This window comes from Salvelinus namaycush, chromosome 24 (assembly GCF_016432855.1).
Source record: "Salvelinus namaycush isolate Seneca chromosome 24, SaNama_1.0, whole genome shotgun sequence".
In the NCBI taxonomy this organism is placed as follows: Eukaryota; Metazoa; Chordata; class Actinopteri; order Salmoniformes; family Salmonidae; genus Salvelinus; species Salvelinus namaycush.
The window spans coordinates 455,443-527,531 of record NC_052330.1 but is presented as its reverse complement, the minus strand read 5'-3'; the positions used below and the strand labels follow the sequence as shown (position 1 = coordinate 527,531).

The window sequence follows — 72,089 nt, the reverse complement described above, 5'->3', positions numbered from 1 at the left end:
AATTCCTGTCGTCTCCTGAACGTACTCCAATAAATCTTCTCGCCGACGCCGCACATCCCCAGTCTTTCCTGACGAGCGTCGCCCGGCCAGAATGCCCACCACACTAGCTAGCTAGCCCATCTTGCCACTCCCAAGAGCAAGTTTATAGTGACAACAAGTCCAAGCCACTAGCCTCACAAACTAGATGGTGGCCAGCCTCCAAAGGATCGTCCGCGAGCGAGCAATCCTTTCTTGCTTTCTTTCCACCAACAACTCCACATCCCCCTCTACTGGCCCAGTGATACAGGTTCATGCAGGTTCCGTCCGATTCCGATGCTGCTCTCCGTGCTGGGACGGAGGTCACAGACAACACATCCATGTCTATGTTTTCCCTCATGCCTGCTCACCTCTCAATTTTCTCTTCTCTATCGTCCATGTTCTCGTCCCTGTGCCGCCAGGCCACACACACACACACACACACACACATACACCACCACCACCACCACCCATCCCATTTTCCGGTCATCTCTAATCAAGATAGTGGCAGGGCAGTTTTGCTGAGCGTGTTGTGTCACACTGTTTGTTTGTTTCAAGTGTTACCACCAGTGATTGGCTGTTCTACTGGGCCCGCTGCTGCCTCACTGTGCGGTAGCCTACTGCAAGGCATCTTGGCGCTTGACCAGATCCACACACTGGACAAAATCCCTGTCAGCACGTTCCTGCAGCGACTGTTGAAAGCACTATCATTCTAACTAAGGCAGCAACGCTCGGGAACACACTTGGTTTCTGACTCTACTAGACCTGTAGGCTACAGCTGAACATTTTTAGGGCATTGAAGGTTTCAAAAGACTGACTCAGCGTATTTTAATTTGTTTTCTTTTTGTTTTAGTGAATTGTTGGATTCAACTGTTAAAATTTGTATTTTTGTACAAATGGTTTTAATTGCTGCCTACATGGGTTATGGCTCATTGCATATTCTCAATTATCAAAAACAATCTAATACCCTTACCCCAGAGATATCGCTAAACCCTACTTTGACTGATGGTATAGCAGTTTTTATCTTTCAAAGGGATCTGATTGTGTTACCATTTGACTCCTACTCTGACATGCTCATAAAACGTTCTCATCTACAGAGTTTGGTCTTGCTAAAAACTGTGTTTATTGTATCAGATGACTGTAGTTTGGATTATTTTAAATCATCTAAGTGCAGAGACATTTTAGGAAGTAACAAATCAAGATGTTTTATTATTATTCTGCTTTTGGTGTCAGGAAACATTCACCCAAACCCAGGCCCCTTGGCTACAGATGAACATCCCACTCCAAATGATTTTAAAACTAAATCAGGGTTGGGACTGATGCATAATAATGTGAAGAGTCTGATGCCGAAAATGGACATGATAAAAGTCTGGGTTCACACTGCTGACCCAGATGTCTTAGCTCTGTCCGAGACCTGGCTTAAGAAATCTGTTCGAAATCAGTGTATAGGCTTGGATGGTTATAATGTTTATCGATGTGACCGATGAAGTAAGGGGGGATTTATAGTATAACTATATTAAAGACAGATATGTGGTTAGTGAACTAAGGTCTTTATCTAAACCAAAAGAGTTTGAGTTTTTAGCATTGAAACTACAGTTATCGAAAGCTGTGAATTTAGATGAAATAGGATGTTATAGACCTCCATCTGCAAAAGTGTCATCCCTGGATTCTCTGGCTGAACTGATGCGTGGTTGGGGGGAAAATGAAATGGTCCTCATGGGCAACTTAAACTGGGACTGGTTATCTCCAAACTCCGAAGGCCATAAGAAGACTGTGCAATACACTGAATTTTACTCAAATTATAAATGCAGCCACAAGACTCAATCCAAAAGACATCTCTAAGTCAACACTTATTGATGTTATTCTAACTAACAATCCACATAAATACTTGGCCTTTGGTATTTTCCCTCATGATTTAAAGTGATCATTGTGCAGTTGCTTGCATTAGAGACACTAAAATCCCCAAAGTGCCCCCTCGGTTCATAGTCAAACAACATTTTACAGGCATTCCTGCATGCACTTTATGCATGCAACTGGGAAAGGATTGTGCTTATTCCAGACATCGAAGTGACGTTCTCCTATTTTCATGACATGTTTTCTACTATCTGTGATAAACACGCCCCTCTCAAAAAATACCAGGTAAGAGGTAGAGGCAATCCCTGGTTTACAGGGGAATTATCTGAGTTAATCCATAATTGAAATACATAATAGGCCAAAGTCAGAAAGGGTCATTCCCAGGCTGAATGGCAGTTATTCAAGGCACTTAGAAATAAGTGCACCTTGTTAATACCCAAATGCAAATATAGCTTCTATTACGAATCTACTAAGGCAAACTTAAATAACCCGACGAAATTATGGAAAACCATTAAATCCATGAACGCTATCACGAACTCCTCTGGTCTTCCACTGAAATTGACCTCAAATTCAATGGATGTGATTGAGAAGACAACTGTTATTTGTCACATGAGTCGAATACAACATGTGTAGACCTTACCGTTGAATGTTTACTTACAAGACTTTAACCAACAATGCAGTTCGGGAAATAGAGTTAATAAAATATTTACAAAATAAATGAAAGGGAAAAAAATGTAATCAATGAAAATGTAACACAATACATTTACATAACAAAACGAGGCTCTATACAGGGTGTACCGAGTTAATGTACGGGGGTACAGGTTAGTCAAGGTAATTTGTAAAGTCAGTAATAGAAAATTAACAGCGAGTAGCAGCAGTGTAAAGGGGGGAGGGGGGGGGATGTCAATGTTAATAATCTGGGTGGCAATTTGATTAGTTGTTCAGGAGTCTCAAGGTAGACTTGGTGCTCCGGTACCGCTTGCCGTGCATAGCATAGAGAATAGTCTATGACTTGGGTGACTGGAGTCTAGTGTATGTATAGTACCAGTCAAAAGTTTGGACACACCTACTCAAGTCAAAGGTTTTTTTCAAATGTTCTATATTTTAGAATAACAGTGGAGACACCAAAACTAAGTCTTAAACAAATCAAAATATATTTTACATTTTAGATTCTTCAAAGTAGCCATCCTTTGCCATGATGACAGTTTCACACGCTTGGTATTCTCTCAAACAGCTTCATGAGGAATGCTTTTCCAACAGTCTTGAAGGAGTTCCCACATATGCTGAGCACTTGTTGGCTGCTTTTCGTTCACGCTGCGGTCCAACTTATCCCAAACCATCACAATTGCGTTGAGGTCGGTTGATTGTGGAGGCCCGGTCATCTGATACAGCAATCCATCACTCTCCTTCTGGGTCAATTAGCTCTTAAACAGCATGGAGGTGTGTTGGGTCACTGTCCTGTTCAAAAACAAATTATAGTCCCACTAAGTGCAAACCAGACGGGATGGAGTATCGCTGCAGAATGCTGTTGTAGCCATGCTGGTTAAGTGTGCCTTGAATTCTAAATAAATAACTGACAGCAAAGCACCCCCACACCATCACACCTCCTCCTCTTCGCTTCACGGTGGGAACCACACATGCGGAGATCATCCTTTCACCTACTTGAAACCAAAAATCTCAAATTTGGACTCATCGGACCAAAGGACAGAATTCCACAGGTATAATGTCCATTGCTCGGGTTTCTTGGCCCAAGCAAGTTTCTTCTTCTTATTGGTGTCCTTTAGTAGTGGTTTATTTGCAGCAATTCAACCATGGCCTGATTCCTGCAGTCTCCTCTGAACAGTTGATGTTGAGATGTGTCTGTTACTTGAACTCTGAAGCATTTATTTGGCCTGCAATTTCTGAGAGTGGTAACTCTAATGAACTTATCCTCTGCAGCATAGGTAACTCTGGTGCTTCCTTTCCTGTGGCGGTCCTCATGAGAGACAGTTTCATCATGGCGCTTGATGGTTTTTGCGACTGCAAAATGTCAAGAACTTTTTCCGGATTGACTGACCATGTCTTAAAGTAATGATGGACTGTCATTTCTCTTTGCTTATATGAGCTGTTCTTGGTCTTTTACCAAATAGGGCTCTCTTCTGTATACCACCCCTACCTTGTCACAACACAACTGATTGGCTCAAACGCATTAAGAAGGAAAGAAATTCCACAAATTAAGTTTTAACAAGGCACACCTGTTAATTGAAATGCATTCCAGGTGACTACCACATGAAGCTAGTTGAGAGAATGCCCTTGTCCTCAAGGCAAAGGGTGTCTACTTTGAAAAATCTCAAATATAAAATAGGGGTTGATTTGTTTAACACTTTTCTGGTTACTACATGATTCCATATGTGTTATTTCATAGTTTTGATTCTTCACTATTATTCTACATGTGTGTTGAATGAGCAGGTGTGTCCAAACTTTTGACTGGTACTGTAGTTCCTGGATGTCAGGAAGCTTAGCCCCAGTAATGTACTGGGCTGTACGCACTACCCTCTGTAGAGCCTTATTGTCAGATGCCAAGCAGTTGCCGTACCAAGCGTGATGCAACCGGTCAGGATGCTCTCGATGGTGCAGCTATAGAACTTTATGAGGATCTGGGGACCCATGCCAAATCTTTTTAGTCTCCTGAGGAGGATTAGGTGTTGTCGTGCCCTTTTCACGGCTGTCTTGGTGTGTTTGGACCATGATAGTTTGTTGGTGATGTGGAAACCAAGGAACTTGAAGACCTGCTCCACTTCAGTCCCGTCGATGTTAATGGAGGGCTGTTCAGCCCTCCTTTTTCTATAGTCCACGATTAGCTCCTTTGTCTTGCTCACATTGATAGAGAGGTTGTTGTCCCGGCAACACACTGCAATGTCTCTGACCTCTTCCCTATAGGCTGTATCATCGTTGTCGGTGATCAGGCCAAGCATTGCTGTGTCGTCAGAAAACTTAATGATGGTGTTGGAGTTGTGCTTGGCCACGCAGTCGTGGGTGAACAGGGAGTACAGGAGAGGACAAAGCACACACCCCTAAGGGGCCCCAGTGTTGAGGATCAGCATGGTAAATGTGTTGTTGTCTACCCTTACGACCTGGGGATGGCACGTCAGGAAGTCCAGGATCCAGTTGCAGAGGGAGGTGTTTAGTCCCAGGGTCCTTAGCTTAGTGATGAGCTTCGTGGGCACTATGGTGTTGAACGCCGAACTGTAGTCAATGAACAGCATTCTCACATAGGTGTTGCTTAATTCCAGGTGGGAAAAGGCAGTGTGGATTGCGATTGAGATTGCGTCATCTGTCGATCTGTTGGGGCGGTATGCAAATTGGAGTGGGTTTAGGGTTTCTGGCATGATGGTGTTGATGTGAGCCATGACCGGCCTTTCAAAGCACTTCATGGCTACCGACTTGAGTGCTACGGGGTGGTAATTATTTAGGCAGGTTACCTTCGCTTTCTTGTGCACATGGACTATGGTCGTCTGTTTGAAACATGTAGGTATTACAGACTCGGTCAGGGAGAGGTTGAAAATGTCAGTGAAGACACTTGCCAGTTGGTGCGCGCTTGCTTTGAGTACACGCCCTGGTAATCCGTCTGGCTCCGCAGCTTTGTGAATGTTACCTTTTTTAAGGTCTTGCTCACAACGGCTACAACGAGCGTGATCACAAAGTCGTCTGGAACAGACTCTCATGCATCTTTCAGTGTTGCTTGCCTCAAAGCAAGCATAAAAGGCATTTAGCTCATCTGGTAGGCTCGCGTCACTGGTTAGCTCTCAGCTGGTTTCCCCTTTGTAGTCTGAAATAGTTTTTAAGCCCTGCCACATCCGACGAGCGTCAGAGGCGGTGAAGTAGGTTTCAATCTTAGTCTTGTATTGACACTTTGCCTGTTGATGGTTTGTCTGTGTGCATAGCGGGATTTCTTAAAAGCGTCCGGATTGGTGTACCGCTCGGTGCAGATGTTGCATTTAATCCATGGCTTCTTGTTAGGATATGTACAGTTGAAGTCGGAAGTTTACATACACCTTAGCCAAATACATTTAAAATCAGTTTTTCACAATTCCTGACATTTAATCCCAGTAAAAATTCCCTGTCTTCGGTCAGTTAGGATCACCACTTTATTTTAAGGAAGTGAAATGTCAGAATAATAGTAGAGAGAATTATTTATTTCAGATTTGATTTCTTTCATCAAATTCCCAGTGGGTCGAATGATTACATACACTCAATTAATATTTGGTAGCATTGCCTTTAAATTGTTTTACTTGGGTCAAAAGATGTGGGTAGCCTTCCACAAGCTTCCCCCAATAGATTGGGTGAATTTTAGCCCATTCCCCCTGACAGAGCTGGTGTAACTGAGTCAGGTTTGTAGGCCTCCTTGCTCGCACACGCTTTTTCAGTTCTGCCCACACATTTTCTATAGGATTGAGGTCAGGGCTTTGTGATGGCCACTCCAATACCTTGACTTTGTATTCTTTAAGCCATTTTGCCACAACTTTGGAAGTATGCTTGGGGTCATTGTCCATTTGGAAGACCCATTTGTGACCAAGTCCAACTTCCTGACTGATGTCTTGAAATGTTGCTTCCACATAATTTGCCTTCCTCATGATGCCTGCTATTTGTGAAGTGCACCAGTCCCTCCTGCAGCAAAGCACCCCCACAACATGATTCTGCCACACCCGTGCTTCACGTTTGATGGTGTTCTTCGGCTTGCAAGCTTCCACATTTTTTCTCCAAACATAACGATGGTCATTATGGTCAAACAGTTCTATTTTGTTTCATCAGACCAGAAGGCATTTCTCCAAAAAGTACGATCTTTGTCCCCATGTGCAGTTGCAAATTGTAGTCTGGCTTTTTTATGGTGGTTTTGGAGCAGTGGCTTCTTCCTTGCTGAGGGGCCTTTCAGGTTATGTCGATATAGTACTCATTTTACTGTGGATATAGATACTTTTGTACCTGTTTCCTCCAGCATCTTCACAAGGTCCTTTGATGTTGTTCTGGGATTGATTTGCACTTTTTCGCACCAAAGTATGTTCATCTCTAGGAGACAGAACGCATCTCCTTCCTGAGTGGTATGACGGCTGCGTGGTCCCATGGTGTTTATACTTGCGTACTATTGTTTGTACAGATGAACGTGGTACCTTCAGGCGTTTGGGAATTGCTCCCAAGAATGAACCAGAATTTTTTTTCTGAGGTCTTGGTTGATTTCTTTGATTTTCCAATTATGTCAAGCAAAGAGGCACTGCGTTTGAAGGTAGGCCTTGAAATACATCCACAGGTACACCTCCAATTAACTCAAATTATGTCAATTAGCATATCATTAGCTTCTAAAGCCATGACATCATTTTCTGGAATTTTCCATGTTTTTTAAATGCACAGTAAACTTTGTGTATTTAAACTTCTGACACACTGGAATTGTGATACAGTGAATTATGAAATAATCTGTCTGTAAACAATTGTTGAGAAAAATAATTGTGTCATGCACAAAGTAGATGTCCTAACCGACTTGCCAAAACTATAGTTTGTTAACAAGAAATTTGTGGTGGTTGAAAAAAGAGTTTTAATGACTCCAACCTAAGTGTATGAAAACTTCCGCCTTCAACTGTACGTATGGTCACTGTGGGGACGACAGCATCATTGCACTTATTGATGAAGCCGGTGATTGAGGTGGATGTGGTGTACTCCTCAATGCCATTGGATTAATCCCAGAACATATTCCAGTCTGTGCTATCAAAACAGTCCTGTAGCGTAGCATCCGCGTAATTTGACCACTTCCGTGTTGAGCGAGTCACTGGTACTTCCTGCTTTAGGAGGATATAATTATGGTCAGATTTGCCAAATGGAGGTAGTGGGAGACATGTGTATGAATCTCTGTGTGTGGAGTAAAGGTGGTCTAGAGATTGTTTTCCTCTGGTTGCACATGCTGGCAGAAATGAGGTAAAAACAGATTTAAGTATGCCTACATTAAAGTCGCCGGCCACTAGGAGCGCCGCTTCTGGATGAGCATTTTCTTATTTGCTTATGGCCTTATACAGCTCGTTGAGTGCGGTCTTAGTGCCAGCATCGGTTTGTGGTGGTAAATAGACGGCAACGAATAATATAGATGTGAACTCTCTTGGTAGATAGTGTGGTCCACAGCTTATCATGAGGTATTCTACCTCAGTCAAGCAATACCTCGAGCAGTTATTGACAAATAGACACACACCCCGGCCCCTCATCTTACCAGACGTAGCTGCTCTGTCCTACCGAAACACGGAGAAGCCAGCCAGCTCTATCCGGGTCGTTGTTCAGCCAAGTCTCAGTGAAACATAAAATATTACCGTTTTTAATGTCCCATTGGTTGGATAGTCTTAATCGTAGAGTGTCCAGTTTGTTTTCCAATGATTGCACGTTGGCCAATAATACCGAGGGTAGTGGTGGTTTGTTCACTCGCCGACGAATTCTCACAAGGCACCCAGACCTCCGCCTCTGTATTTCCGTCTTTTCTTTACACAAATGACTGGAATTTGGGCATGGTCTCCGGGAAGCAGTATATCCTTCGTGTCGGACTCATTAAAGAAAAAAATCTTCTTCCAGTTTGAGGTGAGTAAACGCTGTTCTGATGTCCAGAAGCTCTTTTCGGTCATAAGAGACAGTAGCAGCAACATTATGTACAAAATGAGTTACAAACAATGTGAAAAAGCAAACAAAATAGCACAGTTGGTTAGGAGCCAGTAAAATGGCAGCCATCTCCTCCGGTGACATGTTTAATGAGCATTTTGCTAAAGCTGGGCATTTATTTGATAATGAACTCTTTACTAACATTTTGAATGAGGCTGTGAATGAAACTGCGGCATGCCGGCCTATGGTTAATCTATTTCATTTTACTGAGATTGTTGGTATTTAATTAGGATCCCCATTAGCATTTGCAAAAGCAGCAGCTACTCTTCCTGGGGTCCACACAAAACATGAAACATAATACAGAATGACATAGTACAGAACATCATTAGACAAGAACAGCTCAAGGACAGAACAGTGTTTTTAAAAGGCACACATAGCCTACATATAAATGCATACACACAAACTATCTAGGTCAAATAGGGGAGAGGCGTTGTGCCGCGAGGTGTTGCTTTATCTGTTTTTTGAAACCAGGTTTGCTGTTTATTTGAGCAATATGAGATGGAAGGGCGTTCCATGGAATAAGGGCTCTATATAATACTGTACGTTCTGCTTGAATTTGTTCTGGATTTGGGGACTATGAAAAGACACCTGGTGGCATGTCTGGTGGGATAAGTGTGTGTGTCAGAGCTGTGTGTAAGTTGACTGTGCAAACAATTTGGGATTTTCAACACATTCATGTTTCTTATAGAAAGAATAAGTGATGCAGTCAGTCTCTCCTCAACTCTTAGCCAAGAGAGATGCATGCATAGTATTTATATCAGCCCTCTGATTAAAATTAAGAGCAAAACATGCCGCTCTGTTCTGGGCCAGCTGCAGCTTAACTAGGTATTTCCTTGCAGCACTGGACCACACGACAGCACAATAATCAATTTGACAAAACTAGAGCCTGCAGAACTTACTTTTTGGAGTGTGTTGTCAAAAAAGCAGAGCATTTCTTTATTACGGCTAGAACTCTCTCCATCTTTGCAACCATTGAATCTACAGTGGGGCAAAAAAGTATTTAGTCAGCCACCAATTGTGCAAGTTATCCCACTTAAAAAGATGAGAGAGGCCTGTAATTTTCATCATAGGTACACTTCAACTATGACAGACAAAATGAGAAAAAAAAATCCAGAAAATCACATTGTAGGATTTTTTATGAATTTATTTGCAAATTATGGTGGAAAATAAGTATTTGGTCAATAACAAAAGTTTATCTCAATACTTTGTTATATACCCTTTGTTGGCAATGACAGAGGTCAAACGTTTTCTGTAAGTCTTCACAAGGTTTTCACACACTGTTGCTGGTATTTTGGCCCATTCCTCCATGCAGATCTCCTCTAGAGCAGTGATGTTTTGGGGCTGTTGCTGAGCAACACGGACTTTCAACTCCCTCCAAAGATTTTCTATGGGGTTGAGATCTGGAGACTGGCTAGGCCACTCCAGGACCTTGAAATGCTTCTTACGAAGCCACTCCTTCGTTGCCCGGGCGGTGTGTTTGGGATCATTGTCATGCTGAAAGACCCAGCCACGTTTCATCTTCAATGCCCTTGCTGATGGAAGGAGGTTTTCACTCAAAATCTCACGATACATGGCCCCATTCATTCTTTCCTTTACACGGATCAGTCGTCCTGGTCCCTTTGCAGAAAAACAGCCCCAAAGCATGATGTTTCCACCCCCATGCTTCACAGTAGGTATGGTGTTCTTTGGATGCAACTCAGCATTCTTTGTCCTCCAAACACGACGAGTTGAGTTTTTACCAAAAAGTTATATTTAGGTTTCATCTGACCATATGACATTCTCCCAATCTTCTTCTGGATCATCCAAATGCTCTCTAGCAAACTTCAGACAGGCCTGGACATGTACTGGCTTAAGCAGGGGGACACGTCTGGCACTGCAGGATTTGAGTCCCTGGCGGCGTAGTGTGTTACTGATGGTAGGCTTTGTTACTTTGGTCCCAGCTCTCTGCAGGTCATTCACTAGGTCCCCCCGTGTGGTTCTGGGATTTTTGCTCACCGTTCTTGTGATCATTTTGACCCCACGGGGTGAGATCTTGCGTGGAGTCCCAGATCGAGGGAGATTATCAGTGGTCTTGTATGTCTTCCATTTCCTAATAATTGCTCCCACAGTTGATTTCTTCAAACCAAGCTGCTTACCTATTGCAGATTCAGTCTTCCCAGCCTGGTGCAGGTCTACAATTTTGTTTCTGGTGTCCTTTGACAGCTCTTTGGTCTTGGCCATACTGGAGTTTGGAGTGTGACTGTTTGAGGTTGTGGACAGGTGTCTTTTATACTGATAACAAGTTCAAACAGGTGCCATTAATACAGGTAATGAGTGGAGGACAGAGGAGCCTCTTAAAGAAGAAGTTACATGTCTGTGAGAGCCAGAAATCTTGCTTGTTTGTAGGTGACCAAATACTTATTTTAAATTCATTTAGAATAAATTCATTAAAAATCCTACAATGTGATTTTCTGGATTTTTTTTCCTCATTTTGTCTGTCATGGTTGAAGTGTACCTATGATGAAAATTACAGGCCTCTCTCATCTTTTTAAGTGGGAGAACTTGCACAATTGGTGGCTGACTAAATACTTTTTTGCCCCACTGTATATGTTTTGACCATAACAGTTTACAATCTAAGGTAACGCCAAGTAATTTAGTCTCCTCAACTTGTTTAACAGCCACACCATTCAATACCAGATGCAGTTGAGGTCTAGCACTTAACTTAAGGAATGATTTGTACCAAATACAATCCTCTTAGTTTTAGAGATGTTCAGGACCAGTTTATTACTGGCCAACCATTCCAAAACAGACTGCAACTCTTTGTTGACTTCACTAGGGTAGGCGGCACTATTTTCACCTCCGGATGAAAAGCGTTCCCAAAGTAAACTGCCTGCTACTCAGGCCCAGAAGCTAGGATATGCATATAATTGGTAGATTTCGATAGAAAACACTCTAAAGTTTCCATAACTGTTACAATAATGTCTGTGAGTATAACAGAACTGATTTGGCAGGCGAAAACCTGAGAACAATCCATCCAGGAAGTGGGATTTGTTTTTATTTGTAGTTTTCTATTAACCTGTTTGGGCTGAAGGGGCAGTATTGAGTAGCCAGATAAAAGGTGCCCATTTCAAAAAGGCCTCGTACTCAATTCTTGCTCGTACAATATGCATATTATTATTACTATTGGATAGAAAACACTCTCTAGTTTCTAAAACCGTTTGAATTATATCTGTGAGTGAAACAGAACTCATTCTGCAGCAAACTTCCTGACAGGAAGTGGAAAGTCTGAAATTGAGGCTCTGTTCCAGGGGCTGCCTATTATAGTCCATGTTATTTATTAGCTTAGATGCACTTCATACGTCTTCCACTAGATGTCGACAAGGAGTGAGAGAAGAAATGGAGTGTGTAACTTGATCTGGAGTCGAATTACAGCCCTTGGAATGACGTGTCCTCCATTTTCTGTTTTCTGGACGGCGAGAAGAGGGACATGGATTTGCCTTTTGAAAAGCTGTCGTTTTAGGCGACTATTATCTCCGGCTTTGATTTTATTTGATACATGTGACCATATCATCGTAAAGTATGTTTTTTCAATATAGTTTCATCAGATTATTGAAAATTTTTCGGGAGTTTTGCCGTGTTCCGTTCTCTGACTTTGTTGACGTTGGAGAGATCCGTGTCACTTGGCTAGTGCGCATGCTAAATGAAGAGGGAAATTTGCCGTTCCAGATCCAAACAACGACTGTTCTGGACAAAGGACACCTTGTCCAACATTCTGATAAAAGATCAGCAAAAGTAAGAAACATTTTATGATGCTATTTCATATATCTGTCGAACTGTGTACTAGTCGTGGGCGTCCAACGTTTTGGGTACTCTAGCTATACCGAAGCTGCATATCGTAATGAAGTTATTTTTAGAATTCTAACACTGCGATTTCATTAAGAACTAATGGATCTATCATTTCCTATACAACATGTATTTTTTAGTTATGTTTATGAATAGCTATTTGGTCAGAATATGTGTGTCAGAAAAAGTGTCAGGAAAAATCCGGACGTAGTGGGGAAAAGTAGCTAAGTTAGCACAATGTGTAACCATTGATTTCAGCTCTAAATATGCACATTTTCGAACAAAACATAAGTGTATGTATAACCTGATGTTATAGGACTGTCATCTGAGGAAGAAAATCAAAGTTAGTCAAAAATTATATATCTTTTGCCTGTTTGTTACGATCGCTTACTTTTGCTACTGGGAAATTGCTTGTGTTTTTGGCTATTGTGGCTACGCTAATATAACGCTATATTGTGTTTTCGCTGTAAAACACTTGATAAATCGGAAATATTGTCTGGAATCACAAGATGCCTGTCTTTCAATTGCTGTACACTATGTATTTTTCAGAAATGTTTTATGATGAGTATTTAGTTATTTGGCGTTGGTGTCTGTAATTATTATGGCTGCTTTCGGTGCAATTTCTGATTGTAGCTGCAATGTAAACTATGATTTATACCTGAAATATGCACATTTTTCTAACAAAACATATGCTATACAATAAATATGTTATCAGACTGTCATCTGATGAAGTTGTTTCTTGGTTAGTGGCTATTTATATCTTTATTTGGTCGAATTTGTGATAGCTACTGATGGAGTAAAAAACTGATGGAGTAAAAAAAAGTGGTGTCTTTTGCTAACGTGGTTAGCTAATAGATTTACATATTGTGTCTTCCCTGTAAAACATTTTAAAAATCGGACATGTTGGCTGGATTCACAAGATGTGTACCTTTCATATGCTGTATTGGACTTGTTAATGTGTGAAAGTTAAATATTTTAAAAAAATATCTTTTGAATTTCGCGCCCTGCACTTTGAGCTGGCTGTTGTCATAAGTGTACCGGCGTCGGGCTTGCAGCCATAAGAAGTTTAAATGCCATTACAGTATCCATTGACTTAGGTCTCAATTGCACTTCCTATGGCTTCCACTAGATGTCAACAGCCTTTAGAAATTGTTCCAGGCTTGTATTCTGAAAAATGAGGGAGTAAGACCTCTCTGAATGAGTGGACACTGCAGTGTCCCAGAGCTTTTTCATGCGAGCAACTGAGAGCGCGACTTTCTTGTTTACCTTTTATATTGACGACGTTATTGTCCGGTTGAAATATGATCGATTATATAGGCTAAAAACAACCTAGGGGTTGATTATAAACATTGTTTGACATGTTTCTACAAACTTTACAGATACTTTGGGGATTTTTCGTCTTCCTGTTGTGACTGCGTTTGAGCCTGTGGATTACTGAACAAAACGCATGAACAAAACTGAGGTTTTTGGATATAAAGAGGGACTTTATCGAACCAAACGAACATTTATTGAGTAAATGGGAGTCTTGTGAGTGCAGCCATATGAAGATCATCAAAGGTAGGTGAATCATTTTACTGCTATTTCTGACTTGTGTAACTCCTCTACTTGGCTGCTAACTGTTTGAAATGATTTGTCTGCTGGGCGCCGTTCTCAGATAATCGCATGGTATGCTTTCGCCGTAAAGCCTTTTTGAAATCTGACACCGTGGTTGGATTAACAAGAAGTTCATCTTTAAACTGATGTATAACACTGAATTTTTATAATGAGTATTTCTGTTTTTGAATTTTGCGCTCTGCAATTTCACTGGATGTTGACGCTACCGTCCCACCTGGCCAATTGTATTGTGACACTTTGTTTTTTGTGTGTATTTTGTATTTTTCTGTAATATTTTAAGTACACGTTGCTATTTCCCTGATTTTCTTTCTTGCCAAGTTGCCCTCGCAAAGTAGGTTTTTAACCTCAATGGGTTAAATAAATGTTAAATATAGATATATTTTTAAACCCATCCCTCCCTACCCCAATCATCCCATCTACCAATCTTCCTTCTAATCTAATGGGTACAGCTGCAGCCTTCCCTCCCGCTCTCCATCCCCTGTCTAATCACAGCTATGGCTTGGGGATGGTTGCTCTCTATGCTCCTAACCTCCCTATTTCCCACCACTAACTCCTCCTGCCGGCAGGCCACTCTCTCCCTCTCCCTTACTCTGTCTTTTTACCTAAACACAGGTCCTCTTACCATCTTCCTTATCTCTCCCCTGTGTCTTTCGTACCAAACAAAGATTATGACCTGGCATCCGACACAATCTTCCGGAGCTGCTTCCCTTGACATCGACGTTCAACACCAGCCTCCTCAGCCTTCGACCCAACCCTATCAAGCCTTTTGTCCTCACAGCCTCTCCGACCACAGCCTCTCCTCGGGCCTTCAACCTCCCACATCCTCCTCACACTTCACTGAAAACCATTCCCTTCATTCCCCCACACAGGTCACCACCGGCTGTCCCCTGTCTCAGCCTCCAAAGCCTTCTTTGTGATGGCCTCATACCGACTCCTCCATCATCTGGGCCCGTTGCATGCATCTGCAGTCCAGATTTTCTGCCTCCAACATGTGAGCACCGGTCTACTGTACCAGTCTGCCTCCATCCCTCTAAGCCTGGGGTGGGCAACTCCAGTCCTCGGGGGCCTGATTGGTGTCACACTTTTTCTCCATCCCTAGCAAACACAGCTGATTAATCAAATTGCATTCTAAACTGAAGATCATGATTAGGTGACTATTGGAGTCAGGTGTGTTAGCTGGGGCTGGGGCAAAACTGTGACACCAATCAGGCCCCGCGGACTGGTATTGTCCACATCTTGCTCTAAGCCAGCAATCTTATGCCTTGGCCCGTTTCACAAGTAACCTAGATGTTCTACAATCCAAACGTCCACATTATTTATTAAAAGACTCAATGGCACTTTCCGCCGCTTAACTCCTCAAACAAGCACAACAAACATTCAAGTCGCCTTCAAGGAACCCATCTTCCCTTCAAGGAACCATCGAGCCTATGGTTCAAACTCCATCCAACCAGCCGGAAAGGGATGTGCTCCTCCGTCATTTGAAGTGTCTCTCAAGGTTTCTTCCTTCCAGGGAGTTTGTCCTTGTCATACTGGCTCTCCAGAATTCCCCCTTTAAGTCCTATTCCTCACAAGGTTTCTTCCTACTGACCCCAGGTTCTCCACTGTCGCAAATAGTTCCTCGTAAAGTTTCTCCCATCTAGGGAGTTTTCCTTCTTTTGCTGGCTTTCAAAGTCTATCTCTACAGAATCACTTCCTACCAAACTTCAACTGATGCTGATTTACCACCGCCTCCAACTCATTCGATCCTGCCGGTTACCCAGGCATCTTCGACATCACCATCCAATCTCAAGGCTCTCTTATCTTAACCCTCAAAGGAAACAAAACTAGCTTGGCAAATCCACCCCATCTTCCTGTTCCACCTCTCATCCTTCATCAGCCCCTACGAACCTCTGACTACGTCATCACCTCTGGCTATCACGAAATGCAGCCCTTCACAAACCCCTCTTCATCACAGGAGCCAGACACATCACCACCCGCCAATGGTTCCATCTCCATCTCAACCACATCCTCTCCAAATCAAGCTTTCCGAGGATCAATGCTTCTCGCCAAGAGCTGCCCTACCACTGAGTTCAACTCATAGGACGCTGTTCCCCTCAGGCTTACCACAGCTACATGGTAAGCCTGAGGTACAAGCAAAATAAACGTTTGTGAAGTAATTTTGTTCCAACCCCTGGTAGTGAGTGTATACACTTTCATACTTGTTTTTCTTTTCGTACTGGTCCCCAGTGGGAATCGAACCCACAACCCTGGCATTGCAAGCGCCATGCTCTACCAACTGAAGAATACTGGACCGTGTGACTTGTTGGACTGGGCTTCCAACCACACTGTTAAAAAAATATATATATGTATACAATTTGTGTGTGTGTGTGTGTGTGTGTGTGTGTGTGTGTGTGTGTGTGTGTGTGTGTGTGTGTGTGTGTGTACGCCGCGTATTATTGAAGGAGAGGAGTGGTGATAGAGCTCTTAAGTAGTTGTATCCAGGTGGCAAGCTCTTTCCTTTCTGTCAGCAATCCAAAGACAACCAAGCCCAGTCCAGTGGGAGAGCTTCTGTTCAGCCATAGAGAGAAGGGTGTAATGGAGGGGTGGAAGGGGGACTCACAATGGGGTGTTCACTGCCCCATGGTGCCCTGCTGGCTGTGGTCTCCAAGCCAGTGCAGCAGTAGGTAACTCCGGAGCCAAGGTGGAGTGAGAAAGGAAGGGAGGAAACCCGGAGAGAAACCATGAAAAATGTGGAGCATGAAAATGTCTCCCTTGGTTTATGGCAGCACATACAACCTTCCAAGAGCAACACATCTTTAAATTTAAATTGAGATGCCTTTTTTCTTCTTCCTCCTCTCCCCAACAGTTGGCAAGGGCTCAGTTTCGAAAGCAAGGCCAAGTTGCTTAGAAACTGCGACCATGTTATTAAAAAAGCACTCAATAATGCAGTTGTTTTTTATGTGGCGACAGGCTTCTGTGTTAGGAGCTTAGTTTCCAGCTTTGGTGAACATGCTTGGGTTCAGACTGAAACTTGGGTTAGTCCAGAATAACCTGAAATTCCAAGTGTTCAGACTTGAGAATACGGACATATAAGTCATTTTGTGACATAATTTATTGGTGGTCCATGGGAAAATCTGAGGATATATTGATACCTACTGTAGAAGACATCATTCATAAAAATGCAACATTCATTTTCCACAGATCTCTGTTTTGTGAAAATTTTACATCAATATTAAACACACGCCCTTTCCTGGCACCAGTTGGGTAGCTTTCCAGGCGCAGTTGAACCAATTGAATAGTCCCAAAAGTACAAAACCCATCCATTTGGCTGTCCACGCAGGCTCAAGCAAACCAAACTCTGAATTTTACCCCAGGTCTGCTCCAGAAGTAATATGAGCACCTTTTAATTCTATTCAAATTGTTCAAGGCTGAAGACTCAATAGGAACACAGAAACCTCCCAACTTGATTTGCAATAAAGTGCCATAAATAAAAGTCGTAATAGATGTTATTCTATTGAATTGGTTTAAAATGATGACTGGAAGCATTTTGTTGGCAGGCTAGCAAATTAGTTAGTCTTTATACAGTGCAATAATATTATGCTAGTCTCATGTGGAAGTCATCCTGTCTGAACTGATGACTCAGGGCAAATTTAGGACAGAGCATCCTAGCCCAATGTCATAAATCACACCACACACACGCGCGCGCGCACACACACACACACACACGCACACACACAGACAAATTCGCACATACATGCACAGTCGCGCGCACACACACACACACACACACACACACACACACACACACACACATTCATTTATCAAGGCTTTGATGGATCAAACATACCTCTGGTGCAGAGACCCATACCTCCAGAGCGTAGACACTTCCCACTGGAGCAACTGAATAAAATGCACCATTGAGATGAACAAATTCAATGCATCTAAAATGTAACTCTCCCGAAAACTTCCTAGCTCAAAGTAGCTGTCTGACTTGCTTGAAACACTGCAGAAATTATTTTTTCTTGAGCCAGTATGACTTGCTTTTTTCCTTTTTCCTTTAAGGAACAGTTTGTATTGTTTTGAGACACTGTATTCAGTACAGGTGTAGATGGTACAAATTTAACATGATTAGAAAAAGGAACTGTTAAAAGGAACTGTTACACCTCAAAATCAAATATGATATCTACATTATTGATGAAATTAGGTAATAAAAAAATAGCGAAGTGTCTGTCCTCCCTAGGATGCTGCACTTAGATCAACTTTGAATCCTGCCAGGTATGTAAATGACAAGGTAAACTAATTTCAAACAAATGCTGTATGTCAAAACACAACTCAAATACAACTCAGTCTTTGGCTTTGGCCATTTCTGTCTTCGACCATCTCCAGTTTTCTAGGCACTTGGTGAATCATGATGTTACTTTTTGTCTTTCAATGGCGAACCTCTGGCTGCTAATACTGAGACGTGGAGTTATAGGAGACGTCAGCCTATCCACCAACCTCACAGATAATGCCTCAAAGAGCTCGAGCCTTCACCGTTTTTAAGTCATCATACTAATCCCTCAACCAATGTGTTTGAAGGCAGAAACTCCACGCTTTTTCCCAAAGGAAATTTGTTTTACACAGTTACTTTTTCAAAAAGGTTAAATATGAGGAAATCTGTGTGGTTGATTTGTTTTATGGGCTAGTCCCGTTCTGGATTGCCAGAAAGAACTTACAGGACAGGTTTTAAGGGAGGGCGGGAGGCTGACATTACACATGGGCCAGATGGACTTTCTCCTATACTGGTAATAAAAGTTCTTAGGACAGATCACAAATCAAGGCCTTGCAGTATTATGGGATTGTTATTGTTATTTTATGTTTGCAAATACTTGTGTAATTTACAACTTTTCAAGGATCATTCGAGAATCAACCCACCCTGACGTTTTATATGTGTGTGCTTAACAGGTAATACTTGGCTGATAAACTGTCCAGAGCTGTGAGGATATATTCAGAGCTGTGAGGATATATTCCATGGAAACATGGTCAACCAGAAGACAAACCAACTTTCTACAGTTTTGAATTAAGACCTAGGATTATAAAACTGCACCTACTTTATAAATATAGGCTCTTTGTTTTATGGGAAAGGGCATTTTATTTATTTAGTCGAACTGTTCTGGTGTAAAATATCCTCCTATATGGAAAGAAACAAAAGGCAGCAGGTAGCAGGCGAGGATAGGGGAAAATGAAAAGTGAAATTCAAGATGGTGCTGGGCTTAAACGGAAAAACAGTTGATCTCCAGGGGTCAGTCATCTTTCTGGAGAAGGAAAGTGGACCCCGTGGTGGAGAGAGCTTCTGGTGTTGAGCCGGGTGCCGGGGTCACTGTCTATGAAGTTGTATCCCTGACACAAGCCTCAGATAAAGGGCATTCAAATGGTCACAATGTTCTCAACCTCCTTGACGTAATGTTATTAATGTCATGACGCCATCCCACTGGGCACACACTGGTTGAATTAACATTGCTTCCACGTCATTTCAATGAAATTCCATTGAACCAACGAGGAATAGACGTTGAATTGACGTCTGTGACCAGTGGGATGAGCGGACAATTGAAAATGAAAACAGTTGATATCATGAAGTTGTTTCGATATCTGAATTTTGGAGTAAGCTCTAGAATCAGAAATTGGTGTTGATTTACGCACACATTTTTCTCCGTAGCTGCTGCTCACATTCCCCGACCCTTCACGTTTCACTCTTTACTCACCCTCTTCTGAACCATGATGTTGTATGTCCACTGCCTCAGATTTCTGAACAGCTGAAATAAAGACCCTGCTGCGATTTGAACAAACATTCCCAAAATTAGATATCCTGTTATGAAGGCTACAACATTCTTTGTTGTAATGAATTTTGCAGTTGCACAAGCAGGACCAACCTGGACTCAGATTTAAAGGTATAGTATAGAAATCTGCCTGTCACAACTTAGTATATGTTACATTTCGTATGGTAGGTATTAATTTGTGGATATCCATCATCCATTTCGTATGATATGTTACAAATTACAATTCGTATGATATGAACAGTTATTTGTACAATATGTTACTGTCACGGTGTTCTAAAGTAGAACCCAGAAGCAGACCAGGACAAGGAGAGTAGGACGAAGGTGAGTATTTATTTACAAGTTTAAACGTAGAGGTAGAAAGATCCAGGTGGCGGAGCGGGCAGCGGAGGTGAGTTGATGGGAGTGAATAGGCAGATCCAAGGGAGTAACAGAAGCCACCGACGACCAGGCAGGAATGGGGTGAGTGTTCCGGGTGAATGACTGTAGACAGAACAAACGGAGGTAAGTTCAAGGCAAGCAAGACGTACAAAACAACAAAACAAACTCTATCAAACTGGAGGCTGATACGCTGGCACAACATACTGTTCATGGCTAACGATCCGGCAGGGAATGGATGTCAGGTCAGAGCTTATGAAGTGGAGGGGTGATGATCAGGACCAGGTGTGCAGATAACTGATGGGATACAGGTGCGGGTAATCAGAGATCTCCCAACTAGCTACGTCGCCCGGCAACCAGACAGGGTGCGTTTCAGGACACCGGAAAAACACTCCAGGACAGAACACAGGCAAAAACAGACTCAGGAAGCGGGATTCGTGACAGTTACAAATTTGTAATACGAATGATACATTACGAATTCCAATTTGTTGTAGCTAATGCTAGCAAGGTGGCTATATGACTAACGCTAATGTTATCTATGCTAGGGGTTAGGGGTTAAGGTTAAAGTTAGGCTTAAGGTTAAGAGTTAGGTTAAAGGGTTAAGGCTAGTGTTAGGGGAGGGTTAACTAACATGCTAAGTAGTTGCAAATTTGCTAATAGCCTAAAATGCTAAAGTTCATGATGAGATTCGAACACGCTACTTTTGGATTGCTAGATGTTTGTATTGTACACCCACCCACCCACCTTTCGTTTTTGCCTGAAGTAGACTTCAGTCTTATTTAAAACCTGTTTGGGATAGGGGGCAGCATTTTCACTTTTCCATGAAATGCGTGCCCAGAGTAAACTGCCTGCTACTCTGTCCCAGATGCTAATATATGCATATTATTAGTAGTATTGGATAAAAAAAAACACTCTGAAGTTTCTAAAACTGTTTGAATGATGTCTGTGAGTATGACAGAACTTATATGAAAACCTGAGAAAAATCCAACCAGGAAGTGGGAAATCTGAGGTTTGTAGTTTTTCAAAGCTTGGCCTACCGAATACACAGTGTCTATGGGGTTAAGTTGCACTTCCCAAGGCTTCCACTAGATCTCAAAGGCATCTGACCCAGATTTACCATGTGAATCTGGTAAAGAAATGGAATGCACGTGATGTACTCTACTCTATTTGCCCGAAGAAGGCTACCGAACCGGCGGAGGTGCCAATGGGGGAGCAGCTGAGCCAAGCCCAGAAGCAGGAGCTGATGGAGTTGGTCGGCCGAAACCAGGATGTGTTCTCCAGTGAACCAGGACACAGTGATCTGGTACAGCACCGCATCATCACCAAACCCGGGAAAAGGTCAAGTTGAAACCCTACCAGAAGCAAGGAGAGAGGCTGTCAGGACCGAGGTAAAAACGATGTTGGAAGCTGATATAATCGATGCTGATATAATCGAGTTGAATAGTGAGTTGTGCAGCCCCATAGTGTTGGTGCCGAAACCAGACGGCACCAACCAATTCTGTAATGATTTTAGAAAGGTAAATGAAGTCTCAAGTTCGACGCCTACCCCATGCCCCAAATTGTTGAATTAATCGAACGGCTAGGGACCGCCCGATTTATCAGTACGCTCGACCTGACAAAGGGTTATTGGCAGGTGCCCTTAGCTCCCGAGGCATGGGAGAAAACTGCTTTCGCCAACCCGGATGGTCTGTACCGTTACAAGAAACTGCCCTTTGGACTGCACAGGGCCCCGTCCACCTTCCAGAGGTTGATGGACCGGGTTCTCCGACCCCATCGGAAGTACGCATCGGCATACATCGACGATATTGTGATCCATGGGAATGAGTGGGAAACCCATCTAAACCAGGTGAACACGGTAGTGCAGGCCTTACGGGAGGCGGGGCTAACAGCAAACCCCCAAAAATGTTGGCTTGGCCTGCGGGAGGCTGAGTACCTGGTGTACACGATCGGGAGGGGATGTGTCAAACCCCAGTTGAAGAAAGTGGAAGATTGGCCCCGCCCCCTCAGCAAGAAGCAGGTACGCACGTTTGTGGGGTTGACTAGTTTCAACCGGAGAGTTATTCCCCACTTTGCCTCCCTAGCCAGTCCCCTGACAGATCTGACCAGGAGCCATCTGCCCGACCAGGTGAAGTGGACCGAGGAGACAGACAAAGCGTTCCAGGACCCAAAGGGAGCACTGTGTTCTGGACCCATGCTGGTGATACCAGACTTCTCCACAGCTCAAGAAGGTGGGGAACACCCAGGCATGTACATTAGCCGGAAGCTGTTGCCGCGAGAACAAAGATATTCCACGGTGGAGAAAGAATGTCTAGCGATCAAGTGGGCGATAGAAATGCTGAAGTATTACTTGTTGGGACGGCACTTTACCATCGTAACGAACCATGCACCACTGGTTTGTATGTAACGGAATAAGGACAGTAATGCCCGGGTCACCCACTGGTTCCTGTCCTTACAGCCCTTTGCTTTCTCTGTCATCCGCAGATCAGGTGCAGCCTGATCAGGGTGGTTGTGGCAGACGGCAGGGAGAGGTGAGGAGAGTGATTATTGAGGGGAGATGTCTGGCAGCTCGTTGGCTCCAGCCCCGGGCCTTATATGGACTTCCTACCCCAACGAGGCAAGGCTGTTGTTTGTTAAGCCTGGGAGTGCTTGGGGATAAAGGAGGAAGCAGCTTGCACAAAGGGGCTGAGTAGGAGAGAGCCAAGTGCGTGTGATGGAGAGTGGACGAAGAGAGAGCAATACCTGTGAGATTACCCGTTGTGACCTGGACTGTTGGACTACCTCCCTCGTGTACCGGACCGGATTGGCTGAGGACCCGAGTGTGAGGATTACCCCCGGAAAATGTAACGGACAAAGAGAACGGCTTGTGGACTGTGAGGTGATTGGTGACTTCCCCCTTCTTTCCCTGTATACCAAATCCCGAATAAACTCCCCATTTGCATTCTATTTGTGCTACTGGTGCATGTTTTGTTATTGAAATTGGTGACATGGAAGCCCCACATCCTTGAGCCTGCTAAAATATGAGATTCATCAAAGTAGCCACCCTTTCCCTTGATGACAGCTTTGCACACTCTTGGCATTCTCTCAGCCAGCTTCATGATGTAGTCACCTGGATTGCATTTCAATTAACAGGTGTGCCTTGTTAAAAGTACATTTTTGGAATTTCTTTTCTTCTTAATGCATTTGAGCCAGTCAGTTGTGTTGTGACACGGTAGGGGTGGTATACAGAAGATAGCCCTTTTGGCAAAAGACCAAGTCCATATTATGGCAAGAACAGCTCAAATAAGCAAAGAGAAACAACAGTCCATCTTTACTTTTAGACATGAAGGTCAGTCCATCCAGGAAAATAGCAAGAACTTTTAAAGTTTCTACAAATGCAGTTGTAAAAACCAAGTGTTATGATGAAATTGGCTCTCATGAGGACCGCCACAGGAAAGGAAGACCTAGAGTTACATCTGCTGTTGAGGATAAGTTCATTAAAGTTAACTGCACCTCAGAATTTGCATGCCAAATAAATGCTTCACAGAGTTCAAGTAACAGACACATCTCAACATCAACTGTTCAGAGGACACTGCGTGAATCAGGCCTTCATGGTCAAATTGCTGCAAAGAACGACTATTAAAGGACACCAATAAGAAGAAGTGACTTGCTTGTGCCAAGAAACACGAGTAATGGACATTAGACCGGTGGAAATCTGTGCTTTGTTCTGATGAGTCCAAATTTGAGATTTTTGATTCCAACCACCGTGTTTTGTGAGACGCAGAGCAGGTGAATGGATGATCTCCGCATGTGTAGTTCCTACCGTGAAGCATGGATGAGGAGGTGTGATGGAGCTTTGCTGGTGACACTGTTGGAGATTTCTTTAGAATTCAAGGCACAATTAACCAGCATGGCTACCACAGCATTCTGCAGTGATACTCCATCCCATCTCGTTTGCACTTAGTGGGACTATCATTTGTTTTGCAACAGGACAATGACCCAAAACACACCTCCAGGCTGTATAAGGGTTATTTGACTTACGAGATTATGGGAACTCCTTCAAGACTGTTGGAAAAGCATTCCTCATGAAGCTGGTTGAGAGAATGCCAAGAGTGTGCAAAGCTGTCATCAAGGCAAAGTCTGGCTACTTTGAAGAATCTAAAATGTAAAATATATTTTGATTAGTTTAACACTTTTTGGTTACTACATGATTCCATATAAAAATAAAGAAAAACCCTTGAACGAGTAGGTCTGTCCAAACTTTTGACGGGTACTGTATGTATTATATATGTATGTATGTATGATGTATGTTCTCCTTACTTGAGTTTTGCAGTGGGGCAAAAATCTATCTGCGTTTTAACCACACACAGACCCTACTAACAGCTATTTCACTTCTCAACGACCACGCAAGTACCGCAGGATTAGGCTACCTAGCTTTTCCACTTTTGGGCAGATGAAAATTAAATGTATATTAAATCGCTATCTTGACTGACTCTTTGTGTCGTGCATATGTTTGGCGACACTGTTACAACAGACAGCAAAGTTTGTACAAACATGTTGATCATGTCTTTTGTGTACAACATGGTAATCATCTGAAGGTAGCCTAACTCCCCTCATAAAAGAAATACCATGAAATCACGCTTAGCCTATGCGTACCCCTTTCCTGTAGTCAAATGACTAAATCACCCTCTAGTGTCCTCATGAGTGGAATTGTTTTAATATTTTTCATAATTTTATAATTAATAAATATACAAATAAAATAAAAGCAGAAAATCTGATGTTTCTATGTCAAATGGTTTTGTTATATTTCAATCTTCTGTGATCTTCTGTTATCACCAAGATAAATTGGCTATGCTGTTTGATGTCTTACTGTTTGCACTGCAATCAATTTTATATTCCTACTTCCACTACTACACTATTTTTTTTAAAGTTTTTTTAATTTATGGTCCACTGCATGAAAATCAGTCAGATTATTAAATCACCTTATTCATAATCCAACATATTATCCACATGTACAATCCAACATGTACTATATCCACATGATATATAGAACCAGTCAAAAGTTTGGACACACACCTACACACACATTCAATATTCAATTTCATAAACACCTTTGCTTTACAATACACATTTTAGATGTATGGAACATGTTGTATGATATTGATATTTGCAATATATTTCCCTTATACATTTGCAAAATTATGAAGATGAACACTATTTCATTACTTGACATTGTCCGTTCCTTTATTTTCATGGATAATGAGAGATTTGTGTTTATATAAATGATATATTGTCATTCAGACTCCTTTACAAATGGTGCATAGTTTGGCCAACTTTATAGGCCTACACCTAAACAGAATGCCGACTTAGGCTACATTTGATTCATTTGCATTCCATGTACCATGAAGGTCTAGCTGATATAGAACATACACTTGTCTTATAGGAATGTGTGGAGAAACAGACATTATATGCAACATTTATATATGTGAAATGTATTGCCTTACTGCTGTAATCAATTAAATATATCTGTTATTAAAACAAGGCAATTATCTACCAACTTTATTGTCTGTCGGCCAGCTTAAAAGAGAAGCATTAGAGGTCCATAAATGGAGTAGAGCTTGATTCTTAAATCTGAGCCCGGATACATAAAATATACTCATCCGTTTCGTCGCTGATATCTGGAGCCAGCAAATGTATAGAAACTATACATTTCCCTTCTTCTCTGCAGAAACTATACATTTCCCTTCTTCTCTGCACTTTCTTTGGAGCGACAGACTTCTTCTGACTAACAAAATGGAGGGATATAAAAAAAATGACCAAATTATATGAACTGAGTCAAGTTTGCAATATTATACAACTATTGCAGATACATACAGTGCCTTAATAAAGTTTCCATACCCCTTGACTTACACCATATTTTGTTATGTTACAGCCTGAATTCAGGCTGTTGTTTTGGAAAGTTTATTGTTTTGGAATATTTTGAAAGTTTCTTGAAAGTTACTTAGTAGCTACAGTAGCTACCTTTTGAGTTTAGATCCCGCGACGCGGTTGGCATCAGTTGATGGGACTGCTACTATCTCTCCAGTGATCCTGCCAACCAAGGCCAGGTCTGAGGAGCTGTTTGGCGTAGCAAATAGCCTAGCTGTTAGCTAGCTGCCTTTCAAGCTAGCAGGGTTTTCCTGAGGGCCTGAACACAGTCTGTGATGCGGTTAGCCATTGTGGCTGGGACTGTGGATTGTCCCAGGCTTGTGGCTGTCAAGATCCCTGCTGTTTGTTGTTGTTTTCAATCTTCCCTGCGACCTGCCCTGTTTGGAACTGCGAGGAGTAACATGTTGCTACCATGACAAAGACCAAAGCTGGTGGGAGTACCGTTGAGAACAGTGGTGTCTATCTATCACAGGTGGAGGATGTTGTTACAAGAACAAGAAAATAGCTTCAAGTTTTTTGTTTAAATACTGGTGGAGTCAACTAATAAAAGAATGGACGACCTGAAGAGAGGTCCAGGACCAGAAGAACAGTTTGCAGTTCTCCCAGGGTCAGCTCGATGAGTTTAAACAGGAGAACGGCAAGATGATAGCAATCTGTAAGTCATTGAGAGAGGACATCAGTTCTGTATGTGAATCCATGATAAGAATGATAAAGATATCAGATTATCATGAGGGACAATCAAGGCAGAACAACATGGTTGTGGTCGGAATTGCAGAATCTCCAAAAGAGACCTGAACGGAGTCTGAGGACAAAGTGAGGGAAATTATCTCAGAGAAACTGAAGATGGACCACAGGAGTTTTTTTCCACAGAACTGGAAAACCCACCACCGGCCCAGATGACAGGCCCAGGCCAATAGTGGTCAAGTTCCTGAGGTTCAAGGACAAGGTAGCTGTTCTGGAAAGAGCCAAGAACTTGAAAGGAACATCAACTCAGCAAAAAAAGAAACGTCCTCTCACTGTCAACTGCGTTTCTTTTCAGCAAACTTAACACGTGTAAATATTTGTATGAATATAACAAGATTCAACAACTGAGACATAAAATGAACAAGTTCCACAGACATGTGACTAACAGAAATTGAATAATGTGTCCCTGAACAAAGGGGGGGCTGCATTAAGTACTGCAGTGCATCTCCTCCTCATGGACTGCACCAGATTTGCCAGTTCTTGCTGTGAGATGTTACCCCACTCTTCCACCAAGGCACCTGCAAGTTGCCAGACATTTCTGAGGGGAATGGCCCTAGCCCTCACCCTCCCGATCCAACAGGTCCCAGACGTGCTCAATGGGATTGAGATCCGGGCTCTTCGCTGGCTATGGCAGAACACTGACATTGTGCTGTGACATGATGTGACACACCGCCCCAGACCATGACGGACCCTCCACCTTCAAATCGATCCCGCTCCAGAGTACAGGCCTCAGTGTAACGCTCATTCCTTCAACGATAAATGTGAATCCGACCATCACCCCTGGTGAGACAAAACCACGTCTCGTCAGTGAAGAGCACTTTTTGCCAGTCCTGTCTGGTCCAGCGACGGTGGGTTTGTGCCCATAGGCGACGTTGTTGCCGGTGATACCTGGTGAGGACCTGGCTTACAACAGGCCTACAAGCCCTTAGTCCAGCCTCTCTGGGCCTATTGCGGACAGTCTGGGCATCTTTCTTTTGATGTTTTTCATATTCAGTAGAAAGGCCTCTTTAGTGTCCTAAGTTTTCTTAACTGTGACCTTAATTGCTGTTAGTGTCTTAACGACCGTTCCACAGGTGCATGTTCATTAATTATGTATGCTTCATTGAACAAGCATGGGAAACAGTGTTTAACTCTTTACAATGATCTGAGAAGTCATTTGGATTTTTACGAATTATCTTTGAAAGACAGGGTCCTGAAAAAGGGACGTTTCTTTTTTTGCTGAGTTGATATTTTCTTCAATGAGGACTATCCTGAAGATGTGTCCCAGAAGAGGAAAGAACTTATTCCAGCCATGAAAGCTGCCAGAGCGCATGGGGGCATTACTTACATCCACTATGACAGGCTCATTGTCCACCCTCCCTCCCAAATGCCTGGAAGGGATGAGAGAGCCAAGGCTATGAGTTGGTTGCTTCAACCCTGCAGCACACACAAATACTTACATACACCAACTGATTAATGTATATTTTTTCTCTTGCTTTATTTTCTCTTTTCCATATTATGTCTATCTCTCTTAAGCTACACAGGAAGGGCTGAAAAAAGCCCATTTTAATATATGTAGCCTGAGAAATGAGGTTAATGAAATCAATAACTTGCTAACATCAGATAACAGTAACATATAATACATTTCTGAGAATCACTTAGATAATTAATTTGATGATACACCAGTAGCAATACAAGGATATAACATCTGTAGAAGAAACAGGAATGCTTATGGGGGAGGTGTTGCTGTATAAATTCAAAGCCATATCCCTGTTATGCTTAGAAAATATCTTATGTGAAGTGTTGTGTTTGCAGGTTCACCTGGCACATTTAAAGCCTTTTATTTTGGGGTGTTGCTATAGGCCACCAAGTTCTAACAGTCAATATCTAAATAATATGTGTGAAATGCTTGATAATGTTTGTTATAAAAACAGAGAAGTCTACATTCTTGGAGACCTGAATATTGACAGGTTTTCAACAGGCTGTCCACTCAAGAGGAAGCTTCTCACTGTAACCAGTGCATGTAATCTGGTTCAGGTTATTAATCAACCTACCAAGGTGTTTACAAACGATACAGGAACAAGATCATCCACATGTACTGATCACATTTTCACTTATACTGTTGAACTTCGCTCTAAAGCTATATTCATACCCAGTGGATGCGGTGATCACAATATAATGGCTATATCCAGGAAAGCCAAAGTTCCAAAATAGTGTATAAGAGAGCATATTATTTTGCTGTGGATGATGTTAAAAATATGTGTTGGTCTGATGTGATTAATAAGGAGCATCCTGGCCTCCCGGGTGGCGCAGTGGTCTAGGGCACTGCATCGCAGTGCTAACTGCGCCACCAGAGTCTCTGGGTTCGCGCCCAGGCTCTGTCGCAGCCGGCCGCGACCGGGAGGTCCGTGGGGCGACGCACAATTGGCATAGCGTCGTCCGGGTTAGGGAGGGTTTGGCCGGTAGGGATATCCTTGTCTCATCGCGCTCCAGCGACTCCTGTGGCGGGCCGGGCGCAGTGCGCGCTAACCAAGGGGGCCAGGTACACGGTGTTTCCTCCGACACATTGGTGCGGCTGGCTTCCGGGTTGGAGGCGCGCTGTGTTAAGAAGCAGTGCGGCTTGGTTGGGTTGTGCTTCGGAGGACGCATGGCTTTCAACCTTCGTCTCTCCCGAGCCCGTACGGGAGTTGTAGCGATGAGACAAGATAGTAATTACTAGCGATTGGATACCACGAAAATTGGGGAGAAAATGGGATAAAATTTATTTAAAAAAATATAAAAAATAAAATAAAAATAAGGAGCATCCAGACGCTGCACTTGATACATTTATAAAATGTCTTCTTCCAATTATTGATAAACATGCACCTGTTAACCTCACTAGGGTATGTGAGCCAACATCCAGTGAAATTGCAGAGCGCCAAATTCAAATACAGAAATACTCATTATAAAAATTCTGAAAACATACAAGTATTTTACATAGGTTTAAAGATTAACATCTTGTTAATCCAACCACGGTGTCAGATTTCAAAAAGGCTTTACGGCGAAAGCATATCTTACGATTATTTGAGAACCTCGCCCAGCAGACAAATCATTACAAACAGTAACCAGGCAAGTAGAAGAGTTACACTAGTCAGAAATAGAGATAGAATTAATCACTTACCTTCGATGATCTTCATATGGTTGCACTCAGAAGACATTCATTTACTCAATAAATGTTCCTTTTGTTCGATAAAGTCTCTCTTTATACCCAAAAACCTCTGTTTTGTTCGCGCGTTTTCTTCAGTAATCCACAGGCTCAAACGCAGTCACAACAGGCAGACAAAAAATCCTAATTGTATCCGTAAAGTTCATAGAAACATGTCAAACAATGTTTATATTCCATCCTCAGATTGTTTTTAGCCTAAATAATTGATAATATTTCAACCGGACAATAACGTCAATATAAAAAGTTAACAAGAAAGGCACTCTCTCGGTCGCGAGCATGAAAAAGCTCTGTGACACTGCAGGGTCCACTCATTCAGACTGCTCTTACTCCCTCATTTTTCAGAATACAAGCCTGAAACTATTTCTAAAGACTGTTGACATCTAGTGGAAGGCATAGGAACTGCAACTTGAGTCCTAAATCAATGGAGATATTGTAATGGAATTGAATAGAAACTACAACAACAAAAGATATCCTACTTCTTGGATGGATTTTTCTCAGGTTTTCTCCTGCCAAATCAGTTCTGTTATACTCACAGACACAATTGTAACAGTTTTGGAAACTTTAGAGTGTTTTCTATCCAAATCTATCAGTTATATGCATATCCAATCTTCTGGGCCTGAGTAGCAGGCAGTTTAATTTGGGCACGCTTTTCATCCAAAATTCCAAATGCTGCCTCCTACCCTAAGAGAGGTTAAGAAACTGACTGTTAGAACTGTGAAGGCTCCATGGATTGATGAGGAATTGAAAAACTGTATAGTTGAAAGAGATGGGGCAAAAGGAGTGGCTAATAAGTCTGGCTGCACATCTGACTGGCAGACTTACTGCAAATTGAGAAATGATGTGACCAAACTCATCAAAAAGAAGAATAAACTGTTTTATTAAGCCAAGAATTATATAAAGAATGATGGAAAAAAACTTTGGAGTACTTTCAATTAAATTATGGGCAGAAAGAAAAATTCAACTCCATCTTTCATTGAATAAGATGACTTATTCATCACAAAACCATTTGATGTTGCCAAATATTTTAATGATTACTTCATTGGGGAAATGGGCAAACTAAGGTAGGAAATGCCAACAACAAACAGTGAGCCATCATAGTCTTGCATAAGAAAACAAATAATGAAAGAAAAGCATTGCAAGTTTGAATTTTGTTAAGTTAGTGTAGGAGAGGTGGAAAAATTATTGTCAATAATGACAATCCTCCTGGCATTGACAACTGAGATGGAAAGCTACTGAGGATTGTAGCTGACTCAATAGCCACTCCTATCTGTCATATCTTTAATCTGAGCCTACTGTAGAGGAAAGTCTTGGTCCCTCAGGCCTGGAGGGAATCCAAAGTCAATCCGCTACCCAAGAGTGGTAAAGCGGCCTTTACTGGTTCTAACAGCAGACCTGTCAGATTGCTGCCAACTCTTAGCAAACTATTGAAAAAGATTGTGTTCAACCAAATACAATGTTATTTCTCTGTAAACTAATTAACAACTGACTTTCAGCGTGCTTATAGAGAAGGGCACTCAACATGTACTGCACTGACACAAATGACTGATGATTGGTTGAAATAAATTGATAATAAGAAGATTAGATTTCAGTGCAGCCTTTGACATTATTGACCATAACCTGTTGTTGAGAAAATGTTATGGCTTTTCAACATCTGCCATATCGTGGATTCAGAGCCATCTATCTAATAGAACTCAAAGGGTTTTCTTTAATGGAAGCTTCTATAATGTCAAACATGTAAAGTGTGGTGTACCGCAGGGCGATTCTTTAGCCCCTCTACTCTTTTTCTATTTTTACCAATGACCTGCCACTGGCATCAAACAAAGCATGTGTCCATGTACACTGATGATTCAACCATATACACATCAGCAACCACTGCTAATTAAGTCAATGAAACCCTTAAAGAGTTGCAGTCTGTTTTGGAATGGGTGACCAGTAACAAACTGGTCCTGAACATCTTTTAACCTGTCTATGACTGGGGTTCCGCTCGCGGAAATTGCAGGGTGCCAAATAAAAAACAACAGAAATCTCATAAATCAAATTTCTCAAACATACAAGTATTAGGCACCATTTTAAAGATAATATTCTCGTTAATCCAGCCACAGTATCTGATTTCAAAAATGTTTTACAGTGAAAGCTCCACAAACGATTATGTTAGGTCACCACCAAGTCACAGATAAACCCAGCCATTTTTCTCGCCAAAGAGAGGAGTCACAAAAAGCACAAATAGAGATCAAATGAATCACTAACCTTTGATGATCTTCATCGGATGACACTCATAGGACCTCATGTTACACAATACATGTATGTTCTGTTCGGTAAAGTTCATATTTATATCCCAAAATCTAATTTTACATTGGCGTGTTAGATTCAGTAGTTCCAAAACATGCAGTGATATTGCAGAGAGCCACATGAATTCACAGAAATACTCATAATAAATGTTGATGAAAATAGAGCTTTTATACATGAAACTTTAGATACACTTCTCCTTATTGCAACCGCTGTGTGAGATTTTTTTTTTTAAATGTTACGGAAAAAGCATAATCTGAGAACGGCTCTCAGAGCCCAAACCAGCCAGAGAAATATCCGCCATGTTGGGTAGTCAACATTATTCATATTATTCATATATAAATATTCACTTACCTTTGATGATCTTCATCAGAATGCACTCCCAGGAATCGCAGTTCCACAATAAATGCTTGTTTTGTTCGATAATGTCCATCATTTATGTCCATTTATGTCCAATAGCTTCATTTGTTTGGGCGTTTGGTAAACAATCCAAAAGCGCGATCTGGTCTATTCAGACGAAACGTTCAAAAAGTTATATTACAGGTCGAAGAAACTTGTCAAACTAAGTATAGAATCAATCTTTAGGATGTTTTTATCATAAAAGTTCAATACTGTTCCAACCGGAGAATTCCATTGTCTGTAGAATTGCACTGGAACGAGAGCAACCTCTCAAGTGAAAGTGCGTGACTGAGAACGAGGCTGTAGGCAGACCCCTTAGTAAAACAGCTCCCATCCGGCCCCCCTTCACATGAGCAGCCTGAAACCACGTTCTAAAGACGGTTGACATCTAGTGGAAGCCTTAGGAAGTGAAAAATAACCCATATCCCACTGTGTATTCGATAGGGGTGAGTTCAAAAACTACAAACCTCAGATTTCCCACTTCCTGTTTGGATTTTTTCTCAGGTTTTTGCCTGCCATATGAGTTCTGTTATACTCACAGACATCATTCAAACAGTTTTAGAAACTTCAGAGTGTTTTCTATCCAAATATACTAATTATATGCATATATTAGCATCTGGGACTGAGTAGGAGGCAGTTCACTCTGGGCATGCTATTCATCCAAAAGTGAAAATGCTGCCCCCTATTTGGTACACATTATTCTCTAAGTTCTAGACCTGAGCTGCATCTGGCAATGATTCGTGTGGCCGTTGAACAAGTTGAGGAAAGTAAATTACTTGGTGTTACCTTAGATTGTAAACTGTCATGGTCAAAACATATAGATGAAATGGTTGTACAGATGGGGAGAGGTCTGTCCATAATAAAGAGATGCTCTGCTTTTTTGACACCACCCTCGGAAAATCAGGCTCTACTTTTGTCAGGCTCTACTTTTGTCTCATCTTGATTATTGTCCAGTCATGTGGTTGAGTGCTGCAAATAAAAACCCAGTTAAGCTGCATCTGGCCCAGAACAGAGAGGCACGTCTTTCTCTTCATCGTAATGAGAGGTCTAATATAAATACTACACATGCCATTCTCGATTGGCTAAGAGTTGAGGAGAGACAGGCTGCAATCTTTCTTCTTTTTATAAGAAACATTAATGTGTTGAAAATTCCAAATTGTTTGCATAGCCAACATACACATAGCTCTGAAACACACACTTACACAACCAGACATGCCATAAGGGGTAATTTCACAGTCCCCAAATCCAGAACAAATTCAAAAAAGCGTACAGTATTATATAGGGCCATTATTGCATGGAACTCCCTTCCATCTCATATTGCTGAAATGAACAGCAAACCTGGTTTCAAAAAACAGATAAAGCAACACCTCACGGTACAACGCCTATCCCCTTATTTGACCTAGATAGTGTGTGTGTATGTATTGATATGTAGGCTACGTATGCACTTTTTTTTATTAATGTAGTTCTGTCCTTGAGCTGTTATTGTTGATTAATGTTCTGTGTTGCTGCTTTCGCAACAACTAATGGGAATCCTAATAACATACCAAAAATACCAATACAGCCATTAAACTCTATAACTGTTTTAAAGTCACCATTTGCCTCATGGTGAAATCCCTGAGCAGTTTCCTTCCTCTCCAGTAACTGAGTTAGGGAGGACGCCTTTATCTTTGTAATGACTGGGTGTATTGATACCCCATCCAAAGTGCAATTAATAACTTTACCATGCTCAAAGGGATATTCAGTAGGTACCTTTCTTTTTGAGGCTTTGGAAAACCTTCTTGGTCTTTGAGGTTGGATCTGTGTTTGAAATGTACTGCTCGACTGAGGGACATTACAGATAATTGTATGTGTGGGGTACAGAGATGAGGTAGTCATTCAAAAATCATGTTAAACACTATTATTGCACACAGAGTCAGTCTATCCAACTTATTATGTGACTTGTTAAGCAAGTTTTTACTCCTGAACTTATTTAGGCTTGCCATAACAAAAGGGTTGGATATTTATTGACTCAAGTCATTTCAGCTTTTTATTTTGTTTTAATTTGCAAAAAAAATCTTGGGTTATTGTGTGTAGGCCAGTGACAAAAATATCTCAATTTAATCAATTTCAAATTCAGGCTGTTGACAACAAAAGGTGGAAAAACTCAAGAGGTGTGAATACTTCCTGAAGGCACTGCATGCTTCTGTTCACACTTTCATTGGGACTGGACAAAGTGAGGTAATAAGCCCTATACCAACTTTGTATGGTCCATAATAAGGTCTACAATATTGGCTGTCAGTAAGGGTATAGACTACAGGCCTACTTTACTACATGGAGTTTAACATAACCTGCTATAAATAATATAGGCATGTTTTTAAATGTAATTAAAAGTTGTTATTATGCCATTACTGTGTGGATTACAACGAACTCAGCAAGTAGTGACTGCTAAATAAGGCGTATCTAATTCTTCATTGGTTCAGCTGACTAACTTCAATGGTCTGTTACTCACTGGCTGCGTTTACACAGGTAGCTTATTTATTCTATATGTTTCACTAATTGGACTTTTGACCAATCATATCAGCTCTGAAAAAGATCTGATGTGGAGAGGTCTGATGTGATTGGTCAAAATACCAATTAGTGGAAAAATATTAGAATTGGGCTGTCTGTGTAAACCATTTTTTTTGCCATCAGCTTATTTTAGACACTTTCATTTACCTCAGAATGATTTAATCAATGTAACAGGACAAGGTAACCTACTGAAAATAAAATTAACTAAGGCAAACTGCTCCTTGAAAACGCATCGATAGGCTACCATTTTTTTTAAACGACTTGCGTAACTTGCATTCGTAAATGCAAACGGTTAGATGGTGTTGGAATTGTGAGAGACAGTATGACTAACTTATTTGAAAACCCTTGATAAGTTTTATCTATTTACACCAAATTGTTGAGTTAAGTTATTACAGGCTCCACCATGATATCACATTCCATTTCGGCTTGAGTGTACCCATAATTAGCTTGTATGCTTATTCCCAAAAATATAAATATTACTTTATGAATTACATAATTGCAATATATAATGATAGACTAGGTAGGCTTTATGGATTATTTTAAGCATGAAACATAAACATATATTCCACCCCTCTGATCACTTAACACGGTGAAATAAGGCCTACGTGGCAGCGAAGTCCAAGACTTCAAATATTATTTTATTGGCATGTAAGATGTGAGGAATTAAATAGTAAACCTATATCATCATCATGACCATCATCTTACTTTGTACATACTGTAGGAAAGAAATGTACAATCCTAAATGTATAGCCTATGACGAAAATAAAATTGTATTATCCACTTCAGATAACTGTTTGGGGGGTGAATATTAGCCTATAGGCTAGTCAAGACCATGTCAGTTGTGAAGTTCTCTCTCCTTCAGTGATGTTTTCAGTATTCGATTAGACCCGAAAGAGGAAGTAATAATGGGCCCAATAATGCAATTAAAAGATAATAATAATATTATTAATAATAATATATATAACATATGACATTTAATCGAAAATCAAAAGAAATAAATGTTTTATTTACAATATTTTCAGTGCAAATAATTATTGAAAAATATAAAATACAACAATATTTATTAACGCTTCCAGAGTAAATTACATTAACATTGTGTCATTTTCTGGGATTTCAGAACGTGGAACACCTGTTTCAGATTAAAATTCACAACAGAATATTTCCTTAATTTGAGGAAAAAGTCATGCACATGGCCTAATACTGACTGACAGAGCTGAAAGATGGAAGGAGTCGAAAGTAAAAAATAATAATAACCCATAGCCTCTGCAGTAAGGCATCCTACTGGCCCTCCACTTTAAGACAAACTTCACTCTGTATATCAATTTATCAAAATAATATTTATATTAAATTATTAATGTTACATTTTTTTTTTTAAATACGTTTGACTTTGCACTCATATTTACATTTGTGATGATGCCACAGTTTCTCTGAGTGCACCGACTGAAGTTGCCTCTTCCGTACTCACAGGGGTGGCCCCGGTCATGATCACACTAGTCTTGTTATGTTCAGAAATGTCCACGTCACTCTTGTCCTCCTGTCCTTCCTCGAATTCGGACTCGCAGCTCGCTTCACTCTCACACTCGGACACTTCCGGCTCTTTGGGCTCGGCCTCTGTCAGTGACTTGTCCAGTGTCTCCTTCTCCTTGTCCTTCTGTGCCTGGGCTTCTTTGGAATGCCTCCACTTCATCCGCCTGTTCTGGAACCACACTTTGACCTGACGAGAAAGTGCAAAAGCTCGTTTAGATGCATGATCCTGATGCCTAGGCCACTCGCCAACAGGTTGACAATGAATTTTGCTCCATAGAAATATGACCCAGAGACCTAATTGATAGCATAAAAGGACAGTCTCTACATAACACAACAAAACCGTATTGATATGGAAATCATAGCCTACATTTCATAATGAATAACTTGACAGTAGCCTAGGTAGGCTACAATAAAGTTAATGCAGAATAAAACAACAGTGTGGGTAAAGGTGGGCATACTTTGCGTAAATGTGGGCCCGTAGCCAACAAAAACAAATTGCTATTAACACATCAGCTGGGCTATAGGCTAGTATTATGTGTATTGCTTAACCCAATGGAGTTACGTAAGATTATGACCTTTCTCCATTTGCAATAATTCGTTGTAATCGACTTTCATTTCCCTAAAAGTTCTCGATTGCGCAATTCTACAGTTGCCTACTAGGATATATTACCGGGTGTGTCCTCTGAGTGGCGGCTTCCTGTCAACACCAGGGCTCTATTCAATCCGTATCGCGAAAGTTCAGCGTTACAGCATTCTTGAAATTTTAAGACAATGTTCATGATTTAGCGGAGACTGCATTCACGGTAAACGCTCCATATGTCGGCTCAGTCGCAAATTACTTTTAGGGTATATTTCTATCGCGCAATCTTTAACGCTTCAGCTAAACTTATTGAATATTACACTATTAGGCCTATGTCTTTCCATCTCAAGAAGAAAGGATTCTTAAAATATAGTCCATAATACAATGTCCATAAAATTGGGTCCTATAGGCTACAACGTGATGCAAGTAACGTACCTGTGCATCTGTTAGGCCAAGCATTGCAGCCAGTTGTTTTCTGTCGGGTTTGGTGACGTATTTCTGTATTTCGAATCGTTTCTCAAGTCCTTTTCTTTGCAGGTTGGAGAAGACCGCTCGCGACCAGGACCTCTTCCTTTTGTATGTCTGTGGTATCGTGTCTTTTGTGAGGACAGCATACGGACCTGTATAAATAAAGGGACATAAAGGTTGAGCAATGTTATTTATTCGTTCAAATTTCAAAGTGCACTGGTAAATTATAGTTGGATATCCTAGAAAAGTGGTGTCACGTCATCAAACATGCCAAATTATATTCACTTGAAAAACACGATCAACAGAAGATAGGCCTATGGTTTAAAAACACTGAGCAAAGTCTGAATAATAACAGCTATGTACAAATATTGTTTGAGTCCTTAAATGCCATGTGTGCGGAAAAAGTCCCTATGTAGCCTATGTGCTGACGGCTACACTACCTGGGAAGGTGTCCTGAAACTGATGCTGCCCTGAATGCCTGGGGCCGTTTAGTGAGCTCATCATGGAGGACGTGTCGCTCATCGCTGGGTCTATGGATGCGAAGTACTGGTTCGCCGAGGGCTGCACGGGCATGTGGATCCCTGACTGACGATTCGAGCTAACAATGGACGTGAGATCTGTCACAGGGCGAGAGATAAATAAGTAAGAAATTACCGCAACGTATGATATACGAGCATTTGTCAATGGTAAAACTTTTCACCTAAAAATGACTTTGGTGTGCGAGTCTGAATGTTTAAACCTTTATTTAACTAGGCAAGTCATTTAAGAACAAATTCTTATTCACAATGACGGCTTAGGACCAGTGGATTAAATGCCTTGATCAGGGGCTGAACGACAGATGTTTACCTTGTCAGCGGGGGGATTCAATCTAGCAACCTTTCGGTTAGTGGACCAACACTCTAACCACTAGGCTATCTGCCGTCCCAAGCTAAATAATACCTAGTTTTATAGTGAGGCAACTGTGGCAGTTTGGATGTTCATATAGAGGTTTTGTGTGCGTAAATAATAAAGTGCATGATGTAGCCACTGTGGTTTAGGTGTCTTCGAGGTCAGTAATTTATAAACGTAGCCTTTAATTAAGTCAATACAGCCGCATTATAAAAATAAAAAGTGCCTTTACATCATGATGGCATTCTTGAATGCTTTCTATGGCAGTAAGATAATCTTGATGTAGGCCTATAAATAGTTATTTTAGAGAATTCATTTTGACAACGATATGAAAGTTCATTTAAAAGGTTACCTCTTAAAGACAATATGTCTTTTGTTTTGGGGTCGAAGTCTGTTGACAATATCCGATCGATTCCGAACTTGAGGTCCTTGCTTGATGGTGGAGGAGCTTGTTGGGAATTAAAACTCGTTCTAGATACAGACGTTACGTGTATTCCGTGCCTGTGATATGGAGACCCGGGGTTCAGTCTCCCACCATAGACCGACTGTTCTGGCCCCACCGGGAAAGGACGCAACGGAGATCCAGAGGTGTGGACCTGAGAACGGTGTCCCATATGAGCCATGAGGGCCGAGGATTCCGGGATGTTCTCGGCATCCCCAACCTGCAAAATGTCAGCAATGCAAAATGAGGGCTTCTTCATTGTATCCACAGCGAAACCACCCGCGCAATACGCAGACCAAAGACTAAAATTTGATGCGTAAAACGGATTGAGTCCTGCCGTATACATCCTGAACTCGTAATGTTGCCCCTCGGTTGATCACAAACGATGATACAACAATAAATTCGGCATGTAACGTTGAGTTAACTGTAGTCAGAAAGGCTGCCGTCTTTGTGTAAGTGCCAGAAATCTCTCACACAACTCTGACATGTTAGTCTTTGGTCTAAGTACTTCAACGTTGAAGTTTTTCCTCTGACACGGATTGGTTGCTTTCTAGCCAATAGAAGTATGGTTTCGACACCCAAACACGCCCTTGTGATGGAAATGTGCAGAGTTAAGTGTAGCTAATGACCATATATTGAATATCTTCATAAACACTTTCAACGGCAGTCACAGACAACATCATCATCTCCGTCACTATCTTGTTCATCATGGATGGCATGCAGCAACGACAACAATAAATGCAAGGGCAAACGTCTTCTGCAAGATGAACATGTAAACATGTCGAATAATGTAATTACGTCTATCCTTGCACTCGGCTTTTAGGCATTCAGCTTTATTTGTTTCTAAATACTTGTTTTTTTTTAAAGTTGATACAAAAATTATTAGGCTGTACAAGTGGAATCACATTTTCTGTTTGTCGCTCAAATGGCAAAACAACTGCCAATTAAACGATTTAGGCTACAAAAAGTAAAGACGGACAATATTGAAGATTGCATTTGACAAAGATTTCATATTTTTGTGCCATGTTTAACTTCTGACAATATCATCAATCGAACATCATACATTTAGGTTACAAGCTAATACAAGTGAAGTACCACGATCTACATGGTATATGCAGCGCCGAGTGCAGGAAACTATAGTTTCTCTTAGATTCAAATGACTCTGTTTTTTATGGGCTGTGATTCGTGCGAAATGAGCAGATATGCCTGTTAGATTTGTCTCAAAATAGAACATGTTTAACTATTTTAGGATACAGCAGCAATCCTTATTTCTTCCTTAGTAGAGGGGGAAACTTTATAATTACTGTTAGAACTTCCTTTTTTCAATATTTGTGCAACTTTATCTCGACCTGCAAGTTGCATGGTGACGCAAATCCGTCCCTATGCTCATAATAAACAGAGGAAATCTATTCCCCTCTTAAACGAAAACAAAATTAACTTCAGAGGCAATACTTCACCGGGTAACGAACATAATGGGGGGCTGATTATTATAACAATGACAAATATGTAAGGGTAAATTGTATTTTTTAAGTATTATTGTAAGCAGGATTAGGTCTATACTTTTTTTGTCATTTTATATGGATAATAATATAAAAATAATCACAATCATAATCAGCATAATTATAATAATACAAGTACAATCATATCCATATTGATAATAATGAATAAAGACATGCTTTACTTTTTATAATAATATCAAATCGTTTACTCATGGAATATTGTTGTTGTTTTTTAATCAAACCGAATCTCTAACATGCTTACATTCTCATACACTCCTCTAAAATTGAGAAAGTAGTGTGCGTGTGTGTGTTTGTTTGCCTGCGTGCCTGCATGCGTGCATGTCTGACATGGAGACGAGTTTGTATCGTGCAGGTACACGTTCCCAAATTCCCACGCCACGGATATAGGCCCATGCACTGTTTAAAACCCATTGTCATTACTGCATTCATTAGACTTGATTCATTGCCGGCTGGGTCTATGACCCTGACTGCCTGCTATCGTGGTGTTTTCGGATGACACTTTTCCGGGTTCAAATTAGAAATTAAATGTAGGCTAACGTTTGCCCCCGATCATGCAGTCAAAACAATCCAGGGAAAAGGATGTAGCAGAGGCACAAAGGGTTAGCAGGCCTAAGTTATTTCAGGTGCGGATGAGCCTTCAGAGGGAAGCATTAAAACATGCACACTAAAACATGTCAAGGCACTGGAGTCTTGACACTCAAGAACGTCAGTAAGTCAGTAAAATAGTGCCATTTAATTTAGGAAATTATTTCATAGTGAGTGAATGTCAGGTTTGTCCAGTTGAAAATGAAAGTATGACCCATGTGACAAAGGCCTACAGTTATTGTTTCAGCTCTGATAAAATTGTTTATTTGCCTTTAGTTTTCAATTATATCAATGCAGGTTGGTGTTTAAACACCAATAACATTGTAATAGCTACACATAGTCCATTTAAAAGTGCTTTGTATTATACTTTATCCTGGAAATGTTGATTGAGGCTATCAGAACTTCCTAAGGCAACTGTATAAGCACGTTGAAAAAGAAAATGTCAAACCATGCATGAGTCCCAGTAAACAGTGGCAGATAAAAAAATATATATATAAGTTTGACAGCTACAGCTGACTTCAAGCCCATTGTTGTCAGTTGATTTCTCAGTGTGTATTTTTCAGGAAGCCTTATCCTAGCTCAGGAAGGCTGATTGAGCGCCTCATCTAACAACTCTCTCGGATCAGATTTTGGGAGTCAATTAAATCATTTCCATTACGACACTGAGAATTATTACTCTACTCTGGTAAAACATCGACCCAGGCCAAGATGACTATTTCTGGCAATGTTTGTCTCAGGAAGGAACTGTCGTAGATTTAATGGGACCTGGGCCATTGTACACGGCCTTCTGTATGGCATAGTGCCATTATTTTCAAAGCAAAAAAAAAAAAAAGTTAAGGGAGTTATCCAACTTCAATTGAAAACAGGATTGTCCCGTTTGTAACCCCAAATGTGGCTTTTATTATATGTATTCATAATTTAATCAGTTCTGTTTAATAGGCCCCCATGTTATGAGGGAAATGGGCTCTCCATCACGTGAAAAGGTCTAGATGTTTTTGAGGATTGTTTCAGGGTGTCTGTCCGCCCACTGGTTCAACAAACATCAGTTGTCTGTGTTATGTCTGTGTTGGTCCATATGAGTATTCCCATGACCTCTTTGACAGAGGGTTGGGACACCAGGCTAGCACATAAAATATATCCCTATAGGCCTCAGTAGGCCACATTAGGACACGGACCATATTATCCAGGTTTTGAATCTTAGGAGAGAGTTCTTAATGTATTCCTTTATTTGTGATTGAAACATCACCTAAATGCATCAGGACCCTTTCGGAGACTTAGGCTGTTTGTTTTTGTTGCCGGATATTTGGAGGCTTATTAGTGTTGGTCTGTTGCTAGGGCCAGCCAAGAGGAGAGGAGCTATAGCCCAGCTGCCAATCAGTGGAGACAGGACTCATCACGCAGGAAACATAAAAATCTAAATATCCTTATCTTCCACCACTGATCATGGGAAAATATGGAAACCTCATGGATTTTCCCCTACCCTTCAGGCCAGCAATCACCATCCGGAGAGTTCCACTCATATGGCCATTCAATTTAACTCCACAAACTTCATCACAGGCTATAACAGTGATTGTCTCTGAATATGTCCACCCCAGACAAGTGACTCATAAATGCCCCCTTGTTCCAATCCAAATGGGGAAGTGATCTATATCCCTAGTATATTTAGCTAATGAGTAAGTCACAAACACATTTGATTAAATCCATATATAATGACTTTTCAAAGTTAGTAGGGCTAGTTGTATTTCAACTTACTCCTCCCAATTAAATATAATTGTCTAATGTTTTTCTTTCCCCATCTCTTTGAGAAAAAAGAGAGCAAAACCCTATACTTACCACTCCAACAGAAACATACAGATTTATAATGCCAACAACCAAACCTGAATGTAGCCTAGTCTCCACAGTTATTGTGGTTTTAGGCCATATTAAACTCAAATAAAAATAATTAACCAGAATTAAAATCATCATTAAAATCACATCATTGAAAAGGAAGATCCTGAAAGGCTACAGTGTGGGCGATTTTTTTTTCTTCTTTTCTCCATTTGTGGTCAAATAATTATACTGTTCTCGTACCTTTGCCGCACAGAAGAGTATAGATAAAACATTACGTGGTCATTAGATGGACATTAGGAGTGGTAGACTAACTACACTCGCCTCAGTCTGCCCTGTCGTTTAAACAATCGAAGGACTTATTTAATGGAAGCTTTTAAATATGATGGTGTCCCAGTGTCTGTACATTAACAACCTCTGTGTTTACATAAAAACAGCCCCGTTGCAGATTAAAGTCGCTCCCCTCTTCGCCTCTTGTGACTGGTGCATTTAGGGCCTTCTGATTACTCGCTGGGTCAATGTACACAGGGTTAAATCACATTTGCTGAGTACTCCGGGGTTACAGCGCTAAATAAGAGAGGAGACTAATGGAAACGTAAAAGGTCATCATAACAAACCATTACTTCTTTTCCTCTCCCAGTGTCCTGGCAGGCATCCCATGAGGCCGAGAAGATTCGAGGAACAGTGCGCACTCTGTGTAATGACGCCCATGTGACCGATGGCCCAGGTCACTTGGCAACCCCGTGGGCCAAAAAAACTAAAGTTATAGGCTCTCTTTAAGTATTGTCTGCGACTGTGTGCTAGAGTGATCAATTTTGCATGTATTTAGCGCAACCCTTCACCATTGAGGTAAAGCAGAGCCTCTCTAAGGGCCGAGGCGATAGATCTGTAACAATGTCACACACTGTAAAATTGTTGTAATAACAAGCCGCTGTGGAAACAATTGCGAGGGGGTGCTGCAGCACCCTTAGCACCTCTACTTCCCAGAGTTGGCCTACTAGAGCTGAATAACGTTCAATAGGCCTAGAATATTACACAGCCTTATTTTAACTTCTGAAAAGTATTGTTATAGTCCACATCAGCCATAATGTTCTCTACCTGATTTATGGCCGTTAACAAAACAATTAAATCAAGGTTATGATCGGGCGTGTTCTTGCAGAGCGACATTTCACACCCCAAGTATCATCTTGATGGATTCCAGTTTTGTCAACGCTCCAGAGCTGTCCAAACAGACCGTGTTTTATTACCTCTCCCTGAAAGTACAGCTGTCAAAATTACGAATGTATAGGACTTGTCATTAAACCAGAAACATCGTCTTAGCAATGCCAAAATGAGACAATAACATACATTGAACAGTCATAATAGTTATTATATTTAATTTCCCGAGTCTTCATCGCGAATCTGGGTAGTATGTGGGAATACTATGCGTCAAGATCTATTTCAATGCCTTGTCATTGAATTGATTTGACATAAATCAAAATGTACACCATCGAATATATAAAGTAGCCTAACAAAAATATGAATAGTCTTATTCATTTTGAGAGCAAGACAAGTTCACATTTTTGTTATAGGCCACAGGCCTATATATTATCCTAACGTTTTGTAAATATCATATCCATCTTTGGGTGGCAATAATATTTTCTCTAATAAATCCGTATTCCTTGTCTTTGTGCAGTTTTCATTATGGACACCTGGACAGCCACAATTAGCCTACAGCACTTCCTCCCCCAGGACAACAATGCACTTTCACTTATAAAGATCACACCCCAAGGAGCACAGGTCCCGAGGCATCCATATACATGTGGTTAAAAAATACACCAATAATAGCTTTTCCACACTATCCCAAGCGCCCTATTTCATGTACAGTTTTAATGTAGGCTAATGCATTTAAAAATATATATTTCATCATGTCAGCCTAAAGGTCATCAGATAATAGACAATACAGATACAGTAGCCTCATTTTTTTTATGATGAAATTAAGTTACTTTGGAAGCACGTGAAGCTATTTGGCTATTTGTCTGTCATGCCAACTATAGTTGCTTGTGAATATCAGTAGCCTAATTGTATTTATTCCTGCTAAATCATTAATTAATAACTGAAGGTGATTATATTGTTATTACGTTTGTCTATTGCTTATCTCGACAGGCTACTGTTAATAAAGAAGGGTTATTAAATGTAGCCTTATCAAGTTGTTGGCTACCCAGGGCTTTTGGGTGCAATTTACCTATCAAGCGATTTCAGGCACACACACACATTTACAAAATGATATTAGCTAACAAACCCTTTGTTGTAGACATTGCCTTTATTAAAATGTATAAGGTGCAGTGTTGCTGTGTAGGACTAGCTTACCTGGTCATGATAGGATTTCTACATTCTATTTCTACATTCTTCAGACTGGCCTACATTACCAGTTAAGCTGCTCATTTCATCACAGCTCCTCTCCTTAATCAAACACCATACTATTGATTCACCAATCAGGTTACAGTTGGCCTAGTCTGGGTACCAGTCTTTTTTATGTAACATTCCACTGAAATCTTTGGCATATAACAGGAGTGATAAGGAGTGGAATGCAATAACTGAAAAGAGACGGCAACCGGGCTACAGTTGGCCTTTAAATGATAGGCTATATTCTAACGTCATTCTTAAAATCGGATACATTTTTTCGACTGTCGTTTTATGTGATCAGAGATTCTAGTCCTCGTGCAGGTCCTTATTTGGGGTCCTTATTATAGCCAAATAAACTCTCAATACACAGGTCAACTTTAACAAAATGCTGTCATCTAGTGGTGGTTCTTAGAAACAACCTGCCATTTTAAACAAATGGAAATGATAATTTGAGCTAAATAGACTGTGTTTACACAGGCAGACCAATTCTGATGTATTTTTCAGATCAGCTCTGAAAAGTATCTGATGTGAAAAGATCTGATGTGATTGGTCAAAAGACCAATTTGTGGAAAAAAATATCAGAATTTGGGCTGCAGGTTAGAGCATTGGGTCAGTAACTGTCGTTCTGGCCCTGAACAAGGCAGTTAACCCACTGTTCCTAGGCTGTCATTGTAAATAAGACTTTGTTCTTAACTGACTTGCCTAGTAAAATAAAAATCGGGCTGCCTGTGTAGACAGAGACATACAGTCTCGGCATTATCGTAAGCCTATGCTATGAGCGACTAGAATATTGCAGATAAAAAACAGAAAACATTAAAAAATGTCTGTCAGATGCTCATGGCGATGTATTAACATCTGTTGACCTCGGATCAGTTATGTGCAGGGGCGTAACTTTGGTTTTAGAAGTGTGGGGGACACACTTTTTGATTGATTTATTTTTTGTCAGATAAACACTCCAAACAGCCTACCCGACCGCTCGGAGGTGCCCGCATGATCCTAAAGCACACCGTTAGTTTGTATCACATTCCACTGATAAAACTGGGGGGACAAAAATGCAATTTCAGAATGTGGGAGAGACATGTCCACCCCGTCCCCAGTGAAAGTTGCGTCCCTGGTTATGTGCAGAAAAACATTATATTTTTGTCTTAACCATCAATGCGCTTCCCAACAATGTCTCAATTCGGATTACACGTTGGTCGGTGCTATCCGCAATCCTTTGGACTTCTCAACTCTGACGTTTAATTTAAAATGGTTAATGTAAGGGTTATGGTTAGGGTAGTGGATAAGGTTAGGGTTTAGGGTAGGGACGTCCCAAGGATCCCACATAGCACTAACCATTAAGGTTGGATCCCGGTTAGCACTAACTATTACTACACATTGGGCTATATTTAGTGCATTGAGTGTGAGACAGCTTCGGGGAGGTGACCCGGGTTTTTCTCCTAAAATGTCGATGTAGATCATCAAATCCAGGCACGTTGAGCGTATTGTGGACAAAGCGCTTCTCCAATGAAACCAGCGCTGTTCAATTCTGGTCCTGGATGGCCGAAACACTTCTGAGTTTTGTTTCTACTTGGTAGTTAATTGCACTCACCTGAATCAGTCGCTGATTAGAAGGAGAGGATGAAAACCAGAAGTGTTTTGGCCCTCCAGGACCAATATTGAACAGCCCTGGCCTAAACTAATGCACAACAGGCTTGTCAAGTGTGAATAATTTACAGCAGGTGGGATTTATCCCGTTTCTTATCCCAATAAGCAATCTATTTGTCTTTCCTCATAGCACAAGTTCAGCTGTGGAAAGAATGTTAAAGATCCAGCTGTCCACATGACAGTCTGCTAAGGAAAGAAACTGGCCCGTAGAGACTCACTTTGGATTCAGTTTCAATGTTTCATTTAAATGGCAAGGTTTAAAGAGGTAGCCCATGCTATTTCTTTTGTAAGGCATGCATGTATGTATAGCTTTTTGCATGTATAGGCGTATTTCACTTTTCAGAATCGCCCATCATAATAACATTAGTCTTCTATTCTTAAGATTAAAACTTTGAGCTTGAATGACCAGACACACAGTGGAGTACATGGTTTCCAGAACTTACAGATCAAACTTATCTTGGATTGTGTTGAAACCATATCCATTTTTACTAGACTGCCACATCGTATAATACAACTAAGCCATGACATTTGATGGAAATATTGTCTTTCAGTTTCATGTAGGGGAAATGTAATCTAACAGCATGAACAACAGGATCACTGATCTGTATTGGATGTTCCAGATGCAGTTGGTTGATTGCGGCTCCCTGTGGTTTGCATTGAGGATATGCTGGCGTTTAACCTCTGGCCTCAATTAGGTTCTAAACTATTAGGGAGGACGTTTTGCTGGTAGCAGGCAGTGCCAGGTAGACAGGAACTCCAGCTGGTGGCCAGTGTTGGCATGACAGGAGACAGGTGAAACTGGACACCTGCACTGGCTTGGATATACATTTTTTAAAGGAGAAATTCAAGGGGACATTAAAGAGGAAGGACAAGTTATACATTTGGCAGATGTTTGTAATCTTTGTATCATAAATAACCATTATAGCAGAATCTTTAGTATACTGATGAATTTTGGTCAAAATGCAGAAATCCTGGGTCATTTCACCAACTCAGCAACCAACTAAAACTTTTGATTTCGCCTAATTTTAACATTCTGGCATAAAGAGCATATGTTCAACTTCATAAAAAAACGTTTTCCCATCTCAAGAGGTTAAAGAAATAAATTACTGTAGTAAGAGACTGCACATGTTTTGTAATGTGGGAAACCTAGAGAAAACTGGATCGCTGAAATATATTTTTTTCCCCCGACCCTCATGAACGCTTGAAAAAACATGTGACCCTCCCCTATACCCAAAATAATACTTAAAACATAAAGTGGATAGCAGAGAACATGCCTACCGTTTACCCTCACTCCTAGGACAGACCATAGCCGTAGATATGCAGTTTTAGAACCTGTTATTCGTTTTGTAAGCATTACATGGCAAAGTAGCCAGAAGATTGTGGATTTGCAGGTCACCGCGGACAAAGGGTCAAAATATACCCATTATAATAAAAGCACTGCATGAATTTCTCATCTTATTTGCGGTCCGAGAAAAAAATACCTTTTAATAAACGCATTTCATGGAAGTCTACGTGATTTTATATGACTGGGGACAAGCAGAATGTTTTTTCATACCACAATAGAGCATGACAATGAATGAGCGCATGCTGCAGCACCGGAGATGTTTTGATTTTTGTTTAAAAAAAAAGAATAGTCTAAGTTTGGAACAGTGCTAAAGTTGAGCCCAACAGAACCAGTTACAACTGAAATATCTTACCGTTAATGAATTCGTGAAAAAGCCATTAGTTGTTTATTAACATAGCATCCGCATATCATCAGGTAGACCTATATGCACTTGTAAAATAAAATCATTTGTGAAACTATCATTTTCTAATTGATTCTATTTTATTCCATGATATTGTTGTTACAAAATAGATGTGTTGACTGTGATTAGGGCAGGGGAATATAAGAGCATCTGCTAGGCTAAATTAACTAGGCATGCACAGCTCACCACATAATCCTCAAACCAAAGACTGGCCAAACACATTCAAAGGCACTGTATAGCCTAATAAGGCATTTTTCGTTTCATGATTATTTAATTCTAAGTCATTTTTTACAATTTAATTTTATACTACCTAAATGCTCAATTTATAGTCATGTTGTTGAAGTACTGTTGTTGATGTGTTGTTGAAAAGCTGAGCGCTCCTGCCAGCCTGTACTGTGTAACAAAGGCTCAGACCCTGCGGCAGAACGAATCAGTTCGACTGGCCTTTGATTTCTATAGGGTGGCACGTTTTTTCACAGGACCTCCTAAGTGTGATCGCACTCCTATGCGCATTTTCTTCAAACAGTTGCACATCAAAAATAACGTTTTAGTTTCTCAAAATCATTGTCACATGGTTAATCATAAAAATCTGAAGTAAAATGATAAAAATCTAAAAGTTAAAATTCAACAATGACCGAAAGCACTAGCCTCTGCCATGTGATCCATTGGCGGCTAAAGAAATGAGAGCATATAACCTATAACCCTCGTCAACTAAGTAAAATACATAAGCCTAAAGCCGACAAATACAAACAGTAGAAAATATCCTGAGGAAAAGTCCGGTTCTTTCAATCACATCCATCTATCTACTCAAACTGTCTGCCTCCTTTTCTATCTGACTTGACCGTAGCTAGTGCTACAGAAGTGCAACATCGTATCAAATCATCACTTGATCCGTCTGGACGCTGTAGCTAGCAAACGTGCAGCATTGTATCAACTAGCCTATTGAAGGCCCTCGGTTTCCTGCGCCAGTGAGCTCGGGACAGAAAGCTGTTTTTCATATTTTCCCCCACCTCTTCTTCTTGATGCAATATTTTAAATAAGACACATTATCTTCACACATATTTTAGACGCTTTTTACTGACAGCCGCAACTCAATCAGCTAGACCTAATGCCACGCGCAGACTGGTGATTTGAAACAATCCACAGGATTAAAAAAAAAATCCTCTGTGGCTAAATCCTGCTCTCTTGTGAAGTATTTTGAATGATTTCATTTAAACAGGAGTAATTATATATATAATTTTGGCGAAACATCCATTTACTTTAGAGCAATGCAGCATTCTAACAGTGCACTGTCACCCGCAAACTTTCCTTTCTAATTCGCAAGAGGCTGAGACCAGAGATCTGTAGCCTATAATGACGAGATGCTTATGTCTCCGTCTTTGTCCCAAAGGCGGGAAAACAGGCGACAAGCTTAAGTCAGTTAAGAACTAATTCTTATTTTCAATTACGGTGGGTTAACTGCCTACCAGGGGCAGAACGATAGATTTTTACCTTGTCAGTTTGGGGATTCGATTTTACAAGTCCAACGCTCTAACCACTAGGCTACCTGCCGCCCCAGGTAGCGGCAAATAGAGTAATCCTTCTCGTTTCGCCTCTTCCTCTCTGCCGAAACGATATCACCGGAGAAAGCAGCCGAGCGAGCGAAACGGCGCCTCTCTATTTGTAGCCCATGTACTGTCTGTATCGGATGCTGTCTGGCCAGAAATAGTATTGTCATGCCATACTCATTTGGTCCAGACAGCATCAGATACATGCTCTACACATACTGAAACAGAGGGGCGCTGTTTCGCTCACTCGGATGCGTTCATCTTTCTGTTGGCGCCATCTCGGTCAAATAAATGATAAATATTTCAATATTTTATTTGGACGGGCGAGGAGGTACGGTAGGGCGGGCCAGACCCCAAAGTCCCGCCCATAACGCTGGCCCTTCATTTCCCTTCCTTCTTGGCTACCTGGCTTGCTGCTGACTGATTTAGAGTTACTATGTTGTTTAATATCCTGTTAAATGTCTAACATCAATTGATAATGACATAATCACACATTAGGTTTCATCCCATGCTAAATATTTTTGTTGTCTCCTATGGGTTGTAGTGCAGCCTCTGAATATCATGGAGACAAATTAAAGATATGCCATATGCATCGGTCACTTCTTTCCACTGCATTTTATAGATTGTTTCTAGCATAAAGCAGTGCGGACTAAAGTGTAGTTATATACTGAATACAAATATAAATGCAACATGTAAAGTGTTGGTCCCATGTTTCATGAGCTGAATTAAAAGATACATACAAAAAGCTTATTTCTCTAAAAACGTTGTGCACAAATTTGTTTACATCCCTGTTAGTGAACATTTCTCCTTTGCCAAGATAATTCATCCACCTGACAGATGTGGCATATCAAGAAGCTGATTAAAGAACATGATCATTACACAGGTGCCAGAAACAAGCTATAAAATGCCACATTAAAATGTGAAGTTTTGCCACAAGCGGGCTGTCATGTGCCTTTTATTGAGGAGTGGCTTCCATGTGGCCACTCTACCATAAAGGCCTGAGTGCTGCAGAGATGGTTGTCCTTCTGGAAGGTTCTCCCATCTCCACAAAGGAACTCTTGAGCTCTGTCAGAATGACCATCGGGTTCATGGTCACCTCCCTGACCAAGGCCCTTCTCCCCCGATTGCTCAGTTTGGCCGGGCAGCCAGCTCTAGGAAGAGTCTTAGTGGTTCCAAACTTTTTCCATTTAAGAATGATGGAGGCCACTGTATTCTTGGGGATATTCAATGCTGCAGACATTTTTTGGTACAATTCCCCAGATTTGTGCCTTGCTTTGTCATTGTGGGGTATTGTGTGTAGATTGCTGAGAATTGTTTTTAAAAATAAAAAAAATTCAGAACAAGGCTGTAACGTAATTTTTTGGGGAAAAAGTCAAGGGGTCTGAATACTTTCAGAAGGCACTGATACAATTTCAAATCCCCCATATATGTTTTTGTAAATATATATATATTTACAAAAACATATATGGGGGATTTGAAATTATGCAGACAATTGCATTGATGGAAGCCACAATCTTTCTGCAATATTAAAGCTGATCTACCCCCTCTTCTTTTTTTAAAACACCTAATAGCCTAAAGTCAAATTAAAATGAAGACTGTTTAAATGAAATAGGCCTTCTTAAATAACCCTACTTTCAGCACCAATACGCTGTCCATCTCCACGGCTGCCACTTCATAGTCAGGGTTGGGTAGGTTACTTTCTAAATGTAATCCGTTACAGTTACTAGTTACCTGTCCAACATTGTAATCGATATCGTAACTTTTGGATTACCCAAACTCAGTAACGTAATCTGATTACATTCAGTTAATTTTATATTACTTTCCCCTTAAGAGGCATTAGAAGAAGACAACAATGTACAGTAAAAGTCCAAATTTGGACACACCTACTCATTCAAGGGTGTTTCTTTATTTTTACTATTTTCTACATTGTAGAATAATAGTGAAGACATCAAAACTATGAAATAACACATATGACCAAGGAGCTATTGAAATTTCAAAGTTTGAAAAATTCATGTAAAATGTGTGAGATGGAAATGGACAAACTAAAAGATGGGCAATGTGTAGGTCCACTGAGGGCACATTCGGAACCTTGTTTGAAGACAGTAGGTAACATGACCAAGGAGCTATTGAAATTTTGAAAAATACATGTAAAATCGAGTGAGATGAAAATGGACAAACTAAAAGATGTACAATATGTAGGCCCACTGAGTGTACATTCTGAACCTTGTTTGAAGTCAGTCGGTCACATGACCAAGGAGCTATTGAAATTTGAAAGTTTGAAAAATTAATGTAATATCGATTGAGATTAACATGGACAAACTAAAGGGTGTGCAATGTGTAGGTGTAAGGCCTGGGTGTCGGAGTGTGAAGTCAAAGCGCAGGAAACAGCAGGTGCAAATACAAATGTTCTTTAATGAACACGGACAAACTAGGCCACCCTACTAACACACTGGGTGTACTTCTTAACCAACCCCAGACACGGGGGAAACGAACACAGTCCAGTAAACACGTAGCACAAAACCAACACCACTACTTACAAACAAACAATCCCGCACAAAGAAACGTGCGGGCCGGCTGACTAATAAGCCCAACTAATTAACCCTAATACAAAACAGGTGAACCCAATAAACACATAGGGAGGGGGAGAAAAGGATCAGTGGCAGCTAATAGGCCGGTGACGACGACCGCCGAACGCCACCCGAACGGGAAGGAGAGCCTGCCTCGGTCGAAGTAGGCCCACTGTGACAGTACAGTAGGCCCACTGAGTGTACATTCTGAACCTTGATTGAAGTCAGCAGGTAACATGACCAAGGAGCTATTGAAATTTGAAAGTTTGAAAAATTCATGTAAAAACGTATGAGATGAACATGGACAAACTAAAGTTTAAAGTTTAAACTAAAGAGTTTAAGCAGTACTGCAAAAAATTTCACTAACAGAGTGCATCAAACACGATTTAGAGCTTGTTTAAGGAAAAGTGTTTTTTTTTCAATTTCATGCTTGAAACTTGCTGAAATTGGTTCCTATCATCTAGTTTAAGCAGTACTGCAAAAAATTTCACTAACAGAGTGCATCAAACACGATTTAGAGCTTGTTTAAGGAAAAGTTTTTTTTTTTCAATTTCATGCTTGAAACTTGCTGAAATTGGTTCCTATCATCGAGTTTAAGCAGTACTGCAAAAAATTTCACTAACAGAGTGCATCAAACACGATTTAGAGCTTGTTTAAGGAAAAGTGTTTTTTTTTCCAATTTCATGCTTGAAACTTGCTGAAATTGGTTCCTATCATCGAGTTTAAGCAGTACTGCAAAAAAATTCACTAACAGAGTGCATTAAACACGATTTAGAGCTTGTTTAAGGAAAAGTGTGCAATGTGTAGGTGCACTGAGTGCACATTCTAAACCTTGTTTGAAGACAGTAGGTAACATGACCAAGGAGCTATTGAAATTTTGAGAAATATATGTAAAATCGAGTGAGATGAAAATGGACAAACTAAAAGATGTGCAATATGTAGGCCCACTGAGTGTACATTCTGAACCTTGTTTGAAGTCAGTCGGTCACATGATCAAGGAGTTGTTGAAATTTGAACGTTTGAAAAATTCATGTAAAATCGTGTGAGATGAAAATGAACAAACCACAGGGTGTGCAATATAGAAGGGTAGTCAGTGGACATTCTGAACCTTGTTTGAGTCAAGTAGGTCATATGACCAAGGAGCTATTAAAATTTGAATGTTAAAAAGTTTGTGCTTTTTTTACGCTCCCTAACTTATTCAACTTGGAATACAAAATGCTGCTCACATTTCCACATGTTTATTAGTTTTGGAAAGCGAATTAATGTCCACATCTTGAAAATAAGACATGTGCAATGTTGAGCGCAATTTTTCCAACATCATGACACTTATTTGGAGTCTGTGGCTCAAGTGGTTTGAAAGCTATTGAGGTTTGAAAGTGCAAATATCCATTAAATATCCAACTTGAAACAGTCCTCGGTGTCTCTGACTTGTGGTTAGACTCGCTCAGGTGGAACAAACTTAACAAAACAGCCACACGACAACATTGGTTTTCGTGGTAAATGTGAAAGAAAAAAACTGTTTTGATAATAGTTTTCATACACATACCTTGTCCATAATGTAGAGGCCTATGGGATTGCCATTGAAGAGGTAAAGAAGGAGGGTGGTACATGTGATTTGCATAACATACCATTACCAATTGACATACCTTTGTATGCCTCCTTGTCTGTATACCTACAGACACAGGAACAAAAGTGAGCAGTTCAGTCATCTGCACCCAATATAGCTAGCCTTCAACATATTCTTATAGCATACATATTCTCACCTCTTTGTTGATTGATATCCATTGAATTGTGTCCATTTTCTGTTTTAGAAAGATTTGCACAAATATGAAAAGATAGATGGTATCATCATAAAACAATATAAATTTACGTCATATAAGGGACAAACCATACCTTAAATTGAGGAAAGCGTTTACATTTGTCAGTTAAGTGCCTGCACCTGCTATCCTTTCAAATTGAAATCCAAATGTTTCAGTTGGGCAGTTAGGTTCCTGCAAGAACCCCCACCAACTAAGGAGGTTTCTTGATGAACCCCACTTCCTATGGGGTTCTTGGAATAACCTTTTGCGGGCAATTTTCAGTGCCAAGAACCCTGAGGTTCTTCGAACCCTTGTTGAACCCCTATTTTTTTTTTAGAGAATATAGGCTACCTGGCCTGCGTGCAAATGTAGGCCTATAAATATGCCCATTTGGGGATATGATAGTATTTCTGATTGGCTTAATGCACCACCACTAATGACCTGTGGAGCTTCTCAAAGTAGTTTTATTCACCTCAAACAGCAAGCAAACAAACTGTTTTTACATCCATTGAGAATTACAATAGTTCCTCAATGTATTTGAAAAATCTTTCCATCTCTCTCCCTTTCAATGACCTTTCAAAGGGAAAGGGAAAAATGTCATGCCCAGATCCAACTGAAACGTCATAAAATCGGCCTACCTGATTACTTTGTATCAGTGCTTGACTGACTGAAATAGGTACCAGTACTCATTTTGGGTGCTGATACTGTTTATATTTAGTAGCAGGAGCTCCACAATACTTTTGAGCTAATATTCTATAAGAGGACAGGAGCTCACGCAGTAGAACATTTGAGGTAATGGTACTCAGCTCTGGTGAGCTCCTGCAAAAGTCAAGCGCTACTTCTTATCCATTGAGCAAATAGCCAACAGCTGTGTCTGTCCTGAGCTCACTGGCGCAGGAAACTCTAAGGGCCCAGAATATTTTATACAATGATACAATGAAGTTCGCTACCACAAGCTTTAGGGCCGGACCCAAGTTAAAACCTCTTCGGGCTTGAGGGCAGTATTTTCACATCCGGATGAAAAGCGTGCCCAAAGTAAACTGCCTGCTACTCAGGCCCGGAAGCAAGGATATGCATATAATTGGTAGATTTAGATGGAAAACACTCTAAAGTTTCTAAAACTGTTTGAATAATGTCTGTGAGTATAACAGAACTGATATGGCAGGCGAAAACCTGAGAAAAATCCATCCAGGAAAAAAATTATTGAGGTCACTCTCTTTTCAATGGGTTTTCTAAGGGGATCTAGATTTCTGTGGCACTTGCTTGCAGTTCCTATCGCTTCCACTGGATGTGAACAGTCTTTAGAAATTGGTTGATGTTTTTCCTTTGAGAAATTAAGAAGTAGGGCAGTTCAGAACGAGGGTCAAGTGAAGTGTACTGTTTGTTAGAGGCGCGTGACCTGAAAGCACGCTCCACTTTGTTTTTATCCGCTATTGAAAGCAGTTTATCCCGTCTTAAATTTTATCGATTATTTACGTAAAAAAATACCTAAAGTTGTATTAGGAAAGTTGTTTGAAATGTTTGGAACAAGTTTACAGGTAACTTATTAGATATTTTGTAGTCATGTTGCACGAGTTGGAACTGGTGTTTTTCTGGATCAAACGCGCCAAATAAATTGACATTTTGGAGATATAACGACAAAATTAATCGAACAAAATAACCATTTGCGATGTTTATGGGACATATTGGAGTGCCAACAAAAGAAGATCTTCAAAGGTAAGGAATTAATTATATTGTTATTTCTGCGTTTTGTCGCGCCTGGCGGATTGAAATATGAATGTCATGTGTTTGGTGGGGTGCTATCCTCAGATAATCACATGGTTTGCTTTCGCTGTGAAATCTGACACGTTGGCTGGATTAACAACAAGTGTAGCTTTAATTTGGTGTATTGCATGTGTGATTTCATGAAAGTTTAATATTTATAGTGAAAGTTTTTAATATTTCACCGGATGTTGTCGAGGGGTTCCGCTAGCGGAACGTCTAGCCGTAACAAGTTAGTTGATTCAACGTTTCAAGTTCATGCAGACATGCCATGTGTAACCAATGTTATTTATAGTATACTTATTTTTATCAAGATAATTTCTACCTGCTAACTGCAATGTTTTTATTTGTTGGCTTTATGTAAGCTATTTTTACATAGTTGGCAATGGCAATAGAAGTTACTTTTTAAGTTTGTATCATTTTCATTTAGATATAATTTTGATTAACCACATGACAAAGACTTTATTATAAATGAAATAAAACTTTCACAAAAATGTGCATATGAAAACCACAACTGGCACGCAGATCAGTAGAAAAGGTAAGATAAATTGGCATTCCACATGAGAAAGGTTGCCAACTCCTCGTGTAGCCTATTAACGGCAACTTCAGGAGAGTAATGGAAGAATCTGCGACAGCCAGCAGCAGCGGGAGGAGAATAGTTTGGTCAGGTTATGCCTTTTTTCTTTCTGGTTATCTAGATCTGGCACCTTCTTGAGTCTTATTTCATCAAACCCCAAACTTTAAGCATCAGACAAGCTCAATGCATATAGTTGATTTTATTAAAACACATCTATATGTCTATATATGAAAAAATACACATTTAATAATGTAGACCAATCGAACAGACTGCTTTCGGTCGACCAACATTTTTTTTTGTCAGGGACAGCCCTAATCCAAACTCAACCCAAATTTACCACAGGCATTATGATCGGGTTGCGAGCAGCTGCACTCCCAATTGATGATCACTTGTGTGCTGCCAGCTGAGGGCAGGATTGAAACAAACCTAACCAACCTTTATTTACATTGTGATGCAGTCACAACCACAAGTCTCACAAAACTGTTTTGGACGAGACTGACTTTACGACCGAAATTATCCTATTTACACTTTGTAGTTATTTTGACAGTAGAATAAATGTGTTTAACTTATATTGATGCCAAGTTCGTTTTGAGGGGTAGTTGCTCCTAAAAACATTTCTAGCCTGTCCATCTATTGGTAACAGGGTAGACGTGTTACTGTATGCTGGATCGCTCAGTTTTCTGCCACAAAACACCAGAAAATTGTCAAAAAGAGTAGAACCAGCGCACCTGCTTTTACTCGATGATTACTAGATGTTGAATGTTTCTTTTGAAGAAAATATATAAAAAGCAATCATTTCACCATATTGAAATGAGTTCAGTTCAGGTAACAGAGTTGACCTTAAAATGAGGGACAGATGTAAATGTCACTAATCACATGAAATAAATACATCTTCAGAAATGACTGTCAAAGCAACAAAATAACTAACACTTTAAAATGATGGAACTTGGATACAGTATGGGATACAATCTTCCTAGAAGTGACCCTGGGTTGATGGAGGGACATGTCAAAATGCTACATTTTGGCACAATTTACTTCAAACAAAGGGACACAAAAAAAGGCATTATTTTCATGGAACGACCCTCCTATTTCATCTCTAAGTATAATACAGCACAGAACTCAAGTGCTAATAACATTCGCAAATTTTTTTCTCATTATTATTGATTTATAAAAACATTTAACTGGAGCCAAGTTCAATACATCCAGTCAACATTGTTCACATGGCACTTTAAAATCCCAAGCAAATGTACGTCCTAATCAAAAGGTGCAACATAAGTCTTACAAAAACCTACATAGGAATCTTGGTCCTGAGAACAGTTTCCATTCACTTACTGAGAGCTTGGTAGGCTGTTCAACTAACAAACTTAATCTATGGCTTAGCCTTAGGGGTAGCGCCAGCAATATTCACCCACGCTATCCATTGATAGAAAACTATGTACCAAGAAGCATGGGTTAGTAATAGACTTTATAACCCTTTTTTTTTTTTACATTTGATAATGTGTCAGTCAATGAATATATCCAGAACAATTGCAATTGTTTGATAATAAAACAGGGGAAAACGTCACAGGTAAAATCATGCAGGAAATATTGAATCACAGATCCCAAAGCACACTTATGGTAGTGCAATGGACTTGACACTCACACACTATCAGTCATTATGCAACAAGTCTTCAGTGGGGAACATTTCAGCTAACTTTTAATTTGTGGTTTAAATTCAAAGTCCTAAAAATGTACTAAAAGTCCAATGGCTGACATAGTATTTATGTTATGTCACTAGTGACACATTAGTAAAATGTACAGTGCAACAATGAAAAACATTTGAAAAAGCATGGAACCAACAGCCCACTGGTGTCATATGCAATATATTGTCCAAGTTACTACATGTCCATGATTTCACACCAGGGGAAATCAGAAATAAGAGGTCAGTACAAATGGCTGAACACAAGCCCATCCAGGGCTGAACACAAGCCCATTTTCCCAGTTGAAAAACAGCGGTGAGAGCCACCAAACCAAATGACACTGGCCAAGACCAAAACATTGAAATTAAATCAACTCAAAAACGAGTGTATTACCATATCCCAGAATCCAATATTAGTTAAGTGTAAGAAACCACAGTAAACCCATATATACAGTGCCTTGCAAAAGTATTCATCCCCCTTGGCGTTGTCCCTATTTTATTTTATTACAACCTGTAATTTAAATGGATTTTTATTTGGATTTCATGTAATGGACATACAAAATATTCCAAATTAGTGAAGTAAAAAAAAAAAAAAAAATGTTTAAAAAAATTATATATATTAAAAATACATTTTTAAAAAGTGGTGCGTGCATATGTATTCACCCCCTTTGCTATGAAGCCCCTAAATAAGATCTGGTGCAACCAATTACCTTCAGAAGTCACATAATTAGTTAAATAAAGTCCACCTGTGTGCAATCTAAGTGTCACATGATCTCAGTGTATATATACACCTGTTCTGAAAGGCCCCAGAGTCTGCAACACCACTAAGCAAGGGGCACCACCAAGCAAGCGGCACCATGAAGACCAAGGAGCTCTTCAAACAGGTCAGGGACAAAGTTGTGGAAAGTACAGATCAGGGTTGTGTTATAAAAAAGTATCTGAAACTTTGGACATCCCACGGAGCACCATTAAATCCATTATTAAAAATGGAAAGAATATAGCACCACAACAAACCTGCCAAGAGAGGGCCGCCCACCAAAACTCACAGACCAGGCAAGGAGGGTATTAATCAGAGAGGCAACAAAGAGACCAAAGATAACCCTGAAGGAGCTGCAAAGCTCCACAGCGAAGATTGGAGTATCTGCCCATAGGACCACTTTAAGCCGTACACTCCACAGAACTGGGCTTTACGGAAGAGTGTCCAGAAAAAAAGCCATTGCTTAGAGAAAAAAAAACTGTTTCAGTCTTCCAGAGATTTGAGACTGGGACGGAGGTTCACCTTCCAGCAGGACAATGACCCTAAGCATACTGCTAAAGCAACACTTGAGTGGTTTAAGGGGAAACATTTAAATGTCTTGGAATGGCCTAGTCATAGCACAGACATCAATACAATTGAGAATCTGTGGTATCACTTAAAGATTGCTGTACACCAGTGGAACCCATCCAACTTGAAGGAGCTGGAGCAGTTTTACCTTGAAGAATGGGCAAAAATCCCAGTGGCTAGATGTGCCAAGCTTATAGAGACATACCCCAAAAGACTTGCTGCAAAAGGTGGCTCTACAAAGTATTGACTTTGGGGGGGGTGAATAGTTATGTTCGCTCAAGTTCTGTTTTTTGTCTTATTTCTTGTTTGTTTCCCAAAAAATATTTAGCATCTTCAAAGGGGTAGGCATGTTGTGTAATTCAAATGATACAACCCCTCCCCCAAATCTATTTTAATTCCAGGTTGTAAGGCAACAAAATAGGAAAAATGCCAAGGGGGGATGAATACTTTTGCAAGCCACTGTATCAATGACCACAGTAGCGCACTCTATCAAACGATGTTATGTTATGGTTAACCTTTTGGGGATTTATAAAATGCCTGCCACCACTGACACATTTAACCGATGCTGCAACAAGCCTTGAGGGCTAGTCCAAGATCCTATCAATATATGTCACCTGGAATTTACAACCAGGAGTTTACAACAGTTTTAAAGATATTGTCATGTGCAGTTATCTGAGAAATGTGTTGTCTTTATGTCACACACGCATGGTGTGGAGTACGACAGGGTTATGTTATCTACATGTCATACACACACACACTTTCAGCATGTTGCGAGGTCATCATATCAGGTCAGTTAGCCCTCTTCCTGCACCCTTCCCTCGTCCAGCAATCTCGTCCTCTCCACTGGGTTGACTTCCTCCTCCTCCACGCTGGCGCAGCACAGAATCCTTGCTAGCAGGGGGCGGTGAAGCCCATTATACAGTGCCGCACCCACCAACAGCACAATGAAACCCAACACCTGTAACCCATGGAACTGCTCCCAGCCCAGAGCCAGACTGACCACCCAGATGACCACAGTGCGCAGGCTGTCCAGCACCATGCGCGTGGTGGCACTGATCTCCTTGGTGACAGAGATGCCAGCAAAGTTGAAGAAGGCGATGGACACCGTATTACCGAGCAATGCCAGGATGATCATGGGATTGTGGCTGATCTGGCAGAAGGCGTCCAGCGCGTCCTCAAGGACATGGCGGGGGTTGTTGCTGAAGCTGCCCACCGGGATGTAGAAGAAGGGGACGAGGAGGAGCGAGAGGATGAAGAAGCCAAAGAACCCTGGAGAATGGAGAAGAAGGGTGGAAATTAATGGAGGCAGGGTGAATTACTAAGGGAGCGGTCGGAATGTACACAATTGTTACCTGGAGGAAAATGGAGGGTCGTGCTTTTTCAATTTCAGTTAGGGTGAGGGTTTAGTATTGTTTTATTTCGTCCCTTGGGAGGGTCATGTAATTTATAATCGATTAAATGTCATATTGCTCAGTGTTTGAGAATGTGTTGGTTATTATATCTCGATGTGTGCCCAATGCTGCCCCTCATCCCTGATTCTCTGCTGGGCGCGCAATATCAAGTGCGCCTAGTGTTGCCTCAATCAAATGATCAATAGCCTATACTATAAACTTTAGGCCTAGGCTATATGAAGAGCATGCTCAGAGAAGGACAGGGCAATAATATATTTCTAAGAAAATGTACTTCCTCAGTTTTTGCACTGCTGGGATGGTGTATATGAAACTAGGCTACACTGATTACACACTGCAATGGATAGACGTTCCCAATCATGAGCCCTGGCCTGCCCTGCTCTTGCTAATGTAAAGCCTTTTTTGCTGCCTAACCAATGGCTGTGCTGTGTACAGTGGCTCTTCGCCATGTAATGCTTACAAAATGAGTTTCTGCATATCTAAGCTTCTGGTCTGTCCATTATGTTGTAATTATTATTTTGGGTATAGGAGATGGGGACTTGTTTTTTTCCCAAGAGTTCAGGGAGAGCCAATATATTTTACTGAATGGAGGGCCATAAAAAAACAAATTCTCCAGAGGTCTGATTTTCTCCAGGTATCTCGCATTATAAATAATGTACAGTACGTAATGATCTACAAACATTAGCACCATCTCGAGTACGAAATGGTGACAGACATTTTTTTCTGTTGAAATAAATTAACAGAAATGGTGAAATAGGTTATTAAGTACTACCTACACATCTGATTATTATGCTTGTTTTTCTTAAGATTGTACAGCTTTGGGAGTGAAGCTTACAAACACCATTGTTACATTCTGTATATGGAGTTATACATTAACCAAATGCACACAGCCGTCTTATGTATATAGTACGTTCACTGTACCGTACCTTCAGTGCCCACTGCCCGTAAAGGATGAACATCATGCTTGTAGACAAACTTCTCCTCCAGAACCATCTGGACAGCAGCAATGACCTGGGCCATGATGATCAGAAGGTCACCTTAGGGTTAGAAGAGATGGGTAAGGCCTTTGCACGGCAGTTCCTCATTGGACATTTATTTTAGTAAGATGTTGCTGGTGTGGGAAAACCAGTCTCTGTAGAAGCAAAATCTAAATAATTAAAAATCAATAGACTCCAACTCAGACGTTGGCCCTGTTTGAATACCATTCAAATGTATCCTTCCCATTTTCCTTCAGGTAATCACTGATCAGATGTGACTGGACTGGTGAAATAACTGCTCTGTTAAGCTTGCTTTCAACTATCCAATCATAAGTTAGATCCGTAATTAATTAAAGTGAGGAAGAAGGGAAAGATATATTTTAAGACAGTGGTTGGTAAACACTGTTCTAAGAGTATTCGAACAGGGCCTTACCTTTGTCACTAAGTGCCCACTCATTATCCTCTTAACAATGAGTATGTTTACATGCACAGTAATAATTTAAGATTAAACTGATTATGGCAGTAGGCAGAGTAGGGCTGACACCATTTAGTTGACTGGTCGATTGTTTGCTCAAGATTTGTTTTTAGTCGAGCAGCGGCAAATATATATATATATATATAAAAAAAACGTTACGGCACACGAGACGCCTGTCTATGTGGACCAATCTATTGCGGAGGCCACGGGGATGGCACACCGGTATCACCATTAGTACATTTACCATAATTTCAAATCTACAATGTTTGTTTGGTTATGGTAATTTCTGTTAATGCATTCAATATATTATTAGTCTTACCGTTGTCATTGTAGGAGTGGACACGTTGTTTGCGGAGCGCACAACCAAGGCTACACTTGTGAGGAAAAAGTTTCAGTTTATTTTATTCCATTTATGAGTTGTCAATTTATTTATTGTCTTTTGTTTGGAGCGCTCCTGTCAATCTTGAGTAAGGACACGCACCTGATTACGCATGGACCTGGGCCTAGACTACCTGGCCTGCACACAAATGTAGGCTTATAAATGTGCCCATTTGGCAATCTGATACTATTTCTGATTGTCTTAACTCACCATCACCGCGGAGTCATTTTTTCTTCGCCTCAAAAAGCAAGTCAACTAAGTCTATTTTTACATTAATTGAGAATGACAATAGTTCCTCAACGTAGCCTATTTGAAAAGACTTTCCAGCTCTCCCTTTTGATAACCACTCAGCATGAAGAGGGAAAAAAATGGTATGTTCTGATCCGGTAGAAATGTCATAAAAAAAGGTCTACCTGATTACTTCTTATATCTTGTGCAAATAGCCTACAGCTGTGTCTGTCTGTCCGGAGCAGGAAACTCTAAGGGCCCAGAATATTTTATACAATGTTGCAAGTTTGCTAGCATGAGCTTCAGACCGGACCCAAGTTAATACAATGTTCAAGTTCCTTACAGACAGGCCATGCATAGCCAATGTGATTTATAGGATATTTTATACCTGTGGGCTGCAATGTTTTTATTTGTTGGCTTGATGTAGGCAATTTTTTACATGTATTTGATCTGCGTACAACCCACGCAAGCTTCCTTCTTTTGCAGAAGTATATTGAGTTTGGAAAAACTGGATGTATTCATCTTAGAAATAGTTTTCACATACAAACTTCATATGTCCGAACTCAGACTCAAATAGGCTTCACAAAAATAACATGTTCGCTGTGGTAGAATGTTTATTTTGATTGGTGATTTTCTGCATTTATCGAAGTCCCATCAGGTAGCCTGATTTCCGATGTGTCCATGTAAACAGGATTAAGGAAATTGTTCTTCTTGCAAAGCATGTAAACATTTAAAATCAAACTATTATATTAATCTAACTATTCACAATAATTGTATTATTGTGTGAATGTAACCATACTCATTGTGTTCTAACAGTCCTACCCTTGCTACTACAAGTATCCCCTTCCAACCCACCATTCTCTCTACCTTACCAGTGATGACCTCGCTAAGTTTGTGAGAGTCGTCCTTGTGTCCGCTCATGAAGTCAGCCAGGCCCACCACTATCAGGCCCAGGATGGTGATGAGGATGCCTGTCCACTGACTGGCTACCAGGCGGCGCCCTAGGAAGGCCACCGACAGCAGGCCTGTGAAGATGACCACTGCCCCGCGCAACATCTGGAAGCTGGAGGCACTCGTCATGTTCAGAGCTGGGGAAGAGAGTCACAGAGGGTCACAGACAGAGCTTGGTTCAAATAGGGCGGCAGGTATCCTAGCGGTTAATAGTGCTGTGCCAGTAACCGAAACATTGCTGGTTCAAATCCCTGAGCCAACTTGGTGAAAGGCACTTAACACTAATTGCTCCTGTAAGTTGCTCTGGACAAGAGTGTCTGCTAAATGACTAAAATGTAAATAGGATTTCTTGTTTCAATATGTCTGCCCGGAGTGGCAAATGGGCAGCAGTTGCACTTTGGGACTATTCAATTGGTTCAACTGGCAATTAGTTCCAGGCAAAAGAAAGCAAATACTATTTGAACCCAGGTCTGCAGGCAGTCAGCACAAACTTTCACTATGACAATCTAGAGTTCTCAGATATTGTGTTACAGTTCCTTAATAAAATGGAAGATACATCACAGGAACTTCAAGTTCAATGGAAAAACGTGTTTGTAATTGTGTCTCTGACCATAATGTTAGATAATTTTGAATTCCTTGCAGTTTTTGAAAAATACTTTTGAAGAATAGAACTTGGAAGCCCTTTTTGATGTGAATTGTCACATTCAAATATTTTATGTAAGGTGCAAGGGAGTTAAATGGCGGCTCAAGCAACGAGCAACATGCCCAGAAACTCTGGAGCCCACTGCAATATCAAATGAAGATAAATATCCCGGATGTCGGGGTCACGTACCAACATACATGATGGAGGTAGCAGTCATGTCACAGAGGGCAGGGAAAAGGAAGAGGAGGGGGTTGAAGCTCTGGCCCGTGTTCATCTTGGGCTCTGGTCTCCGTCTATCGTGACAAAGCAGCATGTGGAAGACAGCCAGACAACTGAGCTCCCCCAGGAACATCCCTACGGCCTAGAGAGCGGAGGCAGAGGGGTAGAAGGAGAGAGAGAGGGGAAGAAGAGGGGTAGAAGGAGAGAGAGAGGCAGAGGGGTAGAAGGAGAGAGAGAGGCAGAGGGGTAGAAGGAGAGAGAGAGGGGGCAGGAGTGACAGACACTGAGCAAGAAAAAATAACAATGACACATTTAATCCATTCAAAATGTTGATAAAGACAAGTGATTGATTTAGGTCTTAGCTTACACACTATGTATTTTTATTTGAAAGACTGTACCTGTACAAATGGGTGGGCGAATGCATGTTCAGGGGAGTCTTTACAACCCTTTGCGGAGAACATGTCAGCCCATCTGGGGGAGAAGAGAATGTTGATTAAGTTTGCTCAAGAATGTCACACCAGGTCTCCCGAGTGGCGCTTGAGGTGTCACTACAGCCCCAGGTTCGATCCCAGGCTGTATCACAGCCGACCTTGACTGGGAGACCCATGAGGCGGCGCACAATTGGCCCAGCATCGTTCGGGTTAGGGGAGGGTTTAACCGGCCGGGATTTCCTTGTCCCATCTCGCTGTAGCGACTCCTTGCGGCGGGCCGGGTGCCTGCAAGGTGACCTGGCCAGTTGGACAGTGTTTCCACCAACACATTGGTGTGGCTGGCTTTCGGGTTATGTGAGCAATGTGTCAAGAAGCAATGAGTCAAGAAACCTTGGAAGGGTTGTGTTTCAGAGGACGCAAGGCTCTCGACCTTCACCTCTCCCGAGTCCATATGGGAGTTGCAGCGATGGAACAAGACAGTAACTACCAATGAATTTGCTGTTTGTTTTGATTGTGTTTCAGATTAATTTCAATTGGGTACAAAATAATGGCAAATAATGTAGCGTCATTTTGGAGTCACTTTTATTGTAAATGAAAATAGGATATGTTTATAAATACTTCTACATTAATGTGGATGCTCCCATGATTACGGATAGTCCTGAATGAATCGGCAATAATGATGAGTGAAAAAGCTACAGACACACAAATATCATACATACATACAGTGCATTCGGAAAGTATTCAGACCCCTTGACTTTTTCCACATTTTGTTACGTTACAAAAGTATTCTAAAATTGATTAAATTATAATTTTTCCTCATCAATCTAAAACACAATACCCCATAATGACAAAGCGAAAACAGGTTAATATATTTTTTTTCAAATGTATAACAAATATTTAAAAAACTGATTTACATAGGTATTCAGACCCTTTGCTATGAGACTCGAAATTGAGCTCAGGTGCATCCTGTTTCCATTGATCATCCTTGAGATGTTTCTATAACTTGATTGGAGTCCACCTGTGGTAAATTCAATTGATTGGACATGTTTTGGAAAGGCACACACCTGTCTATATAAGATCGCACAGTTGACAGTGCATGGCAGAGCAAAAACCAAGCCATGAGGTAGAAAGAAAGAGCTCAGAGACAGGATTGGGTCATGGCACAGATCTGGGGAAGGGTACCAAAACATATCTGCAGCATTGAAGGACCCAAAGAACACAGTTGCCATCATTCTTAAATGGAAGAAGTTTGGAACCACCAAGACTCTTCCTAGAGTTGGCCGCCTGGCCAAACTGAGCAATCGGGGGAGAAGGGCCTTGGTGAGGGAGGTGACCAAGTACCCAATGGTCACTCTGACAGAGCTCCAGAGTTCCTCTATGGAGATGGGAGAACCTTCCAGAATGACAACCATCTCTGGAGCACTCCACCAAATCAGGCCTTTATGGTAGAATGGTCAGACGGAAGCCACTCCTCAGTAAAAGGCACATGACAGCCCACTTGGAGTTTGCCTAAAGGCCTCTCAGACCATGAGAAACAAAATTCTCTGGTCTGATGAAACCAAGATTGAACTCTTTGGCCTGAATGCCAAGCGTCACGTCTGGAGGAAACCTGGCACCATCTCTACGGTGAAGCATGGTGATGGCAGCATCATGCTGTGGGGATGTTTTTCAGCGGCAGGGACTGGGAGACTGGTCAGGATTGAGAGAAAGATGAACGGAGCGAAGTACAGAGAGATCCTTGATGAAAACTTGCTCCAGAGTGCTCAGGACCTCAGCGAAGGTTCACCTTCCAACAGGACAACGACCCTAAGCACACAGCCAAGACCTGAAAATAGCTGTGCAGCGACGCTCCCCTTCCAACCTGACAGAGCTTGAGAGGATCTGCAGAGAAGTGCAGAAGTGCAGGAAATACAGGTGTGCCAAGCTTGTAGCGTCATACCCAAGAAGACTCAAATCAGTAATTGCTGTCAAAGGTGCTTCAACAAAGTACTGAGTAAAGGGTCTGAATACTTATGTAATTATTTCTAATAAATTTGCAAAAATGTCTAAAATCCTGTTTTTGCTTTGTCATTATTGTCACCCCCTGATCTGTTTCACCTGTCCTTGTGCTTGTCTCCACCCCCTCCAGGTGTCGTTTTCTGTCTGTCTGTGCCAGTTTGTCTTGTTAGGTCAAGCCTACCAGTGTTTTGTGTCTCAGCTCCTGCTTTTTCCAGTTTCTCTTTTCTCGCCCGCCTGGTTTTGACCCTTGCCTGTCCTGACTCCGAACCCGCCTGCCTGACCACTCTGCCTGACCCTGACTGCTGTCCTGTACCTTTGCTCCTACTCTGGATTATCGACCCCTGCCTGCCTTGACCTGTCGTTTGCCTGCCCCTGTGGTTACAATAAACATTGTTACTTCACACAGTCTGCACTTGGGTCTTACCTTGATCCCTGATAATTATGGGGTATTGTGTGTAGATTGATGAGGAAAAAACATAATTTAATCAATTTTAGAATAAGGCTGTAATTTAAGAAAATGTGGAAAAAGTCAAGGGATCTGAATTCTTTCCGAATGCACTGTACATACAGAAATCTTGACTTTTCACATTTTGTTTCGTTACAGCCTTATTCTAAAATGGATCAAATTGTTTTCCTCCCCTCATCAATCTACACACAATACCTCAATGATGAAGCAAAAACAGTTGGATTTTTTTATAGCTATTTTATAAAAAATAAACTGACACAAGTATGCAGACCTTTTACTCAGTACTTTGTTGAAGCACAGGGTAGGCTGTCATTGTAAATAATAATTTGTTCTTAACTGACTTGCCTAGTTAAGTAAAAAGGTATGAAAAAAAATGGAAATAACATTTAGAAAAATTGCACTTGATATGCGTTTAAAGGCTATGGATGAGAAAGTTAACTTAACATTTCCAAATGTGTGTCAGTTGCATGCTGCTTTGTGATCTATTAACAGCAAGGGTTCCATTAAATAGGCTCAATATTTTTTACTGATGCATTTAGCAATATTCAATTCATACGCACAAAAGCATTCACTGTGAAAGTTGATGAGCTATATATGAATGGCCTACATGCAGCCTATGTGCAGCACTTAGCTCAATAAATCAGTTATTGCTTTCTTGTGCCAACCGCGAGCAACACCGGTCTAACTCAGACATTCCTCTCGAAACACAGGGATGTCGATTCACATGGGACTAGCAGAGGGCCATGGAGTTTGCCAAAAAAACAGTAGGTTATTCTGTCTGTAATTGTTACTCTCCTGCCACGTAGAAATGACTGACATAGCAGATTTGGACGCGACTAAAAATACAGATGTGGTGTTTTGTGCTCGTGCACATAATTACATTACCCGACCTCCCCCAGTAAAACTAATCCCATTCGAATAGGGCACAATAGGGCATATCATATCAGACAGCAAAATTGATGCAGAAGACATGACAAATAAACTTGAAACGGGGGAATGTTTACTCGTTGCTCAGGAGGTAAAGGGAAAGTCAGATGTGTGGAATACATTTGTCTTGCTGTGGAAAATACTGGAGATCAATAAAAAGGTGAGGAGCAAGCTCTAGGTGCATATTATGTGCGCCAAACAGGTGCTGTATAGATTACAATATCATTTCTCTGACCATTTGGAACAATGTAAAGACTAAATCAATTCTAAGCATACTAGAGAGTTCGTTTTTTTTAAGCCTTTATTACAGCAAAGACTAAAAACAGTCGCATTCATTTGCGAATGCAATTTCCAAAATGGAACGGTTTATTTATTGATTGAAGCAAATTATTCAAGGCTCACTTTGTTTTATTTTAAAACTAAAATGCTTGATTGCATTTCAAATCATGAATGACTCGAATGCTGTATGATGACATTAACAAATTAATGATTGATTCAGTAGCCTATATAAGTATTGAAATATAGGCCTAAGTAAGTTACAGTATTAAGACTAAACAGGATGTGCTTTTAGGCCTAAAGCTCAGTGGTGGTTATACGAGGCTGCTATACTAAGCCTACTAATGATAATTACATTATTTATAATAATAATAATAACAATAAGATCAAGAAAAAGGAGCGTGTTAATAAATATAATTTTTCGGACAATTTGGAACAGCCTAATAAACAAATCATTGTGTTTTGCCAGATGTCTAGCCTGCATTTTCCGTACTTGACGCCCAAGTGCTTAGCTTTCAAATAGCTAAAAGCGAGCTAGTTGGAGAGTGTGTGTGTGTGTACTTTCGTTTGTACCACCGCATGGTAAAACAACGCACGAGTTGAAAATATTGAACGCATGCGGTACACAGAATGCACCACAGCCTAGTGCGGTACCCCCAACATTGCGTTACTGACTGCTCCATTGACAATGAATGACTTCCGCCGGAATGCAATGAGTTTGATGCATCGGGTGGACATGAGGCGTCAGTCTCGTCTCTGCTCCACACACACCGAACAGATTCCGACACGCTGTTTTGAGTTTTTATGCAACTTGATGAATTTATTTATTGTTATTATTAATTCATTAATTAATATTTTTTTTTTTAAATAATTATTATGTCCCCCCCACTTCTAAAAGCAAAGTTGCGCCCCTGCAGAAACTGAACATAGAGCTCACAGAAAAATGGAATTCAAATGATTTTATAGATGCTGTTTAAAAATAAAAAAATACCCAACATTTCAGTTAATCGGTCAGCACTAGCACCTATTGGCTTTTATAGTCCAATAGGCCTAACCAGTAGAGGCATGACTGGCATGTGAGTGTTCTCCTTGCTGATTCAATAGAAGGAATGTAGTAGTCACAGTGCCACACAAAGTGATGATGCCGCCTTTTCCCTCACACATCAGCAGATTGAGCTCCATATCACAAATATGCCCGATTGAGTCACTGGTTTATTAACAAAATGTAGCTCTTGATCTGAAGACATTTGACATTCACACACTGCCAAGTCTTAACACAGTTGGTCAAATCCACTCAAAGGGTCTTCGCAAATTACCCCTAAAAGAAATGTAAAAAATTCTACACAAGAAGCAACTGTTCTCAGCTCAAGATAACATTCTCCTCAGTGAAGCGCAGACAGTGAAGGGTTTGGTTTCAGGTGACTGCTCTGGTAAGAAGTCCCAAAAAGTGGATGAAACTTGATCTCTCTATTTGCTACATTGACTCATTTCACTGAGCAAGAGCAACCATGTGTAACATACAGTATCCATACTGAGGGACTTTTGCCAGACTAGACCACATCTTTGACAAAATGTTAAAAGTTGATCAGGTGTCATTTCCACATGACATAAAAAAGCAGAGTAGCAGAACTACGACCTGTAACCCCAATCCACATCCTATTTTGCATGACATCAAAATAAGTTAAACTGCTGTAATTTACAGAAGTCAATTTAGAGTCTTGTCTGTTTTGTGGCACAAAGCCAGTGATTTGCTGAGGCAACAGTGTCCTGCATTTCATGACATGACAAGACATGAATCAACAGTGACGCAAGGCAAACGTGAAAGGTTTCCTTGTGTCTGGCATTTTGTCTAATGTCTAGCAATTTCACAATTTCAAATGTAATCATACATTACATTGACACCTGTAATTAAACTTACAGAATATCATTATCAACCGTGCTTGATTGTATGAAAATGTATTTATTTACAAAGACGGTGGAAATATATACCTTTCCCAAATGAAAGATACCATGAATCGCCAATTTAGACAACTGTTGATACAAATATATTGAGGAACAACTCTGTTTACCAGGAACAGTGCAATAAACATGAAAAACAGCCCGAATCGTGATGGTCTAACACGCATTACATTAGACGTTGGCTACATTGTATACACGGTGACATCAATGGACAACATAACTGAAGCGTTCACTTACTTTGCCGATAGCGTGTTGATAGAGCCGGTTGTGAGCATAAGACCCGCAAGAAAGAGTTGATACTTTGTCCAAGCCATGTTGGACGTGCGAGGATATAATATACAATTACTAGAAACTTTGTTTCAAACCCAGCAAGATGTTTACCAGCAACCGTGTGCACTCTATCTGCCTACAGAAATTCAATCACATGACTTTGAGTGTGTCAGCTGACTGACTGCGCACAAGCAGTGAAAGGATGGTTTCTGGCTCGTGGGGCATTTAGTCCCTGAATGATGCCTGAAAGGCAACCCTGTCTCCTACGGAGTAGGTTACTTTTTGAAGACACGGACTGCTTCTGTATGTGTACACAGTTTAATACAACGTAATAAAAGGACATTCAAGCCCCTCCTATGTCACTACTCAGCATTAACAGTACGCCACATCTCCCTTTCTGAAGAACAAA

General features: G+C 40.8%; 2 protein-coding genes across 3 annotated transcripts; both read right to left on the bottom strand.

Moving 5' to 3' along the window:
• Positions 1-36,190: 36,190 nt before the first annotated feature.
• On the bottom strand, positions 36,191-39,596 carry LOC120019423 (H2.0-like homeobox protein). Of its 2 annotated transcripts, XM_038962711.1 has the most exons (4): positions 39,021-39,596; positions 38,221-38,397; positions 37,748-37,932; positions 36,191-36,919 (listed from the first exon to the last, which is right to left on the bottom strand). In XM_038962711.1, exons 1-4 carry the CDS (start codon positions 39,454-39,456, stop codon positions 36,605-36,607), a joined length of 1,113 nt encoding a protein of 370 aa, XP_038818639.1. In that variant the 5' UTR covers positions 39,457-39,596; the 3' UTR covers positions 36,191-36,604. The 2 variants fall into 2 exon arrangements, with proteins under 2 accessions (XP_038818639.1, XP_038818640.1); XM_038962712.1 differs by lacking the exon at positions 38,221-38,397.
• Positions 39,597-60,451: 20,855 nt separating this feature from the next.
• Positions 60,452-71,811, bottom strand: LOC120019453 (solute carrier family 35 member F6-like). The gene is made up of 6 exons (XM_038962747.1): positions 71,648-71,811; positions 65,752-65,824; positions 65,324-65,495; positions 64,413-64,628; positions 62,408-62,518; positions 60,452-61,341 (listed from the first exon to the last, which is right to left on the bottom strand). The coding sequence occupies exons 1-6, from the start codon at positions 71,722-71,724 to the stop codon at positions 60,866-60,868; spliced, it is 1,125 nt and encodes a 374-aa protein (XP_038818675.1). The 5' UTR covers positions 71,725-71,811; the 3' UTR covers positions 60,452-60,865.
• Positions 71,812-72,089: the final 278 nt, after the last annotated feature.

Excerpts from the sequence above, each read along its gene's own strand:
- LOC120019423 (XM_038962711.1), bottom strand. The coding sequence starts at position 39,456 with ATGTATACGGCAGGACTCAATCCGTTTTACGCATCAAATTTTAGTCTT. Across the intron at positions 38,398-39,020 it reads AGACATATTGTCTTTAAGAG|ATCTCACGTCCATTGTTAGC; the intron begins GTAACCTTTTAA and ends GCCCTGTGACAG. Across the intron at positions 37,933-38,220 it reads GTTTCAGGACACCTTCCCAG|GTCCGTATGCTGTCCTCACA; the intron begins GTAGTGTAGCCG and ends TTATTTATACAG.
- LOC120019453 (XM_038962747.1), bottom strand. The coding sequence starts at position 71,724 with ATGGCTTGGACAAAGTATCAACTCTTTCTTGCGGGTCTTATGCTCACA. Across the intron at positions 65,496-65,751 it reads TCGCCCACCCATTTGTACAG|GCCGTAGGGATGTTCCTGGG; the intron begins GTACAGTCTTTC and ends TCCGCTCTCTAG. Across the intron at positions 64,629-65,323 it reads TACCTCCATCATGTATGTTG|CTCTGAACATGACGAGTGCC; the intron begins GTACGTGACCCC and ends TCTCTTCCCCAG.